Below are 71,431 nucleotides of genomic sequence, written 5' to 3' on the forward strand. Positions count from 1 at the left end.
GACATAACAGCTGTCCTCAACATGGCTTCCATTGACTGCATAAACTTTTCGACAAAAACATGGATCCCAAGATTTGGGGTACAGGAAATAATCTTCACAGACCTAGGAAGAGTATTTGTGAACCGAAACACAGAAAAAAATAATCAACGTTTTCGGTGTGACTCGCACCAGACCTCCCCCTTATCGGCCGGAAGCGAACGGTCTTATTAAAAGAATGATAGGAATAATTAAACAAGTCCTACGAAAACTTCTGGACAATTGTCTCGACTGGCATATTGCATTGCAAGATGCAGTAGCTGCCTTTAATGTCACAAGACAGAACTCAACGCGATACAGTCTTTCTGGCTAATGCACGGGCATAGTCCCAAACTTCCAGGCGAACTAAACATTGGAAGCGTTATTGATGACTTTACCAAAACCGAAAGATTGCTCAACCTTGCCAGGAGCCGATGCGCTGCAAAGCTCAATTCGGAAAATAGCCAGACGCAGCGCGATACAAAGCCGACATGAGAACACCTTGTTTTAACGTCTGTGACATCATATAATGCATGAAAAAATCTCGGTGTAGAACCCTGCACCCTTTTTTTTTTGAAGGACCGTACGAAATCGCATAATTAAAAGAAAGCAGTACTGCGTTGCTGAAAAGAGCCGTCCCAATAGAGGGCAGATCCAACCCAAAACTAGCTAATTTACAACAGTTACGAAGATTTGTCGTAAGAGATACCGAGCCAGTCAAGTTATGGGGCACTACAATAGGACAGGCGTTAGCAGACCAAGCGGAAACAGAATCGCGGCAAAAACATGCTGAACATTCTAGAGGGATCCCCCGAAGGTGTTGAAGAACCAGCTCGTTCAACGCACACCTTAAATGAATAGTACGTTGTAAGATAGAATGCAACTTCAGCCCGTATGCCAAGGAAACGAACGCCTCCAGCATACCTCCGAGACTATATTGTCACGAATGACAATTGATGAGGCAATGATAACTGAAGAAACTAAACGTTTAATGGAGCGAACTTGTGCCCAAAACAAAAAAGGAGACAGAAGAAAGCAGCAGAGCGTCGCGTGCGTCGATGTCGGCGAAACCGCAGGATCGAGCGCTGGAGCGAGACTGCCTTTAGCTCGCCACGCGAAGCCCCTTAAGTACACGCGTGGGCTCGTGGAATGGTCGGCGTAGAAGTCTCGACGCGTAGAACATTCTAACCTCGAATTAGCCAACACGGTTCTCGAATTTACCAGAACATCACATTAGAGAAAACAAAAATGCGTACCCGTGGCCAGGAATCGAACCCTGGCTTTCTGCGTGGAAGGAGAACGCGATAGCCGTTAGGCCACGAGCGCGCTGCCTGCTTAGGCAGCTGCGATCACGGCGTTATTTCCCCCTTTAAAGAAGTGCATCGTCTCGATGCAGCACAAAACGGAAACACAGATCCACAGCAAAAGGATAACAGAGACCTGAGCCACAGTCCACCGTTCACTCTTTGACGAGAGTCCAAAGTTCGATCGTTCGTAATACGGCTTGAGCCGGACGACGTGCACCACCTCGGGTCGTGGCTGGTGTCTTGAATATGGGCGCGTTCCGTCGGGTAGAACTTTGTAGTTAAGATCGCCAAGGCGTCGAATAATCTTATAGGGTCCAAAATAGCGTTTAAGAAGCTTCTGGCTGAGTCCGCGGCGCCTTATTGGTGTCCACACCCATACCCGGCCTCCGGGTTGAAAGTGGACGTCCTGGTGACGAAGGTTATACCGGCGTGCGTCAAGTCGCTGTTGATTGTGGATTCGAAGGCGAGCTAGTTGGAGAGCCCCTTCTGCTCTCTGACTGACCGCATGGGCATGGTCGCATCTCTCATCCACAGGCTCATGGGGCAGCATCGCGTCCAGCATGGTCGTCGGTTTTCTGCCATGCAGCAGCTCGAATGGTGTAAACCCGGTTGTTTCTTGAGCTGCGGTGTTGTAGGCGAACCTGACGTATGGTAACACCTTGTCCCACGTCTTGTGCTCGACGTTGATGTACATGGAGATCATGTCGGCGATCCTCTTGTTGAGACACTCCGTTAGGCCGTTGGTCTGCGGATGGTGCGCGGTGGTCCGACGATGGCTGATGTGGCTGACCCAAAAAATCTCTTGCGTGAGCTGAGCCAAGAACGATGACCCTCGGTCGGTTATCAAAGCTTCGGGGGCACCATGTCTAAGGAGAACAGACTCGACGAAAAACTTGGCGGCTTCCACCGCTGTTTCCGACGGAAGGAATTTTGTCTCGGCGTATCGTGTAAGATAATCGGTCGCGAGGGTAATCCAACGGTTTCCTTGCGTCGATGTTGGGAACGGCCCAAGTAAATCCATTCCGACCTGCTGGAAGGGCATAGTCGGGGCAGATATCGGCTGCAGGAGCCCTGCTGGCTTTGTCGGAGGCTTCTTACGTCGTTGGCACTCATGGCACGACCGTGTATACAAATTGACGGTTTTCGGGAGTCTCGGCCAATAGTACTTCTCACGAATTCGGGCGAGCGTCCTGCTGTAGCCAAGGTGTCCAGCCGTCGGGTCGTCGTGACATGCTTGAAAGATTTCTTCTCGCAGGCTGTCAGGAACACCCAGCAGTCAGGCAGGGTTGCTGGTTCCGAAGTTCTTTTTGAAGAGCACGCCTCGCCGCAAAATGAAGCTCGCGAATCTCGGGCCAAGAATTGCGGAACAGAACTTCCTTGACCTTCGAGGTGGTTGATCACGGCGCGAAGTTCGGGGTCGTTTCGTTGAAGTGCTCCCATGCCGGTATCTGTAATTGCTTCGAGAAAAAAGGCGTCATCGTCGTCGTCGGTGATGTCGGGAGTAGCTTCGACTGGGGCCCTAGAGAAACAATCGGCGTCATTATGCTTGAGGCCAGACTTGTGCGCAATGGTCACGTCGAATTCTTGCAGTTGAAGGCTCTAGCGAGCGAGGCGTCCTGACGGGTCCTTGAGGTTGGCGAGCCAACAGAGAGCGTGGTGGTTCCTGACTACGCGAAACGGGATCCCGTACAGGTACGGGCGGAACTTCGTTAACGCCCAGACGGCAGCGAGACATTCCTTGTTGGTTGTTGAGTAAATTTGCTTTGCCTTGGACAGTGCCCGACTTGCGTAAGCAAACCCTCTCTGCTCCGTCTTGTCTTTGGACGAGCACCGCACCTAGCCCGGTGTTGCTGGCGTCTGTGTGAACTTACGTTTCCGCTGATGGATCGAAGTGTCCGAGGATATGGGGCGACTGGAGTCTTTCCTTCAGTTCGTTTAAACGCTTGTTCTTGCTCGCCCCCCCGGTGGAAGTTCATGTCGCCCTTCGTTAGATGCGTGAGCGGTGCAGAAATCTTGGCAAAGTCGCAAACAAAACGTCTGTAGTGAGCTCACAGCCCAAGAAATCTTCGTACGGCTTTCTTGTCTGATGGCTTCGGAAATTCGGCGACAGCGGATGTCTTTGCAGGGTCAGGAATTACACCTTAAGCACTCACGACGTTGCCCAGGAATTTAGCTCGCGGTAAGCGAACCGACTATTTGACGGCTTCCGGCATTCTGGATAGCCTGTAGCACGGCTCGCAAACGTCTCGGGTGCTCGTCGAAGTCGCTTACGAGTACCACGACGTCATCGAGATAGACGAGACAACTTTTCTATTTTAAGCCAGAAAGAACGATGCCCACTGCGCGCTGGAAAGTCACCGGTGCTGTGCACAGTCCTAACGGCATCACTTTCAATTCTTACAACCCATCCGGCGTGACAAGGGCAGTCTTTTCACGATTGCGTTCGTCGACCTCAATCTTCCTGCACCCACTCTTCAGGTCCATCCACGAAAAGTATTGGGCGTGGCGCAGCCGGTCCAGAGTGTCGTAGATGAGTGGCAGCGGGTATACGTCCTTTTTTGTTAGGGCGTTCAGTCGGCGATATTCCACGCAGAACCGAAGAGTCCCGTCTTTCATTTTCACCAGGACTACCGGTGGAGCCCACGGACTGCTTGAGGGCTGGACAATGTCGTCATCGAGCACTTCTTTAACAAGCTTCTGGATGACTTCTCTCTCTTTCACAGAGACAAGGTACGGCGAGCGATGAACACGAAGCGCGTTGTCTTCAGTGAGAATTCGGTGTTTCGCAACGGTCGTTTGGCGCATCTTTGATGACGTGGAGAAGCACTCATTGAACTCGGCGAGAAGGTCACTTAGTTGCCGTCGTTGGGAAGTAGGCAGGGTTGGGTCGATGACAAACTGCGAAGGCGGCGTTGTCTTGGGCGGCCACGAAGAGGGTTCTGATATTCCGGCGATTCCGGCTGAGTCCGGGAGTTCCTCGGCGTGACCTACGGCGGTGCCTTTCGTAAGGTGCTGGGCCTCCTGTCGGAAGTTCGTTACGAGCGCGAGAGTGTGTCCGTGTTGGAGCTCCGCGACGCCTCTTGCGATGCCGATCGCTCTTCCTAGAAGCAACTGGAGGCTTCCTTTGAGCAGAACGTCGCCGCAAAAAGTCTCATCGACCCCGACGGGTACGAAAACACATTTGACCGCGGCGGTAAGTTCACGTGGTTTGCGAGGACTCGTACCGCGGATGACGTCGCTTTGGGTTTCTGCGGTAGTGGAGCAGGTTTTCGTAGCGTCAGCCGGTTTGCTCCGAGGTCGATGACGGCGCCATACTCGCAGAGAAGGTTCATTTCGAGGAAAACATCCGTCGAACAATCTTGCAGAGCGAGGAACTTGACAGGGCACGTCTCACCGTGCATTTTGACTCGAGCAGGGCACCTCACGACAGGCGTAATGAGGTGGCCTCCAGCAGTTCGTATTTGCGGCCCCTCCCACGGCCTCGTCCCTTTTCGAAGGCGGCGAGAGAGCCTCCCACGCAAGACTGAGTCGTCTGCTCCGGCGTCCGGGAGTGCCGATGCGTCGTGACCGTCGATGATAACGTTTAGGTTATTGAACACCGATGCAGGCGCGTCGTTGTGATGCGGGGCGTCGGGAGAGTGCGAGCGTTCCGTCGTTCTTGGAGGCTCTTTGCTTCGGTCGTCTTCGGCAACGCCACCTCCAGGCGTCCGGACTTAGTTTTCCCACGAGATAGGGGCGACAGGCCGTCCCGACGAGAGCGGCGGAAGGGCGAAAGCGCACGTGGAGGCGAAGGCGAACGGGAACCTCGGGGTGGAGTCGGCACCGGGGACAGGGGTCGTCGGAGGTACTCCTCGATGTCCCTTGGTCGCTCCTCAAGGCGGGGTCGCGGGTCGCTCGGCGCAAAGCCTCGCAGGCCCATTTGTCAGTACGGGCACCTCCGGTGGACGTGATCGGCCTCGCCGCAGTGGTAAAACAGCGGCCGTCGATCGGCCGTGCGCCACACATCCGTCTTTTTTGGCGCCTGTTGTCCAGTGCGGACAAACTGGGGTTGCCCTTCCCGACGTCGGAAAGTCTGGCTCTGGTAGGACACGTCGTAGTGGCGTCGAGTACTGCTGGGCAGCTGGCACCGGTCTTCGAGCTACCGCGGCGTAGGTCGAAAAGGGCTCCTCGGGTGCTGCTGCGCTGGCAGGAGCCTCAGGTTGGAATGCCCGCTGGACTTCCTCGCAGACAACTTCGGCTATTCACACTGAAGCCGGCTGGTGGGTAGCAGGCAGGAGCTTCTTAATTTCCTCCCGGACGACGTCCCGGATGATCTCGCATATGTCCGGGGTGTTGCTGCTCTACTGCGAGAGTGCAGCGAAGCCAAAGAGTCTCTGATAGTGGGAGGCGCGTGCTTGAAGGGCACGTTCGATATTTGTTGCATCGGTGATGAAGACTTGGACGGTGATAGGCGGGTTCCGCACAAGGACTCGGAAGATGATTTCTTTTACTCCTCGCATCAGAACCGCAGCTTCTTCTCTTCAGGAGCGTTTGGGTCGGCGCGGTTCATGAGGCGGAGAACGTCCTAGAATAAACTTGTGACGCTCTCGTTCGGCCCTTGGCTTCTTGCTTGAAGAAGTTCTTGGCCCGCTGAAGTCGCTGCTGGCTGGCAAAAGTGCGTTGAAGTTCCGCCTGGAAATCTTGCCACGACGAAATTGACGCTTCGTGGTTCATGAACCAGGTGCGTGCAGTGCCTTCCAGAGCGAACTAAACATTTCGCAGGCTCTGCTCAGGACCCCATCCGTTGAACCGTGCGAAGCGTTCCCAGACAACACACCGTATCCCAGGGATGTCCCAAAAACCTCCCGACTTCGCAAACTCCAATTTTAATATCCCTAGGACCTCCGTGGGACATCCGTTAGTGAATGATCCCGAAAACTTCCCCGTGGGATGTCCCTCGGAAATCGGTCACCGGATGAACTGGGGATGTTAAAGGGTCAAAAAGTTTTAACAATAATTTTTTTTTTTTTTTTTACGTTAGAGTCTACGCAGGTTTTTCTGTGTTGACGTCCGAAATTTAAAATATTATGGTAAAGGTGGACAGCGAGCGGTCTGTCGGATAACGGTACAACGCCCCAAGTATATGCACGTGCGACCCCGCGTTCGACGGTCCGACACGAAGGGTGCCTTCGTGTTGGACACGGGGACAAGCACCATGAAGAACTTTTTTTCTTGTTCCGTAATGGGGCCAGTTTCGTTTTTCTCACATAAAATGATAAGTTCGGCTTGACATCTCTTGAATACAATGCACAAGCACATACACTTGGAGTTTCCTCTAAAAATTAGCTTAGTTTCAGTTTCGGTACTGCAAATGTTTTAAAAAACGAAAACGTTAGACATTAGTATTAGTCCGTTCCTTAAACTATGCACTACTGTAAAAAAGTGTGGAGGGAGGTAGCGAAAATTAATTAACGTGTACATACTAAGTTTTATTATTACTAAACCAAGCATGTATAACTACTGTACAACCGAAGTCAGTTGGAGTCTGGCCACATTGGTCATGCTCTGGCAGCTTTCGCGCCAAAAAACGGAAACCGGTCCTCGCTTTCAACTCCTAGCTATTTTCTCCGCTCCGATTGTTCTGGTCTTTGAATGAAAAAAACCAAACACGGACGCGAATTTGACAGACAGTTGAGCAGAGCTTGGAATACCGTTGGTACCCCTGGCGCGTTGCTGCACCCATGGAAAGCATGGAAAATCAACGAGCTACTCCAGGTAACGTTTTGTATTTACACGTGCCACTTAGTGCGGGAAGCGTGTTCTTGCCACTTGTGTGTGCACGCAAAGGCCGTGGTGTGTAACCTGCTTACCGATGGACCAACCTCCAAAGACCACGTTTTATAGGCGAGCGCGTAAAAGGGCCTTTGAAGATCTGCATGCTCTAACGGCCGATGAAGTTTTCCAAGTGGGCCAGCTTGGCGACGGCTCGATCCCGGTTGAAGAGCAGCATGGCCGAAGAGAGCGGAGCCATCTGCTTTCAACATTCAACTCCGACTTCGAGAGCTTGGAGCCAGATGAAGCCCAACGTGCTGACCTCCGGCCTCAGCCAATTTCAGAGAGCTCAGGCTCCGAGCTCTCGAGCTCGGAGCCAGATGAATTCGACCGAGTTGACTTCCAGCCTGGGGACAATCCGGAGAGCTCAGGCACAGAGTTTGAGAGCTCGGAGGCAAATGAATTCGACCGAGCTGACCTACAGCCTCAGAACATTCCGGAGAGCTCGATTCGATATGAAGAGAAGAGAAATTGCGAGGATGCGGACGTTCATGAATCGATTGTAGGAAAACTCCGGAGCTGGGCTCTTGACACGGCTACGCCTCACCGCGCACTCACTGAGCTTCTGAAGATTTTGCAAACTCATTCCTGTTTTGCATCAATCCCCGGCAGTGCTAGATCACTGCTTAAAACCCCCAGAAAGGCATGTGTAGAGAAGATGGGAGCCGGCAAATACTGCCATTTCGGTGTGAAGGAAGGACTTGACGATACTTTGAAACGAGCACGTTTTGTGCCAGACGTCATCAAGATCAATGTAAACATTGACGGTCTTCCGCTCACAAAAAGCACCCGTGATCAGTTCTGGCCTGTGCTATGCCATGTGACCAATTGCGGGAAATGTGACCCCTTTCCCATTGGTGTTTACTATGGCAAATCAAAAGCCGTTTGTGCGGAGGAATTTCTGCGGCCTGCTGTGTCCGACATCATTGAAGCACTGAGCGACGGATTAATCTTCAAGGGCAGGCATTTGCGAATCGAGCTTTCTGCGCTCATCTGTGATGCTCCCGCAAAGTCCTATGTCCTCGGCATCAAGGGCCACAATGGTTACTTCAGTTGTACAAAATGCCAAACAGAAGGTGACTTTCTCAATGGTCGCATGTGCTTTCCGCAGCTTGATGCCACGTTGAGAACGGATGGGCGTTTCCGAAGCCATGCACAAGAGGAACATCATCTCCAAAGAACTGAACTGGAAAAGCTTCCTATTGATCTAGTGAAGAACGTTCCATTGGACTATATGCACCTTGTCTGTTTAGGTGTGGTTTCTAAGCTCCTGAGATTATGGCTCAAGGGTGACAGCAGGTGTCGGTTAGGCACGGCTGCACGAGATGCTATATCTTTAGCCAACCTTGAGATTGAACGGTACATCTGTTCTGATTTTGGTCGAAAGCCCAGAAGTCTGCTCGACTTAGACCGCTGGAAGGCGGTAGAATTTCGGCTGCTTGTGTTATACACAGGGCCCATTGTTCTTTACTCGAGAGTTCCAGAGCCTTTCTTCTTCAACTTCATGACTCTGCACGCTGCCATCACAATTCTCAGCAGCCCAAAACTTTGCCTTGAGTATGTGGACTATTCTGAACAACTGCTTGTACATTTTGTCGAGACCTACATTTCATTGTATGGAAAGGATAAGGTGTCGCATAACGTGCACAACCTTATCCACATTGCGAATGATGCACGCACTCATGGACCCTTGGATGGGTGGAGTGCATTCCCTTTTGAGAACTTTATGGGGACATTGAAAGTCTTTCAAAGGAAACCCGAGAGACCCTTGGAGCAACTCTACAACAGAATCACTGAGCGCAGAAGTATGTTTGTGAAGACAATGTTCAAGGATAAAAATCACTTTTTTCATGAACATGTCAATGGCCCACTGTCTGTTGGATGTAAAGGCCCTCAATACAAGGCTGTTCAAATCCCTCACAAATTTACGTTGAGGACTCGCATCAATGACAACACCTGTATGCTCAACGATGGTGACATCATCATGATCCAGAACTTCGCTTTTTGCTCCACGTCTGGCCAGGCACTGGTGATCGGCAAGCGGTTCGAGAGCTCAAGTGACTTGTATACCCACCCCTGTCCGTCGTCAATGCTTGGTGTTGTGCTGGCGTGTAACCCTTCCGTCACCAAATCGTGGCCACTTTCAGATGTTGCCCAGAAATGTGTCCGAATGCCTTACAAGGGGAAATTTGCTGTCTTTCCTTTACTTCATTTGCAGTAATGTCACCTCTTTCAACTTTGGTTGTATATTGATCTGCAATCTTCATTTGTTGACAGAATATTTCTTTTTTATTTATCTAGATGACAAAAAGTTTGGAGTTGTCAAATTCGTTGGTGACAATACCGTCGCCGTTATTCATTTAAACTGGGTGGATGGGGCTGACTGCTTTTGGCCGACTGCAACACACAAGAATCTTGGTGCTCTCACCTTGGAAGGTGCCCAGCCACAGCCAGATTGGAAGAAATCCCGTTTTGCTTCCTTAGGATGGTATGGTAAGTGGAAAAAACTGCTCGAGATATTCTAGCAACTGAATGCTTGGTGGAGACATAGCAATCCCTTCTTTTTTACAGACACTTACCAGAAAGCCAGAAGCAAGTTGCCGACGGCCGAGTTGACATCGGACCTTTGTAGCGACGTGGAGATGGGTCGTGGGAGAAGGAAAAAAGCCAAGAGGATTTTGTATAGTGAAACTGAATCTGAGGGTGAAGAGACCTACCAGCCACCCAAACCGCCAACTCCACCATGCTTTAAACCAACAACGAAAAGTGAGTGGTTTACTCCGTAAGCAGCAAACTGAGCGCACCTCTACGGAAGGTATTTGCTTTTTGACATTTCACATGTCTGAGTTCTTCAAGTTCTTGTTTCAAATATAACTCGGGCATGTTTATTTCTCCAGGCGTCCGCTGCAGACGTAAAGTGCCCCAGGTTCGAGAAAAGACTTACAAGCCCTCCGGCAAGCGAGCACATGGTAGTAAATGTTAATTGCTTTTGGTGCTTTGTTTCAATGCCTTAGCAGAATTGCTTCAATATTCCTTGGTTGGTGCTGTATTCTTAGCATGTGATTTCAGCGACAATGGATTCATCATGTCTTTTTAGGCAGCCACCGCCTTTTTAAAGGCTGATCCATTACCTCGGTACCAATCAGCAACCAAGGATTCATTGAAGTTGAACCCAGTAGGCAGGCGAACTAGTAAAGGATAGACGTAGTAACCCTGGAGTGGGGGCAAAAAGGATGGACACAACACGGAGCTTTGTGTTTGTGGTCATCTTTTTTGTCCTCACGCTGCAGAGTTCCGATGTCTAAGAATTCATGTGGAGAGGCTAGACATGGTACGAAATATTCATCGCTCCTACGGCTAATGCGTGGTCTCTCTTTCAGGCAGTCGGCGTAAATCTCATGAGAAATTGTCGCCTCAGCACCATTCACCAACAAGTTATTTCTCTCAAGAGAAGACACACGGTAATAAACATCTACCACTTTTGGAGCTTTTCTGTGGTGGGGTTGTCTTGTATTATGTTTAAAGTAAGGTGAATGCATGGTTTATTTTTCAGGCAGTCACTGTGAATCTCATGGCGAGCTGTCATCTCGGCACCGTTCACCAACCAGTCATTTCTCTCAAGAGTGGACACATGGTAACAAGCATTTATCACTTTTCGAGCTTTTTCTCAACACCACTCCAGGATAGCTTTCCTGTGGTGGGGTTGTCTTTCTTGTATCATGTTTAAAGTATGGTGAATGTTTGGTTTCTTTTTCAGTCAGCCGCCATGAATCTCGTGGAGAGCTGTCACCTCAGCACCGTTCAGCACCCAGTTATTCCTCTGAACAGTGGACACATGGTAATAGATATTTATTACTTTTGGAGCTTTCTCTCAACACTCCCAGATAGCTTCTCTGTGGTGGAGTTGTCTTTCTACTATGTTTAATTTATTGCAAATGCATGATTTCTCTTTCAGGCAGTCGCCGTGAGCCTCGTGGAGAGCTGTCACCTCGACACCGTTCAGCAACCAACTATTCCTCTCAAGAGTGGACACATGGTAATAGACATTTATTATTTTTGGAGATTTTTCTCAACACCACTCCAGGATAACTTTTCCATCGTGAGGTTGTCATTCTTGTATTATCTTTCAAGTACGGAAAATGCATAATTTCTCTTTCAGGCTGTCGCCGCGAGCCTTGTGGAGAGCTGTCAACTCGGTGCCGTTCAGCAACCAGTGATTCCTCTAAAGAGCGGACACATGGTAACAAACATTTATCACTTTTGGATCTTTTTCTCAATACTTTTCCAGGATAGCTTTGCCTTTTTTAAGGTGATATTGCCTTAATTGTATATACCGTAATGTACCGAGCAAGCGCCCTCTCAAAATTTGGAGATAATCGCGAAAAAATGGGGGATTCTCGTTAGGTGATCAATTTCACCTATATTTGTACTGCGCATAATCTTTGAGATGCTACAATATTTGGAGGTGGGCGCTTAGTGTGGAATGGGCGAACACCCAGTATTTTACGGTACTTTCTAATATAGTGCACACAAGATTTTTCCATCAGATACTCGCCGTGCATTCCATAAAGAAACGTCGCCTCGCAGTCAAGCGAGCAAGTCACCTGCTTGGTGGGAACATGGTGAAAAAAGTTTGTTTTTTGTTTGCTTGATTTGTTTATGGAAGACAGGAACCTAACTTGTGCTTTAATGAGGGAACTTGTTTACAAACCAGCATAGTCCGTGCTTCGTTTGGCTGATTTCACTGCTTTGGAAGTTATTATCTCGAGTGCCTTTTGATATCTGCCCTATTGTGGTAATTCAGTGCTAGAAGAGCTCTGTTACATATCTCTTTTCTCCCGGGAACCATTCCATCTATAGACAGCGGAGGGTTACTAACTGTCTTCATGGACACATAAGTTATTAGTCTTAGTCTATTTGCAATATTTGGGACTAAGTTTGAACCTGTTTACTGTGGATGTGCATTGTTATACAGATCAGGCTTGAACCGCAATTTGCGCTCAATTTCTTTGCCAGGAGGCCGTTCCATGTCCCCTTTGACTCCGAGACATGAGCAAGCAAGCCAAGAACACGGTAATAAATCCAAATTTTTGTGGCATATCCCATTTTCAAAAAAACAATCCCTTTTGCTATTTGAGCACACACTATAAATCTTTCTCTTACTATTATGTTACATTGTTCAGATGGTGCTTCAAATCCTATTTAAGCATACTTTTGCTGTTTCACAGGTGATCACATTTTGAAAGACGGACAGCCTTACACTCATGGCCCGAGTACATCAACATCCAGCCAGCAGTTGAGTGGTGATGACATTCAATTGTTTTCTTAAGACTAGATACCTCTTGCTCTAACATATGTTCGTCTGCTGGGGTCGCCTTACGTACAACTTTGTGTGCACTCGTTCTAGGCTTTATGATGCAGGTACTGAAGTCGCTACACATCATGAGACAAACCCAACAACACCAATCTGAGCAGCTGATGATGATCACCGACATGTTACACCATGTGGATGGGCCACCTGCTGAACCTCTAAGCTTTGCACAGTTCGAGACCCTACAGGAATTCCTTGCCTTTGAGAAAGAGTTGACTGCATGCGAACAAAAAAGGGTCCAACTGGTTAGCTCACGTTTGAGATGCACTCTTTTTTATAAGGAGGATAAATCCATACTACTTTTTGTACGGCCTCTGAGGCCTTCACACACCCTCCTGCAGTAGAGGCGACCCATTCCCCACGTCCAGCAAGTTCACATTTACTATCTTTGGTATTTTATTTCAGAAGCAGCAGATGCAAGTAATTGGGGGTGATGATGCGAAAGATAAAACTGCCCGAATTCTTCGCAAAATGCTTTGCCACGAAGTGGGGGCAGCCTTCACATGGTATGGGACCAAGACAAAGGGAAAGTTCTCCAGTCTAGAGTTCTGCAAGGTGATGTGTGGTATGTACCCATGCAGTGTAATGATATCATTCATGATTTTTACTTCGTGTGTGTGGAACGTTTATGAGAAACTCATTTACAATTGGTTAATTTCATTTCCTGTTGGCTCTAACTAATAAAATCATGCTATAAGACATGGTGCTGCAGCTAAGTAACACATCTGCATCTGCTAGATTTTAACCCTAAAATATTTTACAGCTTGCATTACAGCGAGCAAGCCGAAGGAGGTGGCTGTTGGTACCCTGAAGGAAGTTGAAGCCACTACAATGTCATGGCTGCGCCATGCCCAGGAGAGGCTTCAAAAGCATTGCAATAAGTAAGCCTATTCATTTGTGTTAAGCTGAGGTTGCAATGTTAAGGTTCATGAAATTACATGTTGCATGTCCAACTCTGAAATATATGGCCACGGTTCGGAACATATTAAGGAATGGAGCATACCACTCTCAAATGAACTGCATTTGCTTTGGTTGAGGTGTCTACCTGAATAGCTACAAACATGGTCGCACTAGAATAATTAATAATTAAAGCAGACATTCAACAAGGCAGTTTCAACAGGAAATTCAGCTTATCAGCTTGTTCTTCTATCTTCTAGGGATGTGGAAGAACCCGGGGAGGGTCTGTGAAAGCAAGATGGCCGGAAAGCTACGGATAGTCTGCAAGAGCCGGGAAATGGTCTGTGCAAATAAAATAGATGTTACCTTTTCTTACAGATTTGAGTTGCCTTTTTGTTAATGAGTACCTCATCTGGAGTCTTGCAAAAGGGCCGTCTTCACATGCAGTGTGTTTTACATTCTAGTAAACAGGAGGCACTCATTTTGTTAAATGAATACTTGATAATCAGTATATCATGCATGTAATGATGCTGTTTTTCAGGGGTCTTTGGCTACATCCTCAGTAAGAACTGCATTTACAGCTGTGAGGCTGCAAGAGACCCCAGTTGTCATGCCTTGTAAAACTCCTAACACTCACCATAGTGAGATTTACTTTCCTTCAAAACAGCACATGCCATCTCTCCCTTACACCAGAATGTAGAATGCACATCGCCTGTGTTGGCGGCTTGGTACACTGGCTCCAGTGGTTTCGAGTAATTTCAAATGGCATCCGCAAACCAGAATGAGCTGTCCTGTGCAAGTCCCATAGCCATCCAATGTGGGATAATACCTCCCAAAGTAGTCCTACTCGCATCCCGTGAGAGTGCGAAGGGATGTCCACGGGACCTCCGTGGGAACCTCCCATGCCATTGTTTCCAGTGCCATTTGGGACGTCTACGGGAAGTTTAAGGGGGGAATCTGGGATATCCCTGGGATGTCGCTGCCATCCCGGTGGGACTTCCGTAGGACGTCCCTGGGATACATTTGTGTTGTCTGGGTTCGTACTGGCCAACCAGTCGTCCACGTCTTCATCAAGATTGCCACTGAAATTCGGTGGCGTCCTTGGTGGGGCCAGCACGTAGACAATGGACGTCGGTGGCGTTCTCTCTGGCTGCGACGTGGTGTTCATTGTCGGCTTCGATAGGTTCTTTGTCCTGTCCGGTAGTAGTCCATATTCCGGGGGTAGGCCGAGGTTGCGGTTACTTGACCGGGTCTCGGTCCTCTCTTCGTTGGGTCCTCGGGGGCTTGGGGTCGGACTTGCACTGCGAGCCCTCGTAGGGGTGCGCTGAACGGACATGCGTACCCCGCACCCCCACCAAAATGTCACGAATGACAATTGATGGGGCAATGATAACTGAAGAAACTAAACGTTTAATTGGGCGTACTTGCGCCGAAAACAAAAAGGGGACAGAAGAAAACAGCAGAGCGTCGCGTGCGTCGATGCCGGCGAAACCGCAGGATCGAGCGGTGGTGCGAGACTGCCTTGGCTCGCCACGGGAAGCACCCATTATGTATAGTGCTAATCACAGTTGTCTAAAACGCCCGAGCGTGCGGCTTTTTCCGGAGAGCGCTAGACTGGTGGCACTCGCGGAAACTAAGCTGGTCACGTGGTGCAACATGAAACGACCCGCTTGAGGGGTGTCCTGCCCACTCTATCTGCTGGCGGCGAACGCGGAAGGCTGCTCGCACGCTTTTTACAAACATCACTACTCGAACAAGCAACAAACTAAATCATGAAGGCGTATCAACGATGTCGTCGTCAAAAAACAAAAATGTATCACAAAGCACTTTACTTCTATCGCTTATCAAACTGACAGAGTGGGCAGGACACCCCTCGAGTGGGCCGTTCCATGTTACGCCACGTGACTAGCTTAGTTTCCGCGAATGCCACGAGTCTAGCGCTCTCCGGAAAAAGCCACACGCTCGCGCGTTATAGACAAGTGCGATTAGCACTGTACACGCGTGGGCTTCTGGAATGGTCGGCGTAGAAGGTTGAACGAGTAGAACATTTTAACCTCGAATTAGCAACACGGTTCTAGAATTTACGAGTACGTAAGATCAGAGAAAACAACAATGCGTACCCGCGGCCAGGAATCGAATCCTGGCTTTCTGCGTAATAGCAGAGCGCGATAACCGTTAGGCCAGGAGCGCGCTGCCTGCTTGGTCAGCTGCGCTCGCGGCAATATCACAAATCGAAACGACGTACAGACTTGAATTGAGGACAATTCAAACTTTGTAGTGGGTCCTGTTAGGAGTGAGGGTAAGAAAAAAAGGAGGAGGAGGATAGGGATGTTCCAGCACCGACGATGCCAAACGATATGTAAAGCTTTCTGATTAAATCAGTTTTTTTTTAATCTCAACATCGTAAAGGTTTTGGCGTCATATGCTGAAAGTGCTGAGTAGCTGTTATTTGCAGATGACATTAAGTTTTTTTATTAATATTCATGCTCTTGGTCGACTGCGAAGTTTTACAGAATGATATGTCGCGCATAGTTCTGTGGTGCAAAGTGAATAACGACTGTCTTGTCGCTGTGCAGACGTCGTAACGTATTACATAACGATTATGTGCCAAAAAGAACTTCAAGCAAAGACATCTTTGCTGTAAGAGACCTTGGCGTGAGCATAAATAATGAAGTGACGTTTACTTCGCATGTGCGCTCTATTGTTGGCAGTGAGGCAAAGATGTTCAGACTGAGTTTTCGCATCACGAAGCAATCAAAAATCATGCCTGCGTTATTCGCTTATTTTGCTCTCTAGTTACGTCAACGCTCGAATTGGGTTCTGCAACTTGAAACTATTTGCCAGAAACGCAGTCAACAAGAATTGAAAGTCTGCAAAAACGCTTAATACGCATCGTTTACGAGCGCTTTTTTTCAGTGCCGTTTTTATTTTGATTACAAATTTCCTCTAGATAAGTTTTTGCTGAGATCATTGTTCTACAGAAGAACTAAACGCGACTTGATTTTTTTGCACAACATATTAAATGAAAATATAGATAATTATTCGCTTTTATATAATGTTAATATCCATGTCATCTTTCGTTTGACTAGAGACCACTATACTTTTAATGTGATTACCATGTGTAGATCTTCGCCGTTGTCACACATGCAATCACTGTTCAATTGCTCTGACAATCCAGGTATTGATATATTCAGCGACGCTTCCATTTACTGCAAGCAAATACAAGGGATCGCTACCTATCTGTGATGTGTGTTTTGTTTTTTGTGTAAATTTGGCCTTTAGTCGTTCTTTTGCACCAATCTGTACATTTCGTGTTGTTTTTGGGCACACGAAAATAAAGATTTTTTTTACTATTATTATTAATATTGTATTATTATTTTTATTATAGCTTAAAGAGCGTATGGAAAAACTACATTGCATCATTATTTCAGGTGACCCGAGAGAATAGCCAATCAGCGACTGAGGCAGTTATCTACAACAGTTTCATAGGGCGTTCCGCAAGATTTTGATCTCGGACCACTCTTATTTTTTTGTCTTCAGCAAATGCACGACTCGTTACATCACTGTAAAACTGTGCTTGTTTGCGGACGACTTCGTTTTGAACACGAAAGTCCGCGATAAAAATTACCAGATCAATTTAAATTGTTGTCTTCACAAAAATAACGCCTGGCGTTTGACCTGAAAAATGTCACTCAATCATATAAAAAGGTGTATATGCACATCATCCGCAAGCGTAAAAAGTTAACCTTTCATTACTCTTTAGGGAACAATGATCTCTCGGAAGTTTTATCGTATAAATACTTAGGAGTCATCATCAGCAAAGAGTTAGGTTTGAATGATAATATCAATTATATAATACGCAAGGCACTCCCGAAGTTTTGGTACCTTCGTGGGAAATGAAAACATCTTAATGTTGACGTAAAAGTAGAAGCTCATCAAACTTTTGTTAGATCTGTACTTGTGAGCGCAGCTCTTATATGCGACCCTTACTCTGCTCAAAACATTTCTTCACTAGAAAATGCACAGCGAAAAACACTTCGTTTTGTCTTTAATAAATGCAGCAGCTTGGAATCTGTCTCCTTTCTTTATGATCGTTCCGGTCTGCCCCACTTCAAAATAGAGGCAAGGTGTACATAGTTTTTTTCTGGTTATGTAAATTTAGATTTATAAAACTTGAGCGTCTGAATATTGATAGTTCTTTAATTAACTGGATTCGGGTATTCTTGAGCAACAGAACGAAGGCAGTTTCTTTTCATTGTACTGTTACTTATAATATTAATGTGAAGTCTGGAGTTCCTCAGGCAACAGTTTTGGGCCCCTAGTTATTCCTTATCTATATTATTCATATTGACAATTGCATTTACTCCACAGCCAGACTCTTTGCAGACGTCTACTTCATTTATAGAATTGTCAAAAAACCAGACCGACTGTCTCTCAATGAAGCATGACTTAGACGCCCTCTCTTTGTAGTGTGATCGCTGACAAATGATCATCAATACCTCAAAATCTAAATTCATGGGCTCCTCCACAAAAAAATTCACTAAGTTTCAACTACTCAATAGGTCAACTATCAAACGAGAAAGTAAGTAATTAGAAGTATCTAGGGGTTATTTTGAGCGAGAACCTACACTGGCAAGATCACGCAATTATATTGCTAGCAAGGGCTCATTAGGTTTTCTAAGGCGAAATATATATCTGGCACCTCCGGTCATTCGCTTACTCGCTTACAACTCATTAGTTTGGTCTCAATTAGAGTATGCTTCTCTCGTATGGAATCCTTCTCAAGACTACCTAATTAAAAAAATAGAGTCAATTCAAAACAGGGCACGCAGAATTATTTACAAAGATTATTCTCGACACACAAGCGTAACTCAGCTGAAAGAAAAGGCAGACTTGCCACTTCTCTCTGCCGGAAGAAAACTTTCTAGGCTAAACTTCATCCATAATATTCATTATATGAATCCACTCCTCAAGCTTGAACATTTAAAGCCGCCACACCTTATTTTTCCTCGATTTCATCATCAGCATAAGATACTATTACAAACATCACATACAAACCTTTTCCAGACATCACCCTTACATTTAGCTATTTTCGACTAGAACAAACGTCCAGCTAACATTGTGTCTTTAGTAAATGTCGACGAATTTAAAAGTGGGTATGCTCAATACTGCGTAAATTGATATGTACGCTTTCCCGTGTTTTCATTATATTGCATTTTTGCGTGATCTTTGTTCATATTTTCACTCTTTTGTTTTCTTTATATACTGTGAATTGCCCCCCTCATGTATGGCCTTGGGGCGTTTATGAGGTACGAATAAACGAAATGCAATATATCTGCATACCTGACGCCACTCGGAGTCACGCGATACACATCCAGGCATCGGAAACAGCAAGGCATTCCCTGCTCATAGCTGTGGAAGCCATGCCTTTGAAGTACTTTTCCCCAAAACAGTCTGCGAATGGAATACGCTTCCGGAGGAAATTATTCTCTCCGGCAGTTTAACAGGTTGTGTTCATCGTTTAAGCAACCACCTGTATAAGGATTGATTACTTTGTGCGCTTTGTAATTGTCATTTTATGCTTGGTGCGTGTAGCTGTAGTTTTGCACCTTGATTTCTTGATATAGCTTGATCTGATTCTTTGCCATATGTATTCCCATTTCTTTTTAATCTGTTCTAGGCATTGTCGACTGTTGGAAAACTGTATGTCACGGCATACCTACACCGTCTCCTTATGGGAAAACGTAGTATGTACAAATAAAATTTGTTTGCATTCCAGCATAGACAAACAGTTACCCGCTATGAAGTTTGTTTGATTTCATTCAGATGAATACGGCCACCATAGAAAAAAATTTATGCCATCGGATTTGAACTTTGAATTCATCGATGCACCGCAGTCGCACAGTCGCAGGGAGTGCCTAATATGATCACGTGTTTTGATTTTCTCATTTAATCTTCGGCGGTTTTCTCAATCCGCAGCCTTTTGGCTGGGGGCTCGGGACGCGAAACGCACAGCCTTTCTTCAGCAATCGGTGAATATGGTCTACTTCAGTTGAGATATCGTCCAGTGCAATTGCGCCTAGAGGCTGTGCTCTGATCACTGGCAGTGCTCCCGAGTACAGTGACACCCGACATAGACAGGAAGTGGAGACATTGAACCCGCATACGTGGTTTCCTTACCATTGAGACGTCGGGTGAATTAGGTGCCCCGAAGAGTTCACTGGGAGCCGTTATTTTGCAGCCACTTAGAGTAACCTCTTCCAGCAGGAGACGCTGTGTTTGTATAACGATGCAGTCGATGGGCGCGTTGCTGGTAAGAAAAGAATTCGTTAGTGCAAACTGTTAGTGCCTATTGGTTTGTAGTAATACTAATAACATGAATATATATTAAATCTCGCTGAGAACTTTTTTTAGACACGTAAACACGCACGGGTTCGAACAAAAAAAGAAGAAACCGAACATCATCGTATGCCAAGTCGCTCCTGCAAAGAGTACGCGTCGCAGCTGTAAAATGTTGATCCCCTATTGGGCATATTTACGAAAATGAATAACCTTCAATATATTTAGTTTCTTAACTAGGTTTCAGTAATTTACTTTTTAATTAGTAAGTATCAAGGTATGGCTGCCATTTGAAACCTTCTGCGCGCTATAAAAAACCGCTAAATCAAAGCACTAAAAAAAAAAAAACACGCACACACAAAATTCGAACGCGTCTGAAAATTTCAATATTTTTTCTCGGAGCGCATATTATTGCTCCAGCGGTCGTGTTACCCGCGTCAACGCTAGTGAATATTTCGCCGCTCTAAAGGAGGCGCCACCGATGGGAGTTATATGAAACCGTATCACAGTATTCTAAAATCACACGTTAGAATGAAGACAATCGTACAGATACGGTTTCGTGGATATGTATCTTATGGCTAAGGCTCCGTGGTTTCGGATAAATCCGAAAAACTCCAACTTTTTTCGGTCGCTCACCAGTCACCTAGCTGTGTTTGGAGATTTATGTTTGTCCTTTGTCCCTCTTGTTCCCCTTCTCCAGGGATTACTTTCGTCATTCTTGTAAAGCTCGCTTGAACCTTTGCATTTAATTGCATTATAATTAAATAAAAAAAACACCCGCCGGTAAAAGTTTGTTCAATTCGGATTTATCCGATAAACTTCAAATATCCCCCCCCCCCCCCGGAAAAAAAAATAAAATACGTTTTTTTTTACACTTTGATTAACACATAGCCAATGGTCCTGGAAAAATTCCACCTGAATTATCTTTCAAATCTCGGACCGTCGTCAAAAGGGGTCTTGCTGCTTGCCTCTTCAAGGTTGATTCAGGGCAACAGGTCATTGTACATTCTGGTCACGACAAAAACTACTTTTTTGGTTTCCAGTTTGGGCCATGCGATTTGTGATTTAGAGAAAGGAAAGGGTATGTTTTAGTAACAGCAAAAGCTATGGACCATTGGGGTTGTATAAAATTGGGAAGGGGGGCAGTTCAAACTCTTTATTACCTCCTTAACCACTCCACCTCGCGCGGCCGCGGGCTAGATTGATCGAATAGGATGGGATGACTACGAGCTTCCTAGCGACTACCTCCGGGAGTTTATTAATTTTAAGCTATCGGCGTTTATCAAAGCCCCACTTGTGTGTCACGTTTGTCGTGGATAAATTAGTACTGCCAATGGCAATGGCACCAACGCCAAATTCAACTGAAGATATTTCAATTGATACAAGCGCGTTTTATTTTTTATCTGGCATACATTTAGAATCGGTTATTATTTATTCATTTATCTTTAATAGGAAACACAGCGAAATTAAACTCCGAACTTCGGAGTATTGGAAATAAAAAATTATAAACCTCGATAAACTCCGAATCTTCGGCAAAATATAAACTCCAAAAAACACCCTTCGAATTTGACGAAAAATAAACTCCGAAAACACGGAACCCTACTGATAGCTTATTCACATGGTGCACCTTTTTTAATTTGCAACTGTTTAGAAAAGCCGAAATTTCGCGTAATCGTCCTTTTCGCACGCGGAGTTCGACGAGCGAAACCTGGGACGTATTGACACAATAGAAGTTCGCCCAACCTTGCCATGTGTACCGGCAATATAGAACGTTTCGCATAAAAATAATATTGTAACGAAGACGACGACGAGGCAAAGAAGGCGAGCAATCGGTGAGAGATAGAAGACGTCGACGAGTGTGCCTCTCGACTCGACTAACCTTCGTCATCCAACTCTAACCGCTTTCAGGCAGTTGTGTATGGGCGCCGCCATAACCGGCCTTTAGTTTTTACAGCCGAGCTGTAAAGGGCTAGCTTCCCAAAAATCGTGTCCGGTATCAACCAAATGTCGACACCCGTGGCCGACACAACACTCTGGTGGCCGTCGTCGCTCATAGATGGCGGTAGCTGTCCAGAGTGGTGTGTTTGCCAGTTGTGTGCTTGCCGCCGTTGCGCACAATTCGCGGCAACCTTTCCAGTCTCGGCAACTAGATGACTGGTTGCTGTCGTCGCTCACAGATGGCGGCAACTTTTCTTCGGAGGAAGAAAAGCGGGAACGGTACGAGCGGCGATGTGCGCAGCAGCGCGAATGGTTCCGCAACCGCCGCGAAGCCGCTATCGCCTAAAGTTCCACTGCATCGAGCTCTTTAGATTCCCTTGCGAAAGAAGAGCAGATCGCTCGCCTGAAAAGCCACCACCGAGAACAGAAGTTACAGCTCCGCTGCTCTTCCTTCTTCACCAGAGTGGAACGGCTGAAAGTTTTTGTTTCCTCTTACTCCGTTCGCTTCACTTCATCATTGCCACAGCAGAAGGTTACTGCCACTTTAGCTGCTACTGTTTCCTTCTCCTCTCCTTTGAGGAGGCTCATCGACTCCCGCTTCAGTGGCTCTTCATCTCGTAAGACAAGGAAAAGTAGGTAATGGCGGCTCGACCTGGTACGTTTTTAAAGCGTCTAGATATATTAGACTCCATCTTTCACGGTTGCAAATTGAAGTAGGGACAGTGTGAAAAGAAACGCTGTCTTATTAATACCACTCCATAAACTTTGTGAGATTCGGCTCACTAGTTTTACTGGGCCTACGAAACCCGGGAAAGACCCCGAACATCAAAGAACTGGCGGCCAATCTCGAAGTATTTCGGACACTTTTGCACCCCTAAAAGATAAGTTATCCCAAGTCAGCACGTTTTGTGCAGTGCTCCCATTCGTCACGACCGTGGATGAATCTGCACTGCACCACAAGCCCGTACCGCTAACTTATACCTTCCGTACGGAACGCGAACGCGCCACTTCCACGCTTGTCGCTCGCCGCCATATTTGTTTTTCGTTTTTCGGCTTTGTCTAGGATGCGGCGTCGGCCAATACTCAGATTCCTCAAAAAAAAAAACCTCGACTCAAAGTTGAAAAGTCATAAGGTTATCGAGCGGCCATTGGCGATGTCTTGAAGTGATTGACAGAACTCGTAAGAGTTTCAGCAAAACGCTCTTTCCTGAAGCGAGGAAAACGTCAAAGCGTTTTTGGAGATGTGCGAATTTTCTTTTTAATTCCGACGGCGCATCTGTTTTGCGACATTGGGTTTCGCGAAACAGATTCGGCAAAAAGATGAATCGTGTGAATATGGAATTAGTCTGGAGGTTACCCTGTTCGTTTGAATCTGACATCATGAGGGTGCCACATTCGTTTGAATTATATATCGTTATTTCGAAGGTATTAAATAACGGTGGAACAAAACAATAACATTTATGTGCCCTCTGACATGGAAAGTATGATACACAGCCTTGGCCAAAGTCAAAATGAGCTGTACGTTTGCAATCGAGAAAAATGTGTAGAATATCAGATACGCTTCATTCATAAGGCAGGCTTTTTTCAGCAGCGTATATTTGTATAATCTGTAATCTAAAATGGCAGTCAGAGGCAAAAAAAAACAAACAGAAACCGTGAACAGATGGCTAAACATTTACAAAAGAACAATAACGACTGTAATAAGTAAATAATAAATTTTAAAGTCCCTCGAAAAATCTCAACGAAAGTAGAACATGCACGTAATAATAATAATATTTTATCAATATTAGTACAGCTCTTCGCAACTCTAGGCCGCCGCATGCCCTCTCGCGAACCAGCGAAAACCACAGTAGCGGTGATGGCGGAGGAGACAGCGTTAGGGATTATCGCAATTGTTGCTGCTGTTAGCGCATTGTTAGGGTCGGCGTGGTCGTGCACCTTAAAGTCTGAAAGAAAGAAACGAGTTAATTAAAATGAAAAAAAAAATTGCGTTCCGCTTGGAAATTTTTAAGAATCAATATTCCCTATTTTGTTAAAGCACGACGCTCGACCGCTTCGTATTCGTAGCCCAGTAATGTTAGCACGCTGAGCAGCATCAGCGAGCATACACACGTTAAATCCTGAACAATCTAGTCCCTTCCCTTCCGCCATCTTGGAACTACCGCCCCGCCATCTGTAGTGGGTCGGAGTTGCGGATATAAGAATTTAGCCATATATATATATATATATATATATATATATATATATATATATATATTAACTAGTATCTTACAGCACAAAGCACTGCCGGACAGTCATTGCACTTTTCGGAGCGCTTCCAGTCAAGTAAGGGGCAGAGAAGACGACCTTGCTCGATAGCGAAATTTCGAAGGACCATCGAACTAGTGCGTCTATTTTGTTGTTGCGTCCGGCAAACAAACCAATTAGGCGCAATGAATACATCTTCGCTTTTGTTTCCGTGCGTGTTTAGCCTGTAAAGCTAAGCACAAAACGACGATGAGCTTCTGGCGCTACTTGGCTCTATCAAATCGTTTGCTGCGCTTGAACTTAATCGGAAACGAGACATAGCTGATCGCTGAGCAAAGCTGGACGGGTAGGCGTCCTTCAAAGTGATATGAGTAGTCTTAAGCCATCTCCCTGAAGAAATAAATTGCGGGGAGATCAGGGAGCCTGATGCGTTAAGGTAGCGACAGGCACGACGATGACGATGGTCATATCGCCGCCAAAACTTTCCGGAAAACTTAGCGCGGAAGCTGAATTGGTGCATGATTCACGTGACGTTCATTATTATTATTATTATTATTATTATTTATTTATTTCTGAACGAAATAAATAAATAATAATAATAATTTCGCCAAATCTAGTGGGAAACCTATATTAGCCCGTAGGACCCGTGACGTCAGATCACGTGACATCAATTTGTCTCGGAAAATTTAGCGGAGAAACTGAATTGGTGCGAAGGTCAGGTGACGTCATCTTTTTTTTCCGCTGAATTTAGGGGGAAACCGAATTCGTTTACGCTTATGCCGTCGCGAAACCGGGGGGACGGCGCCCGTGACAGCTACAGCTGTAAAACACGAACGCGTACTTTGACTAGGGCTCACCGAATAATATCTTTCAAATAGCCGTAGGAGGGTCCGTTCCGTGGCTCCGTCAATCGCACTCCGAGAAAGGTGAGTCCTGCTCCAACTTGAAGTGGTTTGAGGGCCTAAAGGACATTGAAATAGCACCTATGACCCCAGCTCAAGTGATTAGATTGTCTAGATGACAAATAATTGAGTAGTCATTGCAAACCAAACCCTGAAAGAGACAAAAAGGTCTATCTAGACTCGAATGTACTCCCACTGGTGTTGTGCATGTTGATAAACATGCGCATGGCCCGTGCTGCTCAGAAGTGAAGCGCGATCTGCTCGGGCAAGCCCTAAAACGTGAACAAGACTCCGCTGTCGGCTCGGGTACGAGATGGTGTCTTGCCGCATCCTTGACGAAGTCACGAATCCAGGCGATGCACTGCATGGGCGAACTTGACACGCCGTGCGTAAAAACAGATCCGTTGTCTCGTGTGGAGAGAAACAAAAAATCATTGTACAACTTGCTGTTCAAATAGATGTTCCAATGATAGGCACATACGCACAAGGCGTCGGAGGAGTTTTGTTCAAGTCGTTCGCTTTCAGGGAAATCTCCAGATGAATACAGGACAAGTGCGATACAGATTTTGTATATTCATACATGAGCTGTGCACTACCTGCAAAGCGCACAATAACAAGACGACAAAGAACAAATTGCACAGTGGCACAAAAAAACATCGATAAATTTCTCGGTTTCTACTTTACATTTTTGCGTAGGTCAAGTCTCCTGCCCTTAATACTATGGGGGACACTTCAGCACTTAACTGACGTGGTTTCTCCACAATCGTTCTCAAATAAACTTTACCCCTCGTCATGCCAATAACCTAAACGTTTTCGGAAACCTACATCACGTCCACTCTAAACCTTGAGAGACAATTTGCACCCCGTCAGTTCTACTGTTTTGTCTGCACAAGATAGAGCAATATCATCGGCATGCGGCAACACGCCAATCTCGCAAGCCTGCAAGGAAACCCACGAAGATTTGGGCTCCTCAATATTTTGTAACGAAAAATTTGTATCTGTTATTGATACAATGCACACCCGTTAAGGAGCAGCCAATGCAGAATAAACATCGTTATCTGAACAAAATCAAATACAATATTAGGGTACCACTGAACCCCTAATGGGTACATAACACCACACTTTCTTAAAATAAACACCTGCAGAGAGAGTAGAAAAAGCACGTCAACATATTATCTATAGGAAAAAACAATCACACACAGTAAGAAAAAAAAGAAGTACATAACGAAAATGAGTGAACCATAAATATTAACATCCTGGCAACTCATCTATTAGGTGTAGAGACGAGGACAATCAATCTGAAGAGGAAATTGTAGCAGGGATTGAGGTCTATTCGTGAAAAGCTCGTGGAAACATTAGTATTTATAACAATCTGTTTCGTACATTTTATCATTAATTGTTTTGAAAAGTCTGTCTATTGTCGATCTGGATCTATTGAAATTAATGTAGTTTCGTATCCCAAATTTCAGTTACCATTTATTAGATTAAAAGAAACGTTGGTCGACTAGCTTTCTACGTTTCCTCAAAGAAGGGAGGCTGGTCTGGACATAAAGCTCTGGAACAGCTTCCGGCTATATTTATTTATTTATTTATTTATTTATTACAATACCCTCAGGGCCAAAAGGCATTACAGAGGGGGTGGGGCAACCAAAAAATGAAAAAAAAAGGGTACAAAAAGAGAGCAAACACAGCCGAGAATAAACATCAACAGCTCGAAACACAGCACTCTGGTCAAAAAATAAACAAAAGGACAATCACGACAAAAGGTGAGCAGATAAGGTTTTTTTAAATAAATCAATTGAAGGTATATTAACAAACGAAGCGGGAAGGTGGTTCCACTCAAGAGATGTTTTTGGAATAAACGCGTTCAAAAAGGCTGATGTGTTACAATGAGGGACACCAACTTTGAATGGATGATCAAAACGCGGAGAAATGAATGGGAGCTCAAGGAATAGTTTATCTTTCAATGACGTGTTAGAATGATAGATCTTTTAAAAGAGGCACAAGCGCGATATTTTGCGACGTAATGCGTAAGGCACAAGTGCGATGTGTTCAAAATGAATCGCAACTGTTTGTTATGAAGTCTTTCTAATTCATTAATATTATGCATTGAGTGCGGTTCCAAGAACGTACCGTGGAGTCAAGAACCACCGGAAAGCAACACTAGGAAAAATCAAATTCGTCACGTGCGGGTTGTGGGAGTGCAAGAGCACGCTAAAAAAACTAGTCAGAGCCCTGTCAGTATCAATAACAACCTCCGAAATTAACTCTTTCGCCTCAACAGCGAGCAAGGGGAGTTCAAGAGTAATTAACAATATGGCGATGAGAGTCGTCACCGAATTGCCAATGCGCGCAAAGATAGAAGGACTAGAAGAAAAGTCGGAGTGAACTGTTTTAGAGATATCGCTCGAGGGAATAAAATTAGCCAAGTACTTATGCTTCAAAAGACAACAGCTGGCATGAACAGCCATATGAAATTAGACATCGAAAGCCCAGACACACCCATATTTTCCCTCTACCATCGTGGGAGGATGAGATGGTTGTGGACACGAAGCTTTTACCAAAAAAAGCTCACCAAACAGCAAATGGGCAAAAGAAAAACTGCAATAAAAAACACAAGTATGACCTCAAGAATTATTAGAAGAATCCGATGCAGATACATACTACCCCGATTCATCAAAATTAGAGCATCAAATCGCCATCGCAGCACACAAAAGTAGAGCATCAAGTGCCCATCGCAGCACACAAAAGTAGAGCACAAGTCGCCATCGCATCGGTCCCAAGAACGCTACCGCCAGGGACGGGAGAAAAGCAAGCGGAATTGATGGCCATCGTTCTGGCTACCGAAACCGCAGCGTTCAGCCCACGCAAGAAATGCAACATCTACAAAAACGCCAAGAAGGCTTTCGAAGAGTTCCGTAACCCCTCGAGCAGGAGTAAAACGGTGCAAACCGTCAGAGAAATTGCAAGCATAAAAAAGAAGCGAAGGAAGACGAGTAACCATTAGGTGGATCCCGGGACACCGGAAAATAACGGGCGAACGACGCCGCGGACGCTGCGTCATGAATCTCCTTCCCTCCTCCTCAATTACCCGGCCTGTGAATTCAAAGCGACGACGTAGAAAAGTTTGACACTGGACTCCTAATCCTACCGGAAACCGAAGCCGTAGACCCCATGGCACTCAAGGGTGTCGAACACCAGGCACGCCGCGAGTGGCTCGGGATTGTTCTGCAAGAAGACTCGCATCTCCCAGCTCCCAGCGGACAACTGCACCCGGTGAGAGCATATCTGCCTTATAAGACTACGCACCGATACAGCGATGGTACGCAAACGTTACGACGGAAGCTAAAGCGAGTTGGTGATTCATCGTGAGGTTACAGCGCACAAGACGAAGGCGAAACGAGAGACACCCAAAGAGACAAACACAAGTGCTGACTTACAACTCCTTTGAATCCTTCTTCTAACCCTACATCCTTGCATGACACTATATGAAATACCAGATCGCTTCCAAATAAAAGCAAAGAAAAACCTAAATTCCTTTCACAAGCTACTGCGATCATCGCACTAAATATTTTGCCACTTGTTCAAATGGCGTTTGGGATGGGCTATTTAGTCATCTTCTAGGTGCAAACATCATCCTTGCATCTATTATTTCCCTGGTGAGCTTAGTTCTGCTCCTAGCTAGGACGGTACATTTCTCAAAATCTGCTGATACCCGCTATCCCTGCAGTGGATGCCGAAATATTCGGAATTTACTTTGTGGGTGTTTTAATGGTGTTCTCTTTATCGATCGTTCAAACACCGGCATGTTTCTTACTCATATTTCTTACCACACGAGAGTGCCACAGAATAAACCACTCCTTCAGAGCAAGGCACAAAGCATGTTCGGTGTTTTTGTGCAGCCGAATGAACGATGTGCTGTGCGATTTACTTTCCTACACAGGTATGGAATGATTTTTAGGTGCGAAAAATGCGACGTTAATGCTGATGTGACTTTATATCTTATTAAGACCCTGTGAAACCATATGTATATTAGGAATAACAGCTGTCTTTTCCTTTTGGTCACTCGCATTTTTTAGGTTCACCCTTTTCTCATTTTTGAGGACGATCTTCTGCTACAACTGTTAATAAGTATATAGGGTACCCGGTCGATTGTAGCTACAACGTTGGGCATCAAAGCTTACTTTGAAAGCATTATGGCATGACTTCCTTGGCATAGCTTTAGTACTATGTCTTTTTTTCTTTTACAAGCTTGAAATGTGCCGACCGGGACTGAAGGAGAGGTTTCTCTTCACGTGGTTGTACATCCAGTACATGGGATCAGCTAACAGATTTAATTGGAAGTTCAAAGAGCGCAAGGACCCTTCCTTCGGAAGCTTATGCGTAAATTCTAGTGGTTTTAGATAGGTCTTAAGACATGATGGAGCATTAGCTACCTTCAGGAGGAAGTCTGTGTCCGAACAATGGAAGCAAATGAGGTAGCCATCAAGGAAGCAAAGCAGTTTCACAACAATACAGTTATCTTGGCAGAGTATAAGTATCGTGTCAAGATGTGCGAGACACGAGCTGCTCAGAACCGGCGCAATGCATGATCGAACACATACTCCTGCTTTTGAAAAAAAGTAAGATATTTTCAAGCTTCAAATGTAAATTTTAAATAAACCATAAGCAGTTTAAAGAAACTATTTTGGGAAACTCTTGTCGTATTTTGAAAGGGAATGGCGCTAGAATTACCAGTTCAGCCTTCAACATATGTAAAACGTTGGTTTTCTGGTAGAAAATTAATTGTCTAACGGTAGACGATTCCCTCCTGTTGACAGACTGACGAAGTCATAGACTTTTTGACAGACTGTAGTAATAAAAATTTTATGGCCTCCTCAGTGAACATAAAAAAATCTATACTATTTTCAAGCTCCAATCCAACCTTTGACGTGTGTTGAACATTGCATTGACATTTTTGGAGCCATTGCCTTTCAGAATTAGGCCGGAGTGTCCCAAAGTAGTTTCCTCGAGCAGCTTACGGTCCATTTAAAATCGCCGTTAAAATCCCTGTTTAAAATCCTTTATTTCAAATCCACCCTGTGTAGTTGTACGGCCCCTTGAAACCTTTGTCACCACCGAACTGGTCGATTACGTTCGAAAACGAACGCCTGTCAGCGGACGCCGGCGTTCTACCTTCGAACGCATTCGACAAGCGCAGCTGAGATCAACTGACGGATCATCCGAGTCAGAGCGTTCGACACTTCGTTTAAATGGTGCAGGTTCTTACGGTGTGGCCCAAACAGCCTGAAAGCATTTCAAGGACGACCACCAAGTGACTGATAAATTGGAACGATTCCTGAGCGCCCAGAACGAGAGTTTGATAACAGTCACCTTGGGCAGGTTGTCCATTGATGGCAAAAGTGTGTGAATTTAGGTGGGAAATATGTAGAAAAAAACTAAACTCCCACCCCTGTTGCTTACGGTTTATTTCATTCCAGAAATTCCCCGCGCGCTCTTCTCTCCTAATCTCTTTCAGTTCTGCGCATAATCAAATTTGTCCAACTTCATTTGAACGCCATGCCGTAGCCCCTTGCAAGCCTACTTCTTCGACGAGAATCAAACCAAACTTTGTGCGTTCCAGTGTTGCAAATACAAGCTCCTGTAAGACTTTCTCGAAGGCTTTTTACAGATCTGTAGCTCGGCAACTTCTCGGTGCATATAATTTGAGAATGGTTTTAGCTGCGTGTTTGGTATATATAGTACACTGAACATTATTATTATTCCAGATTTCTGGTGGGGCCCGATAATGTCTGTTATGCGGAACCAGATGCGCTCAGTTAATTTATAATTAAGAAGCATTAATACAGGTTCTATTTTTCTCATGAGAGAACAGAGATTCGACAGTAAAACACGGGTGGGTGTTTAGTTTTTTTCTACATATTTGCTACCTCAATTCACGCACTTTTGCCAGCAATGGACAACCTGCCGAAGGTGATTGCTACAATACTTTCATTTTGAGCGCTCAGGGATCGTTTCAATTTAGCGATCACTTGGTCGTCGTTCTTGAAATGCTTTCAGGCTTGTTGGGACATGCTGTCAGCATCTGCACCAATTAAACAAAGGGTCATAAACTGAGGCGTTTACCCTAAAAATCCCCACCAGCTCGTAATGAATCTCCTTGGCATTGCTTCTCTGCAAATAACAAAGCAGATGACTGCACACTACGACTTTCTGGGGGGGCGGTGCAGTTTTGGTTTTGACGCCCTAGCGACGCTCTGTATTAATATAGCACGCGATGTTTATACTGTGCCCTAGAGAGACGCCCGCTCGTGTTAATACGTGTTTTGTTTCCCTTTTTCACTTGTGGTGCCGATAATACCGATTTTTTAAACGACCCTCGTAGTATTCTTGCCAAACGAACCGATTGAACTGTAAGCAAAAACCGTACCTCAGTTCTATATTGTCAGAAGTTACGGAAAGGGAAACCGTGGGCACGTAAATTTCGAGTGCAGTTACGCATAACCTGGGTCACGGGGACATCTCGCAGCTTGCGTACATCGCTCTAATGCTGGTGGCGTTGTTGTTTCGAGCCTCCTTCTCAGCCTGATTCTGAAAATGTTCACGGCCTTTCTCGATTCCGCTCGCATGCCTCATCCGTACTTCCTCTACTGCGCGCCTCCTTAGTGCGCCTCAACTTAATTAAGCCATGAGGCAATGGGGAGGCTAGCTGGTGTAAATTGGGCATAGTTGTAAACCCGAGACTGGAGATACGAACAGAATGACACAGACCAAGTCTCAAACGCAGCTATAAACTTTTTTTCACAGGACAGACATATATGCTCCTCGGCACCCTTTGTCCCCCTCCTTTTTTCTTCCCAAAACCCCTACCCCCTTCGCTCTTCTATGCCAAATAAGCGTTCTTTGGCTGCACACTTTCCGAGGTCTAGCCACACGGCGTGCAAGTTTGTCTGCCCGGGTGGTTGTGCGCATGCGCCGGCACAACGGGGTGCCGACCACCACCCATGCCGTCTAGAAGACAAGGCCTGTGCGTGACGTCATTGTTAGCGAATCCCAACCCAATCAGCAAATGTGCTGAATATCAACGAGAACAGCCTCGAAGTGGCAGGCGCTTTTGTCCTTGCTTCAACGCGTGCTAATCTTGCGCTCCTCGTGAGACGCTGGAAGACGCTCTCTCGACTACGCTGGCACAAGGTAGGCGGCGCTGCGTGCATCCACGAGCGATGACGTTTGGGGAACAAGGCCCAGGCCTTGTCTTTTAGGTGGTATTTCTAGAATGAAAGAGTTCGTCTGCATCTTTTGCGAGGGTTGTGGGACGCCAGTACGCCGAGCTCTGCCCACCATCCTTCACTCAGACCAAATCAGAGCTCAGCGTTTTGCCTTTTTCCGTGTTATGCCGTCGCCAGTATTTATTTATTTATTTATTGATTTCAATATCCTCAGGGCCCGGGGGCATTACAAAGGGGGTGGACATAAAATATTGGCACTGCATAAAATTCAAACAAGGCAACTTGGTTATAAATGTTAGTACGGCATAATCCTAGCCAAAGTGAGTAGTTAGAGCTTTTCTAAATAAATCTATTGATGGAATAGTTACTAATGATGAGGGAAGGTGGTTTCATTTCAGATGACGTTCTAGGGATGAAAGAGTTGATGTAAGCAGAAGTTTCGCAATGAGGTATGCCAACTTTAAGTTTGTGATCAATGCGGGGAGAAATGAAGGGCGGGGGGGGGGGGGGGGGGGCTAATGAATAGTTTGTTTTTCAGTAAAGCGTTGGAATGATAGATTTTATGGAAGAGGCATAGACGAGATATTTTACGACGTGGCGAAAGAAGAGACAAGGCTCGGGTGGTTTTCATAGATGAGACACTTGCGGTGCGATGATAGTTGCAGACTATGAATCGTGCGGCGCGATTTTGCAGGGCTTCGGTGTTTGTTATAAGAGTTGAGATACCGAGGTGTTACTGAACCTGCAATGAATTGTAATGCACACTGACTTTAAGTCTCCGAAGCCTGTCCTATGGATAGCTCAGTTGGTAGGGCGGTTGATTGTAGAAGAAGCGATGTTTTTCCATTCATTGGTCATTGGTTCGAATCCGGCAAGGCATACGCAAATGATTGTTTTGTATAAAATCACTGCAGGCGCCTGGGAGCGCTTTTGTGATTGATGACGTAACCGGTAGTTTCCGCGAAGGAGACCAGTGCATTTTCCCCCGGGACGTTCCCTCCAACAGTCGTCGCTTTAAAACGTGACGGGAGGAGGGTTATTACACCTCTGATCTCTACGGTGGCAGGCTGGATCGCGGATCTGGAGCCCGTCGACTGCGGCACCGTCGATCATCGCTTGATACCAGGCAATCAACGCGAGTCTATGGGGGAAACTGACAAAAGTAGGGCTATTGAAGATTGCACGCGGTGCTCGAAGTCGAGTATTTTATGATATGGCGCGATCATTATATCGGGTGTTGGGAGGTACACGTGGTATTCATTCAACAATCAAGCGCCGATCACAATAAGAAATAGTAAACACTTAGGCTACCCGTAGGATGAAACACTGCGCCAGCTGGGGTGTGACATCGGGGCTGCTGAGGTGTCTTTTCAAAGCAGATGGACTGAATAAACGGTAAAGGTGGGGCGCGCACTCTAGAGTCCGGATAGGCGTTTCGTACAAAACCGAGTAACACACCTGACGAAAACTCCACAGCATTTTGAACCGATGAGGGGATGTTTAGTAGAAAGCATTTCGGGGATCCGTTAAACAATATTATTGGGCACAATCTAGAACTGCCTTGCGGTAATTGAGAAACACTTCGAAAATCGCTATCAAAAACATTTTTGCATTAAGAAATCGCGCTCTTATGTTTGAAGTCCAGGGAGCGACGAAACTACGTGCGTTTGCATGAACCGTTCCGGTCGTTGGTGTGGAAGCATAAACGTCTTATGCAATGATAGTGGTCACTGTGGTTAAGTGTGATCGGACATCTCAACGATATTCGGGAAAGGAGACAGGATTCGAAAAAAAAAAAAAGAAGCACGATACAACAAGAAACGAAGAAGAAGAGGTGGCCAGAACAACGAGGACGAAAGGTGGCTGGAGGTGTTTCTCTGGGAGCCGTCGATGCAAACAGGGAACACAGGGCGCAACTGCGAGCGACAACTGGGTCGAATCGTGGAGATGATGCTCCGTTGTCTCAGATGACACCCAGCGGCGGCTGCACCGACCATGGAAGACATCTCCACTAGATCCTTGCCACGACGTCACCATCGTCGTTGCGTAGAGAAGTGGAGACGCGAAGTGTTTCACTCTGACCTCCACTAGCTTAATTGGCTCGAGACCCGCATTTATTATTCAGTAGAATTTCAAATAGTTGTTTTATGACTACCCTACTCGAATTCTGTATCCCGTAACGTATTTGATGATTTTCGTGAGATTCATTTAGCTATTGTTTTTTAACGTGACTACTAAACTTAATACAAAAACAGCACTTGCCTCGTAAATAATTTAATGTATTCACAGAGAACTTAACTTCGAATATCGAACTTCCTCGCAGACACCAACTAACACCACCTTTTGGTCGCTGAAAAACACCTCCGAAAACGCGCTCTCAAGTTTCAAGTGTGTAGCACCACCTAATTTCACGCCCTTTTTTTTTTTTGCTTACCACCCATTTGGCGTTATTCATTTTATCGTCCGAGAACCTTACTGCCGCCATGGTTATGGAAAATGCTTTGTTTGCATTATGTCTCATGTTTACGTTTTTACGTACAGTCATGATGTCACGTGACGTCTGAATGTCACGCGACGTCGCAGTTTTACGTGACGTTGTGACATCACGAGCAACGGTGTCACCTGACGTCCTTAAGCCGCATAATGTCACTGTGCAACGTGACTTGACAATGTCACGGCAAAGCTGCAGGCGAGCTGGGCGTAATAACCAATCGTTCCTCCTGTCCAGCTGGCCTGCCCACTTTATATTGATTGCATTAATATCGCAACCTTCAAATGCAGGTTGTTCACCCCTGCTGGTGCTGGTGACAGCTGATGAAACCCGTTTGCTGTTTGACGCCTAGCTCCTCGTTAGCTCACTCGGTAGAGCGCTACACTGAAACGGAGAGGTCCCTGGTTCGATACCAGACCACACGGATTTTTTTCAGCGCGAACCAGTCACCTAGCTGTGTCTCAAGATTTGTGTTTCTCCCTTGCCGCTCCTGTTTCACTTCTCCAGGAATTACTATCGTTTAGGTGACCTCAACCGCAGCGTGACGTCGGAGTCGCGCCGAGCGTCGTGACCACATCAATGGGAAATCTTTTGGCGGAGTGCCAAAAATGACCCGCGTCGATATGGAGCGCGGTCGACGGCGCGAAACCTGCCAAGTGTCTTACCGGTATCACAGGAAAATGTTAAATTTTCCACAGCACCACCAACTGCGCCAGCGTCGCTCGCTTAATTCGCTAAATAAATTAGATGTTTACCAAATGGACGACATGCCCCGAGTTTTAGTTTGATACAGAAGCCCTTACTGGAGTTCAAAGTAAAGGCTTGCTCCAGAAGTACTATGTACAAAAGCTTGAGACGACGCGAATGTGCCCAGCAAAGACCTTGTAACTTATGATCTGTTAAGTTCTGATGACTTAGAGATCACGAACGAGTCCACATTCACTCTCGGCAACCCTTGTCTCATTGAACGGCAGCATAGTTTACGCCCAGTAAAGTCGGAACACTCGAACCTCAACCACAAAACATTTATTTAAAAAAGACTGGCATTCTAATGCATTTGATATTTGCGCCCTGAATATTAACTCTCATTCCCGGAAAAGTAAATAAAAGTTTCGTCGTCGAGAACACCCTACTAGGTAAGAACTTAAATTTTGACCGTTTCTCCCGTAGAGTCCCACGCATTAGTTGGTGCCGCTCGACCCAAAGCGAGACAAGTCTCGATCAGCCAACCAGCCTTCTACAGCAGAAATCAGTGTGGCCCATCCTGAGTGTGTCCAAGTCACGGCGTCATATTTCCACGCGCGTCGCTGACTGAGCGCGTGCGTGGCCGAGTGGTTACCGCGCATTCTGTTTCCGGCTCTCGTCTCGAGCGGTCGCAGGATCATGAGCTCCCAAGGAGCGGCGATAGCGGCCGGGAACGGCCGTGGTATCTTGGCTGAATCATCCTCGGAATCGTATCGCGTCGTACTGCCTCCCCTGCCAACAGGAGATATGTTTTTGAATTCGGTGCTTCTTCATGCCGACGTTACGGGACGCCCGTACAGGATTGAAGATTTCAAGAACGAACTGCATCGCTTGGGCGTCCTTCCCGCCTTAAAAGCAGGAGGGGCGTACCAAATGAATCACGTCTGGCTCTTCACGTTCCAGTCGCCGGAGGCATCACGGAAGCTGCTAGACGCCCGGGAGCTGGAAGTAAAAGGCAAGAAGTGTCTCGTCGTGGATCCCAACGACGGCGAGGTGCGCCTCAAGCTTCACTGGCTCCCCTTTCACGTCAGCGACGACTCGGTGCGGCGAGCGCTCGAGCAGTACGGAAAGGTCAGTGAAATCACCCGCGACACGTGGAGAGCTGACGGCTTCGCGGGCGTGCAGTCCACCACGCGGTTCGTGAAGATGACCCTCAAGAACGGCGTCACCAAAGACAAACTTCCGCACCAGCTGCGTGTGCAAGGAGGCAATGTGCTCGTCCTGGTTCCTGGCAGGGCCCCCCTCTGTCTTCGGTGCAAGAGGACGGGCCACATCCGAAGGGACTGTCGTGTTCCCCGGTGCGAGGACTGCAACCGCGTCGGGCACGAGAAAGAGAACTGCGCTCGCACCTACGCAGCGGTGACGGAAGTTGCCACAGCGGGGGAATTTGACGAACACGCAATGGACGAAGAAGAGGCTGAGGCAGCCGCGAGGAGCTCCGTGCCCGAAAACCCCGGCCCCGTCCCTTCAACACGGCCTGCGGAAACAACCGCAATAGAGGCGTCAGCAGAGGGTGACTCCAGCAGCACGCTTGACCGGCCCCCGGCCAAAGATCCGCGAATCACCATCGAGAACAAGGAGAGCAACCGTGTCCCGCAAGTTCAAGACCCAGAGCCGGGTGAGGCAACGGCGGGTTCTCTGGTCGAAATTGAGTCGGACATGGAGGGGGCCGATGATGATGCTCTCCAGAAACCGGGCGACCTGCATCCAGAGGACGGCAACGCCGCCGGGCGCAAGGACTTCAAGTGGCGTTCGGCGCTGGCAAGGAAAGAGCGGTTCAACCCTAAGCCGCGCATCCCCTCGGAAGAGCGCCGACGGACTGGTCAACCCCCGCCTTAGGTACGTCCGGCTTCGTCTTCGGCCTCTGCTTGCTAACATCCCTTAGGGTGGTTTTGAAACATGGTTTCGTTTGCCTGCACCGGGCTAACCATCCGACGTCTCCAAAACAATGAAAGCCTTGCAGATTGCCACCCTTAACTGCGTGAGCCTCATAGCCCAACGAAGAAAGCAGTGGGTACTGAACTTGCTTCTACAAAAAAATGTGCATGTGGCCATGCTTCAGGAAACGAAACTAGGGACTGAGCAGCAGGTGGAATCCTTGGCCTACTTCATGAGAAGGTACTTTGAGTGCTTTTCGTCCAAAGCTAACGCACACAGCGGTGGATCGTCTGTTTTGATCCGGAAGGGAAGAGGCATTGAGATTTGCCCTGAACGGGAAACCGACCATAACGGTCGTATTTCTGCAGTAGAAGTCCTGTATCGGGGCGAACTACATAAGCTGGTCTCTGTATACGCCCCAAACGACATTGCTGAGCGAAAAGAATTTTTTATCGCTCTTCGTGAATACGTTGACACGCCATGCAAAACGGTACTGGCGGGCGATTTTAACTGCGTCTTGCACGCGGCAGACTGCTCAAGGGGGCTCCGGTCGGATGTGAGCCGCGGGGAACTTCGAAAACTCCTGCGCGACTTCGACCTGCAAGATGTTCAGGAGTGTGCTGCGGGTCCGTGTCTAGAGTACACCCACTGGCAAGGAAGCAGCCATGCAAGGCTGGACCGCGTCTATGTCTCGAGTGAGCTCGCGGCAGGTAGCTCGGCATACGACGTTCAACCGCTGGCTTTCTCGGATCATGCCCTTGTGACGGTCGCCGTGGGGATGGCCGCCCGTCCGAAGAACCCGTCGTCGTGGTGGAGCGGATGGAAGTTAAATGAAAGTCTTCTCGAGGAGGAGGTGCTGCGAGCCGAGCTAGAAGAGATTATTAGGAAAAAAAGTGACGGGAAAGTCGTAGATGCGGTTATGTGGGAGGAACTGAAGCAAGACGTCAAACTGGCTGCCTATCGGTTCAGCCAGGAGAGAGCGGCTTGCAAGAAGGCTAAAAAGCGCTCCTTGGCGCAGACCCTTCGCACTCTAATCGTTGAAGAGAACAAGACGCCTGGAGTCTTCACGAACGACATTCGAGAGTGCAAGGGCCGAATCCTCGAGCTCCTGGAGCAAGAATACAAGGGCGCAATGATTCGCAGCAGAACGCTCACCCTGGAAAGAGATGAAGAGCCCCGGAAGATTTTTAAAACACGGGAAAGACAGCATGCGGGCCGTAACCGAATTGTCAAGCTACATGTAGGCCGGGACGTGGTGACGCGGCAAGAGGACATTGAGGCCGCTTTTGTGAAAGCATACACTACGCTGCTCACAGCGGCCGAGAACGAGAGCCTTAGTGGGGAATACGGAGGACCGATGCCCCGAGTATCGGAGGAGCTAAGAGAACAAATCAACAGAAAGATTGATGTGGAAGAAGTCAAGAGAGCCATCAAGGAGCTGGCCCCTCGCAAGTCGCCTGGTGTGGATGGCCTTGGCAGCCTATTTTACAAGACTTTTGCGGAGCAACTGGCCCCAATCCTCCGGGATGTCTTCGCCGACATCCTGCGCAGAGGGTTGTTGCCGCCGTCGATGCGTCAGGCGGTCACCGTCCTCATCCCAAAGAAGCACGTTGTGGGCCCGATGGGGGTAGGTCACTTTCGACCGATCAGCTTGTTGACCAGCGACTATAAGATCTTGGCCAAGATTCTTTCTAAGCGGCTGGAGTCCGGGCTTCGCAGCATCATCGGCGACCACCAGACATACGGCATCAAAGGAAGAACGATCGCCACAAACCTGCACGCAATGCGCATAGTGTGCGAGACTGCGCAGGTGCTACAGTGCCCGCTGGCTGTGCTGCAGGTCGACCTCTGCAAGGCATTCGACAGAGTGTGCCACTCGTTTCTCTTCTCGCTCTTAGAGGCCTGCGGGATAGGCGCGCGTTTACTCCAGTACGTGAAGCTATGCTACAGTGACATCTCAACCCGCCTGCTCGTAAACGGGAACAAGACAGCTCCCATTGCTGTGAGCAGATCGGTGAGACAAGGCTGCCCGCTGTCGCCGATCTTGTTCGCGCTCTACCTTGAGCCACTCTGCAGGACCATTATCAGTGATGCGAACATCAAGGGACTGACCTTGTCGTCAGGGTCGGTTAAAGTCCTGGCGTATGCAGACGATGTGGCGGTGGTGTGTTCGTCGGCAACTCAAGTGCAAGAAGTTGTGCAGCACATAAGTGATTTCTGCGCAGCCTCGGGTGCAGAAATGAACCCGGACAAATCTGCGGGTGCCTGGCTGGGCCACTGGGACTCTAAGCCCGAGAACTTTCTTGGCATCCCATGGACATCGAGTGTATCAAAGTATCTGGGTGTGTGCATAGATGTTGAGCAGCTAAGCACGGGCCGTGGCGGTATGGACTTGCTCCGCTTGCGGTCTAAAACGATAGACTGTTATGGTAGGCACACCTCGTTGATGCATCGGGCCTATGTCTGTAACTCTGTTCTTTTTCCGACCGCGTGGTACACAGCGCAGGTAGTGCCGTGTGCGTCCCTTGACATTGCTAAAGTTCAACGCCTATTCGCGACCTTTGTCTGGGAGTCTAACTTTGAACGCATGCGACGCAACAACCTTTTTTTAAGTAAAAAAAAGGGCGGGATCGGTTTGGTGAATGTTGAACTGAAACTTTTGGTTCAGCGTTTCCTGTTCTTTAGGGATCAGAAGAATTGCCTTATTTTGTCATCCTTCAGAGATCTTGGAGGCTCCTTCTTGAGATCATGGATAGAGGATGTATCAGTTTCTGCCCGGTCCCGGGTGCTAAAGTTTTACAAAGAAATAGCGGCCGCAATAGAGTTCTTCGAAACAAGGTACTCAAGGGAGTATCTTCAAAAGGTGAAAAAGAAAAAATTGTACTGGGATACGCTCGATTCCCTGACGCCTCCTCCTTTGTACCGTATGAGTGCCGGAGGTGTCATTAAGTCCAATGTCTTCCAGCGTCTTCGGCGGTATCCAGTGAGAGTAGGGACAAAGAATTTTTTTGTACGTCTTCATTGGGAGGTGTTACCCGTGAAGACTTGGTCGGCGAAGAAAGGTTTTTTTGTACCTTGGTCTCAGAACTGCGCGCTGTGCCCATTGCCAGAAACCCTTGAACACGTTTTTCTGTATTGTACAAATGCAGAGTTGTTTTGGGCCGAACTTAGAGCTGTGCTGCGGATAGACATGTATATGACCTGGAAAAAAGTGAAATTCTTAGAGTTCGGGTCAGGTCCGAACAGCAGAGCCTGGGAAGTCCTTGCCCTGCTTGGGCTGCAGGCACTATGGAGGTCGAGGACCGATCATTTGCATGTGGTGGAGGGGGGCAAGCCGGCATGGCGCCACTTCATTGACGGCTTCATGTATGTTGACTCTCTGCTAGAGGCCACGCTACAGCCTGACCTAGAGTGCTGGACGGTGTGGAAGTCGCGATTGCAAATCGCTAAAAACGCTTAGGCGTGGAGGCCATCCAAGTTCCCTTATGTACGTACACGGCTGCAAATGCCAGAGTTCGGCTGTTGGGAGTTATGAATGTGCTAGGTTGCCCTACTACTGAGACGCTTTGAATTTGTTCTGTGCAGTTTTTTTACCCATGTAAATAGCCGTCCTTTTACAATAAAAAAAAAAAAAAAGGGAAAAAAAAAAAAAAAAAAAAAAGCCGAGTGGTTACCGCGCTTGGCTGTCGTGCCGGGGATATGGGTTCGATTGCAGAGAGCGGAATGTTATTTTGTTTTTTGTCTAATTGACGTTCTAGCAAATTCAAGAACTTTGTCATCTGATCGAGTTACGAATATTATTCGCGTCGAACGTTCTCGGCCAAATGTTCTTAAATTCACGCGGCTACAAAAAGCGCTCCGCATGGCAAGGGGGGGGGAGTCTCGCCCCAGCGTTCGATCCTGCTCATTCGCCGCCATCGACGCGTGCGACGCTAGCCTTTTTCTATTTTGTGTCGTTCACAAATTGGCCCATTCAACTCTTACTTTTTTTCCGTTCGTACCGCCTCATCAATTATCATTGGCGACAATATGCCCGCTGCCCCAAGACGTGAGGCAACTAGGCGCGCCGACGGAGGCCCCTTCACCTGGGCTCCCGCCCATCGGGTTTTTGCTTTTTGATGGCTCCGGTTTGTGATCTCTTCCACCTCCTCTCGTGGCGTTGAGCAAAAGCGCCGCGATACGAATCGCACGGGATTTGATGTTCCTTCCGCCGTGTGGCTAAGCTAGCGTGTTAGCGTTACTTACTCCTAATCAGGATTACGTCTATAATTAATTATGACGAAGAGAGCCTTCTTCTTGGATACTTATGGGTGGCCTGTTTTCGCATTATTTCTGTTGCCTTACCCGCGTGCAAAACGTTTTTTTGTGGAACTTCAGCGTGGAACTTCTCTCATCGAATCTCACCCATAATGGCATTTTGTTAATAGCTGTGCAACTGAGCCCGCCGAATGTTCAACAGTATGGGAGTTATTTAGCGGTGCAGCCTGGTACCAGTGGTGCCGTTCCTGTCGAGCCCGCAGTTTCGGTTTCGCTGTTAGCCCTCGAAGCAAAACTTAGAATTCAAATAATGTAAACGACTTGATTTTCGTGACTTTGAAAAGATCGCGAAAGATTTGTCCCGCGAATATATCAACCCATCACTTCGGTAAACTCGCGAAATATTGAGCTCGCGAAATAGTCGTTTAAAGCACGTACACAAATATACGCAATGGAGAAGAAAAAGGTTATCTCAGAATTACGGCATTCTTGCTTATTTTTAGCTCCATAACCGCGAAATGAAACGTACTGGAGCGTAGTCACCTTTTGTTTCTAAATGTGTGAATATTTTTTCGTGACATTTCGTGTTTTCTTACCTTGAAGAAGTTGATCAGGGATTGTGCGATTGCACTGCTTCTTAAGAAGTTATCGTGCACAGGGAAATGAAACATTGCATAATGGCGTATCTGGCGTCTCCACCAGTAGTTAACATTCCTACGTGCGATGGACGTTCCGAGGTCTTGGTGAGCAGGTTGTGCGTGCCTGAAGTAAAGAATTGCATAATCAACCTCCAAATCGTCATTGCGGTGACTTTTAGAATACTGCGTTTTTAGTCAGGCAAGGCACAACCAACGTATGTCTAGACAGCTTGTTATGGTTTAGTACCACAAAAAAGTTGATAAAAACTTAAAAGCAGTTCTCCAATTCTCCAATACTCTACTTTCCAGAAACTTTAGGCCAAAGGTTCGTACAGGGTTCGAAGCTGCCGCATCAGTCGCTCCAAATTCTCGATTATATGTGGTGTCGCACTCAATGTCACACAAAGCAGATATAGAAGGCGACGACTGGCGAGAAACCGGTGTTCACGAGAGTAGTGAACGAGTGAGCCGATTGACGATCTCGGCAATTTGGTGCACGGCCCATTCAATCGAGAGATGTAGTTAGTGCAGAAATTGTATACAAATACGTAGGACCTAACCTTTGGTCACGACTCACTACACTTTCGGGTTACCGGGATGGACAGACTGGATGGGATTATGGCACCTTAACTCTTTGTATACTGTGATCATAGTCGAAAAGACTCTATCTAGCCAGAAAACAAACAAACATACAAATATTAAAGCACTAACCACTTTTTAGCGTGCACCCCTTCCTCTTGGAAGTTTTTAAAACTAATCCTGTAATTTGCCTTTTTTTTATTTATGCAGCTTACAGGGCGCAAGTAGTATCAGAATGTACTTTCGGGGAAAAATGAAATGCGAGCAGAGGAGCGCGTGGCTCGCGGTGCAGGCTGCGCCTCCTGGAAGTGAGCCTGGGGGCGAGGATCCGTGACCTACTCGGATGTGTTTCCAGCCTTCGCTCGGCGCCTTCCAAGCTTCGGCATTGCGCCTCTTGGTGCGCTCAAAGCTAGCACCCCTATTTTTGCTCGCTCGGCGCGTTCGGCGCGAGGAGGCTAGTAGCAGCTAAAGCGCGCGCCGGCTGGCTGCGGGTATCCTAAAGGAATAGTCACGTCTTTCCATCTATTATCTATTGCTTCTTGACCATTTTTTTTAAATATTTTCTATAAAACTTAGTGTAGAGAAATTTACCGCATTTCTGACAACAAATTACTAAAATATTGAATTAAAAACATTGATTTTATGTTTGTCGCAATGCATTCAGGAAGTCTGGCACGCCACGTAGCACTCATGACACTAATATTTCAGTCGAGTTCGCTGCCCCGCCGCTATGTTATAGCCTACTCTGTAAATTCCATCATTTGAACGAGGATCATTCCAGAAGATAAAACGATTGCAGGCATGTGGCTTTTTTCTCGACAATAATTTATACGAAATATGGTTCATAAAAGTTCGTACACCGCATCTTCAACTATAAAATATTCCAAGAGGCGATAAATATTTGACACTGACGAAAAAAACCAGCCTCCGCAGGAGCATCTAACTGGGTGTGTTGTCGCGTCCAGACTTTCGAGCCAGAAGCGAATGGAACCGGAAACGGTAACCGAACCGTTATTTTTGGTTGAACCAGAAACGAACCGAACGAAAATTGTCTCCACCATCTTGGAACTGAACCAGCACTGAACCGGAAAAATTACTGGTAACTGGTTCAAAATAGTTGGGCCGATATTTTGTTTTGTTAATTCCACGGACTCGTGGTTTGAGATGGCTAGTACATTGGCAGAGACTTCTATATCTATCGGACAACCGTGATATTCAGAATTGCCATAAATAATAAATGGGGGACTTTCATGGCGTGTTTTTGTTAGCATTCAGACTAAATATGTGACGTTACGTGTCACGTGATATGCGATGTGGTTACATGGCATAAAAGTCTCAAGTCGTTGCATAGCGTTACGGCATAACATCCCATTCCACCACTACTTTACACTCAACATTACCAGAACTAATAGTGATGTTCACACCTTGACGTCTCGTACCTCAGCAACACCGTCTGTCAGGAGACACCATGATATACTTGATAGTAGTTCGCCCGAGCAATAGACAAGAGCTCAGGACGATCATCGGCGAAGATTCGAGTAGTGGGTCGTGTTCAACCAAAGATAGGAAGAAACATATTCTACCAATATGTGAAGCTCCACCCGTGCCTTGTGCTACGTCATTTCCAGCGCGTGACTATGATGAACATTGGCGGTATCTGACCAACACCAGATCACGTGACCGCTTGTTCTATTTTCAATTGGTAGAGGAACGCTGCTTATCTTTTTTTTTTTTTCTGCGACTGCCCTTTTGTGCAGAGAAAAGCCAATGTGTTTTCGGCAATTTATCAACGGGGATCTCGTCCTCGTTCACAAACCGCCACGGTTCATATGGAGGAAGTGGCGGATAGAAGAAGTTCAGCGGGATTAAGACAACCACGTGCGTTCGTGTTTGGTGCGCCTGCCCAATGGGGCTACGCTTCGGCGCCCCATGCAGCTCCTCTACCCCCTTGAACCAGTGTTGCGGTATGGGCACACCATTCTATTCCAACGCTATTTCGGGGAACCTTTTAACTATTCCATTGATTTCAACTCCTCCGAATGAAAGCACTGGGCCCATTCCCGCTCCTGGAATGGCGGAGCTCCCTCATTCCTTTCCTTTCCTTCCTAAATGTAAAAAAAATAGCAAATGACAGCCACATTGTATTACTGGAAAACAGCAGCATGAATCTGCTGGCGTTATCAAAGCCGGCGATGACTGCACAAGTATGCAAAGGCTGCCTCAAAGCATTTATTTTACTAAGCCTAAGGGTGGTCGCACAGACGCTTCGTGACACTTGGTATTACTGCAGACATCGAGCGTTCGAGTAAGCGTAGAAAGCTTGCTAATCGCAACAACCACGAAAACATTAAAAGCACCCATTTCATTCCCAAACGGACCGTATACCCTACGCGTATACGTGGTTAGCGTGTGGTTTGTTTTATAAAGCCTTAAAAATGTCTAGCTCGTGCGTGGCGCAAGAAGAAGCTAACTTGCTCTCTGCTTCGAATACTTGTACAAGAGCACTGCTAGTGCGCTGTTAAAAGCGACGCCGCGTGTACCTGCCCCAAATCTCCACGCACCGCGGCAAGAACAAAAAACCGCTGACGAAGTGCGATCGGTGTACGGCGCCAGCACAGGGGAGTGTAGCAGCCTATTATAGAACCTGCCTTAAAAGCGCAAACTTTGACGGTGGCTGTACATTTCTTGCAATTTTTGAACCAGCTAGAATATTATATACATATATATTTTTTTTTTCAGTGCGCCACGCCCAGGTAACTCGTAGGAAGAGCGGCCAAGGGTAAATTTATAGAACTCCTCGTTTAAATCGTATTTAAAACTAAGTTATTTTGTGTAAATACGACGAGCTTGTAAACCGACGATTGCATATACGAAGCACTAGTGTACTAAAGCAAAGTTGTTAGTAAGACGTTATCTATTGTCCCGTCATTTCTACGTATGTTTCTGCAAGTTCAAGCGGAAGCATCACGATTACCGTTGCACAGCCCTTTTCAAGTGGCCGAGCAAAATGGTGGGCAGACGCAGTGCCTCCATGTCCTTTTTTTTTGGCAGCGTTGTCTATGCTGCTTCTTCGTAGCATCACATCTGTTTGCTTTAAACAGGCAGAGCATTCTGAGTGCGGCTTTCCTTTTTCGTGTAGTTCCTGTCAACCACAGGTGCTCTACACAGCTTCCCCTGCCTGTCCCACTCGCCTGTACTTGCCCCCCCCCCCCCCCCCCCCCTTCCAAACGCACCCTTCCCCTTCTCCACTCGATGATTTTTTTTCTGGCCTTCCCACGAGAATGTATCGTCTGCCGACGGTGACACATTTATAATTTGTGTTCATACCAGTCCCACTGCCATCCTCATGCTTCTTCCTGTTTCAATGCAGCGTAAAGCCCTTCTACTCGGCTACCCTCCTTATTCTTTGCATATTGAGGAACTCGAGTTTTCTTTTTTCTGTCCCCTTGACAGCAGGGGGTGGCCGTATGATATTGGCAAGCTCTTCAGCCCTCGTTGACGTTTTCGTCAGGATCTATCTTACCATTTATCGGCGTTCGTAAATCTTGATTCCCGTGATGCCTTCAACCCACTTGGTCAGAGACCTGTCTATTTACATTGCCCGAGTATTTGTCCCAGCATCGTTAGCCCGCCCATGCTTGTGTGTCCATACGGCGATACTAGTACGGGGTGCAATGGATCGCATCACGAATGCTGTCGTCGGTGGAGGAAATGACATCGGGTAGACCGGAGCCGGCATCCTTTGGGAGGCGGGAACCGAATGTATCAATCCCAGCAATATCGGGTTGGAATGTTCATGACTTTAAAGAGGCGTACTGTTCCTACTCTGGCCCAAGTATACTCGTACGGACCGCCACTGATTCCCAACCTTCTTGGTCGCGGTGAAATGAAGAGGATAAAAGGGCACTATTTGTTTCAGCCTCGCCTTCTGAAAGCGTAGTAACGTAGTTGTGGCATCTAAACCACCCGCCTGACGATAGTTGAGAGCAGCTCATGGATTAAACGCGTGAAGTGCGTAGGAGCTCGACTTCGGCTGGTAACAATCAATGCATCGGCGGACACTGAGGTGATGGCTCATATCCAACTGCTGCGATGATGAGAATAGCCGGACTCTAACAATACCTGGAGCTCAGCACGTGTTTTATACTTTGCTAGCCCCAGCGCTTTGCAATGATTAAACTTGGCGGCGTAGGATAGGTACCAGGCCACGTGGCCACTTGTTCTGTCTCAGAGGCGGGGGGATGAACGGTGCTCATATTTCTAGAATTTGCTTACACACTGTCATTCCTTATATAAAAAAAAAAAAAAAAAAAAAAAAAAAAAAAAAAATCTAGGGCAAGCTTACTCGGTCATTAATGTTTGGGAGTGATGCTGAGTGGTATGTAACAAAAGCAGAAAAATCGTGTCATGACCCCTTTGATGTCGGTTCACAAAGCACCGTTTGCTCACGTTGCGTTGTGTTACTGAACCTTATGTCTGCGTACTTCAAGAGTCGCCGGGGACATCCGTGCTTCGCATCAAGGGTCACAGCCAGCTCAAGGAGTAGTCTTGCGCGTGATATTTGAACCAGGAATGTTCTGGTAACTTATAACGTAACGTGAAAAAAACTTAAGTAAATGCTTCTCTGTGAATGGGCCGTTACGCTGAGACTGCAAGCAAAGGTACACGCGCGAGCTAGCGCGAGCTGCTAACTTTGAGAAGTGCGTTTCCAGCACGAGTGCTCCGTCTGCGGAAGGACGTTTCAAAGCAGCGAGCTCGTGCTCTCGCGCTTGTGGCACTGGCTGCAGATTCAGCTTAAAGGTGAACGGAGTATAGACCTGTTGCTCTGAAGTTTGCGCCGCGCCTCCCGCAAGCAGAATCGAAAATTTCTAAATCGCGCTTCGATTGCCGTCATTACGCTTTTTGATGCTTCGCTAAGCTCGGAGAAGTTTATTGGCGGATATAAATTGATGAAAGAGAATAGCTAAATAAAAAAAAAAAAAGCTACGAGAAAAACTTTATTTAAACTTTCGTTGGATTCAGTTAAAAGGCTGGTTCACACAGGACCGTTTTCTTACGTTATCTTATATATTACGAAATCTGTGCTTCGTACTAAGCGTGGTACTCAAGGCCTGGCACGCGAAATTCGAGGCACGAATGTTTCGGCAACGACGGACGGTAAGTTACCATGGCAGCCAAGGACACAAGGCTCGTCGTAACGCATTGTAAGGAGTTGAGCACGGTTCAACTTTTCACACATTTTCTTACGTTACATCTGAGTCAACGAAACATTCGTGTCTCGAATGTCGCGTGCCAGGTGTACCTCCTCGAATTGGTAGCCACGCTTGATATGAAGCACGTATATACCGGTGGCGTTTACGTAACCTTAAAGGGGTCATGAAACGCATTTACAACTTTTTCCTGTTTAGCTTTCCTCCTCAACTCATAAATCGCGCATTCCACCACACAGTTCAAAAAGACAAAAAGAAGGGAGGCCCCTCTCGCTCGGAATCTGGATTGTGTACCCGGACAGAGCCATTGTCCCCCTAGAAGATTAGCCCGTCGCTCAAAATTCAAACAAAAGTTGCTTTCCCCACCCCGTTCACCCCGAAGCTGACAGTGCTGTGGAAGCTACGTGCTCCTTGGGCCAGCCACACTTGCCGCGTTAGCGTGCAAATGTGGCTGCAGAGAATGAGGTCAGGGGATGAAAGGGAGGCGGCTGATTGGTCCGGCAAGCGCGCGAGGTTCCACCACAATGTCAGTTTAGGGGTGAAGGGAATAAGTGAGGTCCGGTTGCGTGTGACGTCAGTTTGGACCCGATGACGCGCTTTTGGGACCGCGGATGTATCGCAGTGAAAAGGCAGAGAGCTTACGAAGGGGAGGAGGTACGAAATAGTCCGCTGTGTTTTCAAATTTTCGCACTGAAAGCCAGGCTTTTGACTTCCTACTTTTTTTTTCTTTTGGCCCACTGAACGATGTGCTATTAGTAAAATACCGATCTAAAATAATTTATCCCAACCCAAAAATCGTTTTATGGGCCCTTTAAGTAGGGTAACGTAAAAAATCGGGCTGTGTGAGCGAGCCTTAAAGACTGACGACCAGTTCGCGCTTTCCACTTTTCCCTCGCTTCCTCCTCTCCCCCTTCTACCCTGTCCATTGTTGCCTGTTTCCTCCTCCCCCATGGTGAGAAGGATCTTCTGCCTTGCAGAATCTCGGGTCGGTCGTCGGTCTTTGAATACAGACACAGCAAACGCTACGCGCTAATGGGACTTATCAAGCAGCGTTAAAAGCGGAAGTCCCTGGGTCTTTTTGTTTATGATTGATTCAGTGACAATAAAACACTACAGAAACATCACGACCACAATGATGGCGCACTTTGGACGCTGTCTCATTGGTCCTATTATATTGTAGCGTCGGCTGCGTCTGGACTTTATCCGAAACGAAGTACAGTTTTTGAAGAGGTTTTGTTAGCGCCAGTAGACAGATGCTCACACGCGCTTGGAAACGACCATAGAGTTACTACAATAAACGCGAGAGGCTCAGGTGGCGCTAGTGTGCTGTTGCATTTTGAGGCAGACAGCATCCAGTCTAAATTTGACTTCCGGTATTGCATTTCTATGGGAAAACGCAAATGCTTTTTTCCATAGGAATGGGAAAACTCAAACTCTTTATTTCTCTCCGTTTGGAAAGGGGAGACAGAGAAAAAAGCAACTCAGTTGTTGTTTGACGAGTTTCCGCCTCCCCACAGCAGCGAAAAAGGACAGCATGTACATACACATTATGTTTTTTTCACCATCACACTTATAGCACAAAAATAAACAAGATTAGATGGGGGAGGGGGGAAGGGGGAAAAGTAATCAATTTAGCCAAGTTTACAAATTCCAGGGGCACTCTCTCACAAACATGGAACGTACATTTTTATGGTTTCATTTAAAACTTCTACATTCAACTGATTAGGGCGATTTAAAACACGAGGTACTATATATTTCAACGTCTGATTTCCGTAGTTCGTTCTGGAGTGTGACACAAACCATGCGTCTGCAGACCTAGATTCATAGGTAACCTCCGTCATCCTAAGGTTGGAAATAGATATGAATATATTTTTTTCCCAAAAAGATATTTTCAACGCAAGAAAAAGTTTATAATATCACTGATTAGGAACCTGTACAATATTCAATTTACTAAATAATAGACTAGTATGACTATTATACTCAGTATTTCACATAATAGGAACCGCTTTTTTTTGTAGAGTATGTATCAGCTGTATGCTTGTAGCGGTCCTATTTCCCCCTTACCAAGAAGCAATAAATATATTTTGAGTAGAAAAGGGAATTATATATAAGAAGCATAACCGAAATCGGGATGACGTGGTGATATTTGGACATAATACCTACAACTCTTGATAATTTTTGACATGTCTGTTGTACAGGCTCGTCCCATGACATGTATTGATTAAATATAATTCCGAAAACTTTTACGCTTTCAAGTGTGTCTGTACAGTGTGTTCCAAAGAATGGACGTATAAAACAGTTTGTATTTCGTGGTCTAAATAATAGGGCCTTTGTCTCCCGGCCTTTTATTTTTAATGATTTTGAATTTGTCCAGGTATTTACCTTTTTTAAAAAAAATATTTGCGGCACTTATAATATGATCAGTATCATCACCTGAAAATAATATACTGGTATTATCAGCGTGAATAATGAGACTTACGTTTTTATCGATATTTACGATGTCATTGATGTATAGATTAAAAAGAAGGGGTCCCAGAATGCTTCCTTGTGGTACGCCGGCAGTCACTTTCCTAAGATCCGATTTTTTTTTTATTTCAACACACTGGTATCGATAACGGAGATAACTTCTAATCATATCTAGAGCAACGCCACGAATTCCATAAATATGCAGCTTTTGAAGTGGCGTGTCATGATTGATCCGGTCGAACGCCTTTAAAAAAATCTGTGAATGTTGATAACTTTTTTTTAATGTTGTTTAAAATTAATTCCTTTTGTTTTAACAAGCCAAGCTCGTCAGAGAGACCCCTCCTAAATCCGTATTGACACGGCGTTAAGTTAGAAAACTTTTCGCAGAAGCTGTACAGCCTGTGATGTATTATTTTTTCCAGAGCTTTTGAAAATATGGCTGTTTTCCCTTTCCTATGGGAAATGTTGGTTGCGCTTGTGGCCCGTTTCATCGGAGCGGCCCCAATACACTTACTGTGGACGTGAACCACTACCAAGATAATTTTTGTTCTTTAAAGGGGCCTAGGAAATCAACGTCTGCTTTGGACCAGCTTTCGTGCGTTTCTCGCCAATTAACTGGTGCTTTTGACACTGGCATGGGCAACATTTTGACACAGGCGTCACACGTTTCTGACGTGTGCTCTCTTCCCTTGTAGAGTCCAGGCCGCAAAAATTGAGATCTTGCTATCGCTTTTATAGCCGACGCTCCGTGATGACCCTCGTGCAGGAGTTGTCGGAGGAGCCCCCAAGCCTCCCTAAGCACAATAACGCGGTGGCCCCAGTATACAAGGTTGTGCGGCGTCGACAGTTCCACTTTCCTGACGTAAAACGGTTCAAGGTTCGAGTCTAGGCTCTTCTCACTTTTGGACCATCCATTTATAATGTAGCTCTTGACCTGCGCTTACACTGAGTCTGTAGCTGTCATTTGTTTCAACTCCCTGGTTGTCACGACACGCTCCTCTAACTGCTTCATATCAAGCACATATCCGAGAAGCTCACGTCCAGGACCTGTCTCTGTTTCCGCGATTGCTACTCCCGGTAGCGGTAGTCTGCTCAGGGCACATGCATTCAGCATTTCTTGGCCGGACTGGTATTGTAGCTTGTAGCGGAAGCTTCCCAGACGCAGCGCCCATTGTTCAATTCGTGCCGCAGCCATAGCAGGAGTCGGGCGGTCGGATCTCAGCAATCCCAGGAGCGGCTGATGATTCGCGACAACTTCGGGACGCCGAAGATAAGACGGGAGCGTCTCGCTCTAGTTGAGAAAAGTTTATTTCGGCAGCTGATAAAGTTCTTGATCAAAATCCGATGGGTTTTTCTTTTCCCCATCCTAGGAGAAAAAAGACTGCTCCGATGCCATGTGGTGAGGCGGCGTACTCTAGTCGCAGTTCTTTCGCTGGATCAAAATGTGCTAGCACTTTTGCCAAGCTGAGGACTTCTTTTGCTTTCTCGAACACCCCCCTCCCGTGCTTCACCCCACGTCCGGCTAGTTCACTTTTCCAGGAATTCGTAAAAGAACGCCAAAAAAGGTTGACATATTGGGAACAAATCTGGCGTAAAACTTCAGCTTTCCCAAAAAGGACCGCGGTTGGCTTGTTCCTTGGCCGCGGTGCCGCACGACAGCTTCCACTTTTGGTTCTAGTGGATGGAGGCCCTGTCCGTCGATGCGGTGTCCGAGGTACGCAACCTTATGTTCTTTGAACGTGCACTTCTCTTTCCGGAGTGTCACGCCGAACAACAACATAACGCATATCAGGACAGTGCCATCTCACCCGCAGTGAAATGGACTGGCGGAACGCGCGGTAAAAACTATAAAATATCGGTTGAAAAAAAAAAAAATTCAGTACGACGGCGTTACAACCAGCCTGGCAAGACTTTTTTTTTTAATTACAGACGGAAAAAATCAAGCTCGGTAAGGTCCGCATGTGAACTGCTGCTAGGTTATCAAATTTTCTCGCGACTTGACACTTGTTTTCCATCACACTCCACAGAACCTGAGCAAGACACAGACTGGAGGATTAAATCGGGGGACCTGGTGTACGCCATACAACATCGGACAGGAGACAAGTGGATTCCTGGAATAGTCACGGTGACAACGGGAGGCACGCATGGCAACCATTGACACTTCGTCCAAGGTGATAACACGTACGACATGTCGACCAACTGCGTAAACGGCCGCCAGACAACAACCATTTGATGCCAGCTCCTCTACGGTCGTCGCAAGCACCAGGCCTGTCAACCAAGGCGAAGGATCATATCGAGTTACGCCAGCCCACAAGAGTAGGCCTCGAGTAAAGTATTTGAGACCGCACCTCAACGACGTTCCACACGCGTCCGGAAGGCGGTCCTGCGCATTCAATCTTAAGGGAAAAGGAATGTTGTATATACTAGTCGATGTAGCGAGATGTTTATTATTTGCGGAGTGGGTCCTTGTGGCAAAAGAATCCCGTGTAAAATAAAGGGGAAGACTTCTTTGTTCTGAAAACGATGCACGTCTCCATATGTAATTGTCTCTTCAGCTCCGGAGGTTTAGTTTATAACAGAACGGAAAATATATATTTTTGGAGAACGTCGCAGTAAACAAAGTTTGCTCAGGTGGTTGAAGGAGCAGAGCTGAAAACGCTTACGTGAGCGAAAAACGCCGTAAGGGCGGATTCACACTGGCGGTTGAGCTGAGTTTGCGAAGCGGTTCCGGATGCGGTTCGCGAGCGAGCTTTTTCAGACATCCCGAGGCGCGGTGGGCGGTTTCTCAGCAGTCACGCGTGATCGTTTCAGCCTTACGTTTGGCAACCGTGTCCTACAAAAAACAAAAAAAAAAGAAAAGAATCCACTTGAATTCACAATTCAAAGCCAAAATGTAACTACAGGGTGAAACAAGGAGACGCCAGGCTCTTTAAATCGACCGGAAAATTCGGTTTCTTAACCTATCGCGCTACGACTTTGTGCAGCGTTGTCCACAGATGGTGCATTTGTTTTTTTTGTAAAATTTGCGAAGAGCGAACTAACCTGAGGAAAAAGTAAAGAAAGAAAAAGGCTTAGCTCCTATGGAAACGCAGCGACGCCACCGGTCTGCAAACAACACGGCGCCGTTTCGCACGGGAGACAAGAGATGGCGCAACGAACGCCGCCAACGAACGAGCATACGGCGCCGAGAGCAGGCCTTTTTAGCAGACGATCTTTTCGACTCAAAAGCGGCGCGCGTTCCGCTTTTGTTTCTGCGACAGTCGCAGAAACAAAAGAGACAGGCGCGGTAACAGCAAGGAACTGCAGTTCCTTGTTTGCAAAAGGGCCGGCTCTCGGCGTTGTCTGCTCGCTCGTTGGCGGCAGTTGACGTCGCTACCGCTTGCGCCATCTCTTGTCTCCCATGCGAAACGGCGCCATCTCTTGTCTCCCGTGCGAAAAGGCGTCGTTGCGTTTCCAGAGGGCTAGGCCTATTTCTTTCTTTACTTTTTCCTCAGGTAAGTTCGCTCTTCGCAAATTTTACAAAAAAAAAAAAAAATGCACCATCTGTGGGCAACGCTGCACAAAGTCGTAGCGCGATAGGTTAATAAACCGAATTTTCCGGCCGATTTAAAGAGCCTGGCGTCTCCTTGTTTCACCCTGTATTACGGCAGTCTGAGCATTCTTTTTTCAGGCTTTTCGCACGCATCATGAGTTCAGGCAGCGAAAAAAGAGACATCGACCCACCAAAATCACCTGCGATTACGTGGACTTCGTCTACAAGCAAAGCCAAGCTAGGCGAGCCTTACTGGCTCAGAAGAGGACGCCCTCGGCTCTTTCTTCAATGTGGACCCTTCCCGCATGAATAGCTGACATTGTTTTCGGGATAGAGGTCCAGGTTTTCCCCCTCGTCGTTCGCTCTTAATAATTTCGGTGTAGTGAGAGGCACTGGTTGACCGTGGTAGAAGGGAATCTGTTCAGTGCTAGCCGGTCGTGGCTTCATTTGTAGCGGACTCTCCTCTCGTCACTCGCACGTCGATCGAGCATAAAGTTTTTTGTTTTTTTTTTTACATTAAGCTCGCATAAACGCCGTGTGGATTACCTATGCATCGTCTAGTATGCACACTTTATTTCTTGGGTAAGTTGCCTTTATTCCTTTTAGTAGACATAAACGTTAAACTTCGAGCTTGCGCAGGTACCTGCCAGCTGCCCGGTAGTGTGTTCGCTACGCATTTAGGCTCACAACGTCTCTATCGGCTTTCGCAGTGGTCATACACGGCGTCGACAACTTTCAGTAGTTCACGTGACTGTCTTAGTTTGTAAAAATTTTGTCATTTCGGTCAATCAAGGGCGGCTTCCGTTAGTTCACCCTCTGTGACCTTAACCAGAGAAGTGAGAACGTTCTTGCGAGGGGAAGTACCGCCCACAAGTAGACAGACGAGGAAGATGCCTTAGTTTAATAATGAGGAAAAAGAGGAAGAAGTGAAGCAAGCTAGGTATGATTGATCCTAGCCTGTCGATGAAGATGAAGTGTTTCATTAAATTTCAGTTGGTAATCCAGCGGTTGAATGCGTCTCTCTCGTCCTTCTTACATTTGTGTGCTTGGGTTGTTCAGCTGGTGTCTCCTAAATATGTGTAACCAACGTGCTCAACTCTTTCCGGCGGCTTCCGACGTTCTAGGGGCATGGACTAACATGGAACCGAGCGACGGGCTTTGACACCCCGAATAAAACACAAACTCATACCCAAAAAAATCATCGGAGCGAAGCCCGTTAAGGTTACGAGCCAATTCTTTTAAGGGCGGATTTAAGACACGGACGTGAACATCGCGTTTCTTCGTTGATTCGTTAGCTGGGTCTGCTGCAACGCTAGGACTACAGCGTCTTGGCCGCCCCATCAGCGACAGATGCCACCTTGTTTCGAAATTCACTGACGTCACGCTAGCGTTGCGTTGGATTGGTTGCCGCTTTGCTGCTCACGAAAGCAATTAGTACAAATCGGTCTCGAAGCGGTTGGACGAAATCGCGCCCCAACCGCTCGATCTCATCAGCTTTGCGGTGGAGAACGCACGGGTCCATTTGGCTATGGTGCCTGTCAGGCGTCTCCGACTGGTGTGTTTACCGCGTCCCAAAAAGTGGTCCCTCAATTTCCTCCTGGTGACGTCATAAAAGTCTCATGCCGTCGCCGGTCGCGATCCTGGCGGTGTACCAGCAGCGGTGGTGGATGTAGCAGACGCCTGTCGTGCTGCAGGTCGCTTTCTGGTGTGACAGTCCCCGGAAACTACAGCAGCCAGAAGTTGAGACACATTGACGACAGCGACACTCGCGTTCTCTCGTGCTTTTTGCCAGCATTTCTACGCCCAACCGCCAGGATCGCGACATGCGACAGCATGACACTCCGGTTTCGCTGCCGTCATTTGTTGCCACTTCGGGAGCCCTTTTGATGTATGGGCAGCATTGGACGCTAAACACACCAGTCGGAGAGGCTTTAGAGGCACCATAATTTCGCGGTTGTGCGCTAAGTGCGATGACGTGTCACCACAATATAGACATGGCTCATTCAGAGTGGGTTCGAAATTCCGATAACACTTCCTGGTTGCCAGACTCGCTGCGGTGCTGGCTAGATTGGCGACTCTTAGCCCTCCTTTCGACGCAAGCACCGCGCGTGGTCACCTATTATCCCTTACAAAAATATTTCAGGCAGCCTATAGAAATCGTATCCAACTTTTGACGACTCTTTCAACTTCCTATCCAGTCACGAAGAATGCGCAATATTCAATGAACTTTTGAACCGCAGTGTATAGTGCACATGCATGCGATAGAAATGTGATAGAAATTTTTGTCACCATAATTTTATAGAACTTCTATAGACTAGAAGCGATAAAATTAGATGCAGTGCAGAGAATCGACGTCACACAGAGTTGGAGTCTCCTTGCGGAGGCTGCTCTTTTGACTCCGTAAAAATTGCATTCAATGTTTCATAGTTGGCGACGCAATTCACCAACATTTATAAAGCACACATGGAATAAATTATAAACAAAAAAAAAACAACAACAACATACTTGAAGTATTTTTATATTATGGGATATTCCTCGTTCAAGTGATTGCCTTCTAGGGTGTATATAGTGTTGATGCAGTGAACACTACTGAACTACGTTTGTTATGAGTGCTCCGTGGCGTGTTTTTTTATATATGCGTATGGGCACACGAAAAGTGGCAAGGGCATGTCTCCATGCATGTTTCGTTGCAAACCTAATAATTATACTCAAATATATATTTTCTCTTGCGAAGAACTGATCTGTCACTGTTAGAAAGGGGATGCAAATGTTGTTGATATCTCTATCTGCTTTCTAAACAATTTCTTTATAATTTCTATCTAGAAAACATACAGAAAAATTCCGAAAAGCTGTAAACTGTGGATAGGAAAGCGAATGCATTTTCTTTATAATAACTATATTCTTTATATGCTATTTTCTCACAAAATTTTGTAGAAACCAGATGAATGTTTTTCTAAAGAAAAAGCTCTTCCGTAGCGCTACGGACCATGTTTGTGACAAGTAGCTAGCAAAAGGCCTGTTAGAAAAGTATTTCTTTACTCGATTTGGTTACCAGAAACAAGCAAAAATAAACCCAGGCATTGCTCGACGATCTTGTTTCCCAACAAGAGCAATAAAAAAATCATATTTTTTTATATACATTACTAACCCCGCATATCGATAACATCGGCCACTTTTGAGTTAAGGCCGGTTTACACATACAACGGAACGCTCAGTTAGCGCCTCATAAGCGCTGGAAACGGCTCTTTTGTGGCACCGATTTGTGCGTAACGTAGCGCTCAGTTAGCGCTTCAGAATGGCTTCAGTGAGCGCTCGGTTAGCGCTTCAGCAGGGAAGCGCTCTGGCGCTCCATGTGCCGTGCTTGCTGCTGCGGAGCAGCGCGTGCACGGCGATTCCGTTGTGGTTGTTTTTGCTTTGGCATTGAAAGAAGAAGTAAAAGAGCCGTTCTCCAAGCAAACGGTCGGGCAGACGATCCATAGTCATGGACTTTCAGCGACTAATTCATTGGATACTACCTCATCGCTTTCAATACGACATGCGCGACCCTTGTTTTATAGATACACCGTTAAAAAATTATCACCTTTGATAAAGTTCTGCGTCTCTGTCCCTCAGCCAGGGAACAAGGTTCGCCGGGTAGCCGTCGGTACCTCGGTGCGAAACATTTCGCGCACCCAGATGGCTCTTCTGGGCGTTAAGCCGTCCACACCCATATGCACTAATTGCGTACGTAAGAGCATTTGTCGCGTTTCCATTTCAGCGTCCCACATGTCTGCCATGGTGCTGCTAATGCACACCCAACCACAGGAATCGGAACCGCAGTGCACGCGCTAATCCGCAGCAGTAACTGCGGCACAAGAAGCGCAAACAAGGTGCTACAAAATCGCTAATCGCGCACTATATTAGAGCTAAGTCACGCTCTAGGAAGCGCCATGCCGTATATGTGAACAGGCCTTTAAGGCCCGTTCACACGATGCATTTTTCTCGCGCATCTAGTGTCGCGAAATGTAGTTTCGCGAAATGGTTGCGCCGCCTGAACGAGTCCGAAAAGGACGCGCGCATCTAAAAAAAGTTGCGCGCACACGTTGCGTCTCGAGCGAGCTTTTGCTGAAACTTTGCCGAGTCCTGTCAATCATTCTGAGGGCGCCGCCAGTGGCCGCTCAGAAACGCTCTCACGTGGCCTTTGAGGGGGGAGCGAGCTGTTTGAGAAGACCACTTCACTGCCGGTGTTGTAGCCGAGCCAAATCCGAAAAAAAACCGAAACCACCAACGATGGATACTGCCGGTGCTTCCGCAAGCACGTCAAGCACCACTGAAGGAAAAGTGAGTAGCATAACGAAAAAAAAAAAAATCTAGCGATGGACGAAGACGATTACCGGGAGTTGGCGAGATTAGAATAGTGCTCATAGCGTTGTTGTCGCGACGATACCGTTGGATAAGACACCATCAAGTAAACTGAAACCAAGTTTGCTTTGTTTACAAGCGAACGTGAAACCATGTGCGCTCTCTGAAACAGTTGGCACAGTAAACTCAGGGCAGACATGGGCGCCGAGAAGTGACCAGATTGGGCACGTAGCGTTTCTATAAATGCCATGTGCATTGATAGGAGCTTCGGCAATGAATTGGCTGCGTACGGGCTCGGCGCCGGCACATGTCCTGCACGTACAGGTTGCCGCCTCAATCGGCTTGGCGCACACGCGAGATCGCTCCAAGTAGTGCATTATGTGAAAAAAAAATTAAAGTGAATTGACTGCATAAAATACGCAAAGTAGGTCCCCAGATAAATAGCGATCTGATTAGGAGCTCACTTAAAACGGTGCGTCAGTGCGTGTTGTTGTTGCACGTGAAGCGGTACGTGTGAACGAGCACATTTCGCAAAACTTGAGTGTCGCGAAACTGTTGCGCGCCTAAAAAATGCATCGTGTGAACAGACCTTTAGTGTAGAGAGAACGGTAGAGCTCCTGTTCCGCTCCCGTTGCTCCCGCGCTTCCACCATTGTGCTAGCCCAAGCAGACATGTCGACCTCGCCACACCCACCAGTGTACCACTAAAATCGAGCTGCGACTGCCCAGGTCACTTCCCGATGAGTGCGCGCGACGGCTTCGTGAGAGGCGCACGTATAGGCACTGTGCTAGATCTGCAGGGTGCCCATAGAGAATCCGACGCAAGCTTTGAAGAGTCCCTATCAAGAAAAGCCCTCCTTCGAGCTAAATACAAAACCTCCAGCCAGGTCTTGTCTAAAGTACACTTCCTATCTAGTGTCTAGGAGCCCCCCCCCCCCCCCCCCCCCACACACACACACACCCTGATAAGCATATCCAGGCCTAAAAGGGTACAGGAGATTGCAGCTATATTCATTTGCAGCCGGTATAAGAACTGCCAGCGTGACTAGTGGCATTAGAATGCTCTACTGCGTTTGATTTTCGAGTTAAGCCTTCACTACGATCTCTTTAAATCGTGCATCGTCATGGCGGCCTCTGGGGGTTTGCCATCTCCGGCTACGCCAATCAGGCGCAAGCAAAAAGCGTTTGCTTCCCGCCGGTGACGTCACGTTTGGATGGCGGGGAAAGCAGAGAAGAAACCAGGAAAAACGAAGTCTTGGTTTCGCTAGCGAATTTTTAGAACGCAGCTCTTAGGCGCCCGTTTCCGGCTTGAGCGGTGTCGGCGTCGCCGTCGGCGTAACCAAGGTCACCCCAAGGTCACGTGACCCCCCTGGTCACGTGACCTCCAAGGTCACGTGACCCCCGAGGTCACGTGACCCCCAAGGTCACGGGACCCCCCGAGGTCACGGGACCCCCCCCAAGGTCACCCCCACGTGACCCCCCAAGGCCGCCCAAGGTCACGTGGCCCCCTCCCTGAGGTCACGTGAACCCCTCCTCCCCGAAGTCACGTGACACCCTCCCCCCCCCCCCCCCCCCGAGGTCACGTGACCCCATCCCCCCGAGGTCAGGTGACCCCCCGGAGTATATTAAAGAATGAGGGGAGGAGGAGGAAAAGGAGGAGGAGGAGGAGGGCTCTACCCTACCCTCAGTACCCTTCTCTCCTCCTCCTCAAGAGCTGCGCTCCAATTCGGCGTTACAGGGAGTTGTAAACGCCTTCCACTTTTTTAATTAACATAGAGCGAATAGAAGGGACGACATATCCTTTTGGAATCAGGAAGCTATCCGTATTCAAATGATGCAGAATGGAGCGCATTAGACATGAAATACAGAAGACACGAAAGAGGATGCACTTACAGGGAGAGAGCCGCGTCTGTTGTCCTCTCCCTATGCATGAGTAAATCCTCTCTAGCGTCTTCTCTACAGAAATGATGCCTCTAGATTAGATTGCCCCAAATATCGCCAGTTCGTAGATTAATCTTTTTGTATTTTTTTTTTCATATTTTGATGCCGGTAATGTCATGTTCTGAAACATTCCCATTTTATCCCCCCCACCTGCGTCACATTCTGACAGAGCTTGGGCTTTTAGCAATTTGTAGTTCATGTATGCGGGTGAAAATACACGACTTTATTTTCTCGATCGAACACGGCAGATAAGCGCTGGTAATAGAATTTTAGGAGATCATTCTGATGACTCCGAAATAGACACCCGATACTCCGCCAACGCCTTTCTGCACGCATCGTATCGTTAGCGGGACACGTTCTGGGGACCAATCGGAACCATCTACTAAAACCCACTAATGTTAGACCTAGGTTATTCCACATTGTTTGCTGGGAACAACATTGGCTTAGATTCACGGTTAAACACCAAGTCAGCGCCCACGCGATGCTCCGAAAAGCTTTTCTAGTTGATTCTTGAAAGAACTTTCTTACAAAAAACTTATACCCATTCCGAATTTCGTTACTGCGGTTTTGTTTTGGGTCATAGTTTCCATGAATTTCAGGAACACTCGTAGGGAGCGCGTGTCGGCGTCGACAAAAGTTCCCGATCCCCTGGAGTATAAGAAGTCGTAGAAGACGTAGTCACAAATTCCATCCTTTGGGCCCACAGTTGTAGGCTTCATCAAGTTCCCGATAGTGCAGACGATGGGCGTCTTGTCCGAGGGCCAAGCTGCAAAATAAGATGGAAAGAATTACCATTTACTTCCGAATACTGAGCGCCCCCATTACTCCCAAATATTTCACCCATTTACTTTGCGTTTTATCGGAAACGAAAAAAACGTTATCTAAAGAGATTAATATTATTTTTTTAAGGGGGAGGGAGTTATTTAACGGGGCCATGCAACAATTTTTCTACTTTGCGCAAATACCGCTTAAAACGGATCCGTGACGTTAATGAACTATGAAACACTGGTTCGTTTTTCATCCCACGCAATAGAAGTTCCAGAAAAAAAAATAAAGAAAAACGAGTACCGTTCACCCCCTCAACTCGGAGCCAGAACAAGCGGCCACGTGATCTGAAGCCGATCATAGGCCGCCAATGTTGGTCATAGCCACGCGCTGGGGTTGGCGAAGCACAGGACACGCGCTGAGTTCCAGACATTGTTATGGCTCGGCTATTGGCGTCGTTGCAGCGATTGGACACGGGCCACTACCCGAATGCATGTCGAGGCATCGATTGTCACGAGCCCAGATCGAATGTGTACGCAGTCTTCGCGTCCACTGTGTGAGCAGCATTTGAATATCGTCACCGCAAAAGCTCGATGACGCATTCCCGGGGATCTTACTGTTGCCATTGTCCCCACAGACCCGTCATCAAATTTCGCGAACGAGCAATAGGCGGCTTTGGAAGGAGACACTGAAAAAGAAGCCACGCTTTCATCCTTTAAATTCCGCCGCGACGAAGACGCTTCTTGGTCAGTGGTGTTGCATTCAAGTATTCTAGGGTCCCATTAGGGCCAGGAAGCTGGTGTAAAGTAAGAATTATTCCCACTCAATGTCGTTGCACAACCCCTTTAAAGAGAACTGTTGTGGAAGTGTTGTGGTTTCTAATATATCCTTCTTTTTGTTTTTCTTTGATCTAAAATTATGAACAATAATTTTAACAATGCACCGTTCATATTAAGTGGCGTTATGCGGTTTTGATATTTGAGTACGCTACCACACAAAAATAGTTATATATTTTATGAAAGGGAAAATATAAGATAAGGAAAGTAATCCTACATTTTATTAATTGTGCGAGTATTACCTGTACCAGTATATTTAATGAACTGGTTACTTAAATAGCTTGTAATGCAGAGTATATGCTTTCAACAATTTAGTGCTCATCATAGTGCACGTGTACCTTTGACAGGGAACATTACAGAGTTAATCAGGGAGATGTAGTAATACCGATCCGCGTTTCAACATATTGTTTTTAGGGCTTAAAATGGCTACCCCACCGTAGCCATTTTAAGTTTGTATAAAATGCGCAGGTATTGCTTTCATCTATTATAATATATTATAAAATAATTCAACCGCATGCATTCTCTCTCTTGCGAAAATAATCTATGGGCGTTTATGGAAACCCTATGGTGAGATATAGCCACCTACAGAACAATCTATGTCTTCAAAGCAGTAGAATCTCGACCATTCATATCTCGATAGCCGGATATAAAATAATACGCGTCTAGGACGCTATAGAATCGCGACTATTCAATTTTCTTTAGCAAGATATAGAAACACGCATGTCCTTAATGCTATAGATTTGCGAATATTCAATGTGCTTTCGCCGGCTATAGAGTGGTGTATGTTCTTAAAGCTATAAACTAGCGAGAATGGAACTTTGTTTAGCCCACTCAATGTGTTTTTGTCACCAAAGCTATGGGGATCGGTGGCCGAGTGGTCTAGCGCACACCAGCTCGGAGCACGTGGAGCGAAAGCTTGCGCTGCAGAACCCAGGGATCCTGGGCGCAATCCCCACCCCTGCTTGTTTCGATTTGGATGATCATCGTACCGGCGTGCGGTCGTGTATCTCTACTGCGTGATGCACGTTAAAGACAACAGACTAGGGGTTGTACTGCACTGGCTAAATTTCTTATCTACAGCTGGGAGACAAGTCGCCCCTTGAGGGAGAATAAGTTGTAAGCTGTATAAACATAAACACACCCCAATTTGTTCTCACCGAAGCTATAGGCCTCCGATCTTTCATTGTTCTTTAGCCAGCTATAAGAGGATGTCTGTCTTTCTAGCAATAGGCTCGCGACCGTTACATTTTCTTTAGCCGACTCGAAGGAGTTTGATGTCCTTAGACTATAGACCCGCGACCTTTTTGTTAGGAACGCAGAGGCAGGAAAGTAGAAGAAATTCATTTATGGGCTCGCTCGATGCGAGAATGTTTTTAGTCAGCTTAAAGGTGAGTACCTCGCCAATGCTCCGCGATCAGAAAGGCGTCCATAGCTGCCTCTAGACCTATTCAGTTTTGACGGCTGCTCTCCGTTCGCGTTGCCTTACAGCGGTGTTGATGTCATCTCAATCTTCCGTTTTTTAGCTATTATTCTTCCTTTCTACCTCTTTCAGTGCATTTTTATTGCGTGTAAATATATGTATTTCGCAGCGTTAACGTAGGTGGACCTGTCTATGTCCCTGATATGTTTTCTATTCGTTAATATGTGTGTTGTGTGCTATATTTTTATATGTAATGTTTTTGTGTAAATTTCGTCAGTTCTTGACGCCGGCGTCCAGGAAAATAAAAGCCCTCTTTACGCCGCAACCTAGGTAAGTTACACTCTTGTCATGACAGTCTATCGTGCTATAAACTCGTCTGTTTGACTCGAATGAAGTCTCGAGAAGGCTGTTTTGAATGCTAGGGCACATGTCACCAGGGAAGGCAGAGCCACGACGTAGAACTGGCGACACGAGAGCCGACTTCGCCTCGGTCTGGTCGACCGCGCTCGCTGTGCACAAATCTAAGCATGGCACTCTCTCTCAGCTCGCTGAAGAGGCAAGAGTCTACGCTGTCGTCGCGAGTCTACGTTGTCACCCCGAACTTGTGCGTGGCCATTCGACCACGCACGCGCTCACTTGGCGACGCACGTTGCATTTTTCCCCTTTTTTTTAAGTCACCTCGATTCAATGTGCGACGAAACAAAACAGCAAAACAAACAAAAGTATTGGCAAAATACAGTCCGGTCGAGCGTAGTATGGAAACACAGTTCACAGTCCTATTGAGCGCAGTATCACTTGAGGAAGATGACGAGGACGACTTAAAGGGGTTCGGAAACGTAAATTGAAATGTTCAGATTTCGTTCGGAAATCAGTCAAGCATGACGGATAATAACCGTAAATGATAATCGCACGTTTGTATTTTGAACGATTGGCTATATCGGCTATATTTTTCGTTCCAAACGGTGTACTCGAGCAAGCGCTCGAAGAGAAGCGAACGGAGAGCGCGATCCGTCATGGGATGTCCGGCGCAAACAAAAACAGAAAGAAAAGATTTCCCGCGTTCGTGGAGTAGCAAAGCAGACGTGGTTATGAGCTTTGCCATTGGTGGCGTTGTCAGCGTTGTGGTGGTGTTAATAGCGTCAGCGCGTTACAACCGAGCCGTTCGAAGTACCCGAGGGGTGACGAGCGTGTGGCTGGTCCATGGAGCACGTAGCTTCCACAACACTGTCAGCTTAGGGCTGAACGAGGTGGGGAAAGCGAATTTTGTTCGAGTTTTGAGGGACGGGCTAATCTTCTAGGGGAGAATGGTTGTTTCCGGTTGCACGAACGAGGGTCCGAGAAAGAGAGTCCTCCCTTTCCGTCTTCTTGAACCGTTTGGTACAATACGCGATTTGTGAGTTCAGGAGGAAAGCTCAGAAGGAAAACATTGAAATGCCAAAGAGCGGCGCTGCTCCGAAGGAATCTGCTACGTCACGACTACGTAGCAGATTCCACAACGTTGCTAGGCTACCTCCCAAATAGGCTCCGCATGCATCCACCAGGTGCACATTGAAAGTCGTTTATTTAGCTTTAAAATTAGTTTCCTTGTGCTTTTCAACGGAAGACTGCTGTTTTTGAGGTTAGGGTGCGACATGCAACACATTAAAGTTAGAAAATGAGCGCTGATATTTCGTTTCCCTACCCCTTTAAGATCGTGGAGGGCGGCATGATGAAGTACGTGTTCCGTAGGGCATCACCAGGCCGGCGCAACCGTAGCCTTGGCTTTTGTAACGCGTCCCGGGCTTGCGAGTGAGCGAAGAAGTGAGAAAAAAAGCACCCGACGAGCTAAAAAAAAGAAGACAAAAGTGGGGTTACGTTCGCTTTGGAACTATGTCGTTGTAGCTGCAATATTGGTCACGTTAGTCAGCAACGAATGGTGCAGGAGGCTTTCGCTTTGCCTTACCTCACTTAAATCGCAAAGCATGAGCAATGACCTCGCCGCATTTTTTTTACAGTTTTTCGATTCTGGCCATTCTTGAGCCTAAATGAACGCGACAATTGTCGGCATGGCAACGTCGTTGGAAAGTGGATTGCCTTGACTCAATCGTCAGGGGGCACAGATAGTACCACGGACTACGCGGAGTGGTGTTCGCACATTATAATCGTGATAGCACAGCACCCGAACAGCGCTCACCCACAAGCACGCGCACATAATTGAAGACGTGCTCGGGGCCAACAACCATCCCGACGAAGCCTTGCTCGGGGTTCCACCCTCACGGCCGAAGCCTTGCTCGGCGTTCCACCAGCCTTACCTCCGAAGCCTTGCTTCGCGTTCCTCCAACAACCACACCGCTTCAGTTTAGCTCGGCGGCCCACCAACAACACCGCTTCAGCCTAGCTCCGCGTCCCACCAACAACACCGCTTCAGCCTAGCTCCCGGTCCCACCAACAACACCGTTTCAGCCTAGCTCCGCGTCCCACCAACAACACCGCTTCAGCCTAGCTCCGCGTCCCACCAACAACACCGCTTCAGCCTAGCTCCGCGTCCCACCAACAACACCGCTTCAGCCTAGCTCCGCGTCCCACCAATAACACCGCTTCAGCCTAGCTCCGCGTCCCATCAACAACACCGCTTCAGCCTAGCTCCGCCTCCCACCAACAACACCGCTTCAGCCTAGCCCCGCGTCCTACCAACAACACCGCTTCAGCCTAGCTCCGCGTCCCACCAACAACACCGCTTCAGCCTACCTCCGCGTCCCACCAACAACACCGCTTCAGCCTAGCTCCGCGTCCCACCAACGACACCGCTTCAGCCTAGCTCCGCGTCCCACCAACAACACCGCTTCAGCCTAGCTCCGCGTCCCACCAACAACACCGCTTCAGCCTAGCTCCGCGTCCCACCAACAACACCGCTTCAGCCTAGCTCCGCGTCCCACCAATAACACCGCTTCAGCCTAGCTCCGCGTCCCATCAACAACACCGCTTCAGCCTAGCTCCGCCTCCCACCAACAACACCGCTTCAGCCTAGCCCCGCGTCCTACCAACAACACCGCTTCAGCCTAGCTCCGCGTCCCACCAACGACACCGCTTCAGCCTAGCTCCGCGTCCCACCAACGACACCGCTTCAGCGTAGATCCGCGTCCCACCAACAACACCGCTTCAGCCTAGCTCCGCGTCCCACCAACAACACTGCTTCAGCCTAGCTCCGCGTCCCACCAACAACACCGCTTCAGCCTAGCTCCGCGTCCCACCAACAACACCGCTTCAGCCTAGCTCCGAGTCCCACCAACAACACCGCTTCAGCCTAGCTGTGCGTCCCACCAACAACACCGCTTCAGCCTAGCTCCGCGTCCCACCAACAACACCGCTTCAGCCTAGCTCCGCGTCCCACCAACGACACCGCTTCAGCCTAGCTCCGATTCCCACCAACAACACCGCTTCAGCCTAGCTGCGCGTCCCAGCAACAACACCGCTTCAGCCTAGCTCCGCGTCCAACCAACAACGCCGCTTCAGCCTAGATCCGCGTCCCACCAACAACACCACTTCTGCCTAGCCCCGCGTCCCACCAACAACACCGCTTCAGCCTAGGTCCGCGTCCCAGCAACAACACCGTTTCAGCGTAGCTCCGCGTTCCATCAACAACACCGCTTCAGCCTAGCTCCGCGTTCCACCAACAACACCGCTTCAGCCTAGCTCCGCGTCCCACCAACAACACCGCTTCAGCCTAGCTCCGCGTCCCACCAACAACACTGCTTCAGCCTAGCTCCGCGTCCCACCAAAAACACCGCTTCAGCCTAGCTCCGCGTACCCCCAAAAACACCGCTTAAGCTTGACTCCGCGTCCCACCAACAACACCGCGTCAGCCTAGCTCCGCGTCCCACCAACAACACCGCTTCAACCTAGCTCCGCGTCCCACCAACAACACCGCTTCAGCCTAGCTCCGCGTCCCACCAACAACACTGCTTCAGCCTAGCTCCGCGTCCCACCAACGACACCGCTTCAGCCTAGCTCCGCGTCCCACCAACGACACCGCTTCAGACTAGCTCCGCGTCCCACCAACAACACCGCTTCAGCCTAGCTCCGCGTCCCACCAACAACACCGCTTAAGCTTGGCTCCGCGTCCCACCAACAACACCGCTTCAGCCTAGCTCCGCGTACCACCAAAAACACCGCTTAAGCTTGGCTCCGCGTCCCACCAACAACACCGCTTCAGCCTAGCTCCGCGTACCACCAAAAACACCGCTTAAGCTTGGCTCCGCGTCCCACCAACAACACCGTTTCAGCCTAGCTCCGCGTACCACCAAAAACACCGCTTAAGCTTGGCTCCGCGTCCCACCAACGACACCGCTTCAGCCTAGCTCCGCGTCCCACCAACGACGCCGCTTCAGACTAGCTCCGCGTCCCACCGACAACACCGCTTCAGCCTAGCTCCGCGTCCCACCAACAACACCGCTTAAGCTTGGCTCCGCGTCCCACCAACAACACCGCTTCAGCCTAGCTCCGCGTACCACCAAAAACACCGCTTAAGCTTGGCTCCGCGTCCCACCAACAACACCGCTTCAGCCTAGCTCCGCGTACCACCAAAAACACCGCTTAAGCTTGGCTCCGCGTCCCACCAACACCGTTTCAGCCTAGCTCCGCGTACCACCAAAAACACCGCTTAAGCTTGGCTCCGCGTCCCACCAACAACACCGCTTCAGCCTAGCTCCGCGTCCCACCAACAACACCGCTTCAGCCTAGCTGCGCGTACCACCAAAAGCACCGCTTAAGCTTGGCTCCGCGTCCCACCAACAACATCGCTTCAGCCTAGCTCCGCGTACCACCAAAAACACCGCTTAAGCTTGGCTCCGCGTCCCATCAACAACACCGTTTCAGCCTAGCTCCGCGTACCACCAAAAACACCGCTTAAGCTTGGCTCCGCGTCCCACCAAGGACACCGCTTCAGCCTAGCTCCGCGTCCCACCAACGACACCGCTTCAGACTAGCTCCGCGTCCCACCAACAACACCGCTTCAGCCTAGCTCCGCGTCCCACCAACAACACCGCTTAAGCTTGGCTCCGCGTCCCACCAACAACACCGCTTCAGCCTAGCTCCGCGTACCACCAAAAACACCACTTAAGCTTGGCTCCGCGTCCCACCAACAACACCGCTTCAGCCTAGCTCCGCGTACCACCAAAAACACCGCTTAAGCTTGGCTCCGCGTCCCACCAACACCGTTTCAGCCTAGCTCCGCGTACCACCAAAAACACCGCTTAAGCTTGGCTCCGCGTCCCACCAACAACACCGCTTCAGCCTAGCTCCGCGTCCCACCAACAACACCGCTTCAGCCTAGCTCCGCGTCCCACCAACAACACCGCTTCAGCCTAGCTCCGCGTCCCACCAACAACACCGCTTAAGCCTAGCTCCGCGTCCCACCAACAACACCGCTTCAGCCTAACTTCGCGTCCCACCAACAACACCGCTTCAGCCTAGCTCCGCGTACCACCAAAAACACCGCTTAAGCTTGGCTCCGCGTCCCACCAACAACACTGCTTCAGCCTAGCTCCGCGTACCACCAACAACACTGCTTCAGCCTAGCTCCGCGTCCCACCAACAACACCGCTTCAGCCTAGCTCCGCGTCCCACCAACAGCACCGCTTCAGGTTAGCTCCGCGTACCACCAAAAACACCGCTTAAGCTTGGCTCCGCGTCCCACCAACAACACCGCTTCAGCGTAGCTCCGCGTCCCACCAACAACACTGCTTCAGCCTAGCTCCGCGTCCCACCAACAACACCGCTTCAGCCTAGCTCCGCGTCCCACCAACAGCACCGCTTCAGGTTAGCTCCGCGTACCACCAAAAACACCGCTTAAGCTTGGCTCCGCGTCCCACCAACAACACCGCTTCAGCGTAGCTCCGCGTCCCACCAACAACACTGCTTCAGCCTAGCTCCGCGTCCCACCAACAACACCGCTTCAGCCTAGCTCCGCGTCCCACCAACAACACCGTTTCAGCCTAGCTCCGCGTCCCACCAACAACACCGCTTAAGCCTAGCTCCGCGTCCCACCAACAACACCGCTTCAGCCTAGCTTCGCGTCCCACCAACAACACCGCTTCAGCCTAGCTCCGCGTACCACCAAAAACACCGCTTAAGCTTGGCTCCGCGTCCCACCAACAACACTGCTTCAGCCTAGCTCCGCGTCCCACCAACAACACTGCTTCAGCCTAGCTCCGCGTCCCACCAACAACACCGCTTCAGCCTAGCTCCGCGTCCCACCAACAGCACCGCTTCAGGTTAGCTCCGCGTACCACCAAAAACACCGCTTAAGCTTGGCTCCGCGTCCCACCAACAACACCGCTTCAGCGTAGCTCCGCGTCCCACCAACAACACTGCTTCAGCCTAGCTCCGCGTCCCACCAACAACACCGCTTCAGCCTAGCTCCGCGTCCCACCAACAGCACCGCTTCAGGTTAGCTCCGCGTACCACCAAAAACACCGCTTAAGCTTGGCTCCGCGTCCCACCAACAACACCGCTTCAGCGTAGCTCCGCGTCCCACCAACAACACTGCTTCAGCCTAGCTCCGCGTCCCACCAACAACACCGCTTCAGCGTAGCTCCGCGTCCCACCAACAACACTGCTTCAGCCTAGCTCCGCGTCCCACCAACAACACCGCTTCAGCCTAGCTCCGCGTCCCACCAACAACACCGTTTCAGCCTAGCTCCGCGTCCCACCAACAACACCGCTTAAGCCTAGCTCCGCGTCCCACCAACAACACCGCTTCAGCCTAGCTTCGCGTCCCACCAACAACACCGCTTCAGCCTAGCTCCGCGTACCACCAAAAACACCGCTTAAGCTTGGCTCCGCGTCCCACCAACAACACTGCTTCAGCCTAGCTCCGCGTCCCACCAACAACACTGCTTCAGCCTAGCTCCGCGTCCCACCAACAACACCGCTTCAGCCTAGCTCCGCGTCCCACCAACAGCACCGCTTCAGGTTAGCTCCGCGTACCACCAAAAACACCGCTTAAGCTTGGCTCCGCGTCCCACCAACAACACCGCTTCAGCGTAGCTCCGCGTCCCACCAACAACACTGCTTCAGCCTAGCTCCGCGTCCCACCAACAACACCGCTTCAGCCTAGCTCCGCGTCCCACCAACAGCACCGCTTCAGGTTAGCTCCGCGTACCACCAAAAACACCGCTTCAGCCTAGCTCCGCGTACCACCAAAAACACCGCTTAAGCTTGGCTCCGCGTCCCACCAACAACACCGCTTCAGCGTAGCTCCGCGTCCCACCAACAACACTGCTTCAGCCTAGCTCCGCGTCCCACCAACAACACCGCTTCAGCCTAGCTCCGCGTCCCACCAACAACACCGCTTCAGCCTAGCTTCGCGTCCCACCAACAACACCGCTTCAGCCTAGCTCCGCGTACCACCAAAAACACCGCTTAAGCTTGGCTCCGCGTCCCACCAACAACACTGCTTGAGCCTAGCTCCGCGTCCCACCAACAACACTGCTTCAGCCTAGCTCCGCGTCCCACCAACAACACCGCTTCAGCCTAGCTCCGCGTCCCACCAACAGCACCGCTTCAGGTTAGCTCCGCGTACCACCAAAAACACCGCTTCAGCCTAGCTCCGCGTACCACCAAAAACACCGCTTAAGCTTGGCTCCGCGTCCCACCAACGACACCGCTTCAGCCTAGCTCCGCGTCCCACCAACGACGCCGCTTCAGACTAGCTCCGCGTCCCACCGACAACACCGCTTCAGCCTAGCTCCGCGTCCCACCAACAACACCGCTTAAGCTTGGCTCCGCGTCCCACCAACAACACCGCTTCAGCCTAGCTCCGCGTACCACCAAAAACACCGCTTAAGCTTGGCTCCGCGTCCCACCAACAACACCGCTTCAGCCTAGCTCCGCGTACCACCAAAAACACCGCTTAAGCTTGGCTCCGCGTCCCACCAACACCGTTTCAGCCTAGCTCCGCGTACCACCAAAAACACCGCTTAAGCTTGGCTCCGCGTCCCACCAACAACACCGCTTCAGCCTAGCTCCGCGTCCCACCAACAACACCGCTTCAGCCTAGCTGCGCGTACCACCAAAAGCACCGCTTAAGCTTGGCTCCGCGTCCCACCAACAACATCGCTTCAGCCTAGCTCCGCGTACCACCAAAAACACCGCTTAAGCTTGGCTCCGCGTCCCATCAACAACACCGTTTCAGCCTAGCTCCGCGTACCACCAAAAACACCGCTTAAGCTTGGCTCCGCGTCCCACCAAGGACACCGCTTCAGCCTAGCTCCGCGTCCCACCAACGACACCGCTTCAG

General features: G+C 48.0%; 3 protein-coding genes and 1 long non-coding RNA gene across 4 annotated transcripts in view; 3 read left to right on the plus strand and 1 right to left on the minus strand.

The window, feature by feature from the left end:
* Positions 1-6,889: 6,889 nt before the first annotated feature.
* Positions 6,890-10,656, plus strand: LOC115331751. The gene is made up of 5 exons (XM_040213228.1): positions 6,890-7,076; positions 9,435-9,626; positions 9,705-9,899; positions 10,031-10,102; positions 10,514-10,656. The coding sequence occupies exons 1-5, from the start codon at positions 7,043-7,045 to the stop codon at positions 10,654-10,656; spliced, it is 636 nt and encodes a 211-aa protein (XP_040069162.1). The 5' UTR covers positions 6,890-7,042.
* Positions 10,657-10,706: 50 nt separating this feature from the next.
* On the plus strand, positions 10,707-11,330 carry LOC120842203. Its single transcript, XR_005715883.1, has 4 exons — positions 10,707-10,767; positions 10,891-10,971; positions 11,089-11,169; positions 11,293-11,330. It is a non-coding gene; the product is annotated as an uncharacterized LOC120842203 (long non-coding RNA).
* Positions 11,331-11,337: 7 nt separating this feature from the next.
* On the plus strand, positions 11,338-13,389 carry LOC115330457. Its single transcript, XM_029992285.2, has 6 exons — positions 11,338-11,373; positions 12,150-12,206; positions 12,362-12,436; positions 12,541-12,749; positions 12,910-13,069; positions 13,268-13,389. Exons 2-6 carry the CDS (start codon positions 12,161-12,163, stop codon positions 13,387-13,389), a joined length of 612 nt encoding a protein of 203 aa, XP_029848145.2. The 5' UTR covers positions 11,338-11,373; positions 12,150-12,160.
* Positions 13,390-60,346: 46,957 nt separating this feature from the next.
* The window catches only part of LOC121837284, a 15,943-nt gene continuing 4,858 nt past the window's right edge, over positions 60,347-71,431 (minus strand). Inside the window, exon 3 of the mRNA XM_042292869.1 lies at positions 60,347-60,898. Within this exon, the coding sequence (XP_042148803.1) occupies positions 60,657-60,898 (242 nt within the window). The 3' untranslated portion in view covers positions 60,347-60,656. The remainder of the gene's footprint in view (positions 60,899-71,431) is intronic.

This window comes from Ixodes scapularis, unplaced genomic scaffold, assembly GCF_016920785.2.
Source record: "Ixodes scapularis isolate PalLabHiFi unplaced genomic scaffold, ASM1692078v2 PGA_scaffold3__209_contigs__length_174095766, whole genome shotgun sequence".
Lineage (NCBI taxonomy): Eukaryota > Metazoa > Arthropoda > Arachnida > Ixodida > Ixodidae > Ixodes > Ixodes scapularis.

Coding starts and splice junctions, on each gene's coding strand:
- LOC115331751 (XM_040213228.1), top strand. CDS start 7,043: ATGGAAAGCATGGAAAATCAACGAGCTACTCCAG. Junction 7,077..9,434: donor AAATCAACGAGCTACTCCAG/GTAACGTTTTGT, acceptor TTATTTATCTAG/ATGACAAAAAGTTTGGAGTT. Junction 9,900..10,030: donor CTTTAAACCAACAACGAAAA/GTGAGTGGTTTA, acceptor TTATTTCTCCAG/GCGTCCGCTGCAGACGTAAA.
- LOC115330457 (XM_029992285.2), top strand. CDS start 12,161: ATGTCCCCTTTGACTCCGAGACATGAGCAAGCAAGCCAAGAACACG. Junction 12,437..12,540: donor ATCCAGCCAGCAGTTGAGTG/GTGATGACATTC, acceptor CACTCGTTCTAG/GCTTTATGATGCAGGTACTG. Junction 13,070..13,267: donor GTTCTGCAAGGTGATGTGTG/GTATGTACCCAT, acceptor AATATTTTACAG/CTTGCATTACAGCGAGCAAG.